This window comes from Pseudopodoces humilis, chromosome 4 (assembly GCF_049639895.1).
Source record: "Pseudopodoces humilis isolate 2021_Gansu_Grassland_sample_001 chromosome 4, ASM4963989v1, whole genome shotgun sequence".
NCBI classification, from domain to species: Eukaryota; Metazoa; Chordata; class Aves; order Passeriformes; family Paridae; genus Pseudopodoces; species Pseudopodoces humilis.
In genome coordinates, this window is record NC_142203.1 from 23,036,652 (window position 1) to 23,108,740 (window position 72,089).

A 72,089-nucleotide genomic window follows, 5' to 3' on the forward strand; every position below is an offset into this window, starting at 1 on the left:
TCTCTACATTTTTGCTGGCCTTGTTTAAAAATGTCATTTTATAATTTTTTTTTCCCCCTTAAGGAAAGCATTCAATAAATTAGAACACCTGATTTGCAAATTGCTTAACTTTTAGGCATTGGTTTCTTTCATGACTTTTGCTTTGCTTGTGTATTCTCATTTTTAAACCTCCATTTTCTGGCATTTATAGGATACTGGCTAAGTGCAGGAGCCACACGTTATCAAGGCTTGATGGCTCCTTAAATACTCTCAGTTGAGGCAGTACAAACAATGAGAAAAAAGGTCTAATTTCCCTTATTCTCTCCTTTGGCTAAAGGTACATTACACTTCATACCCCAAACCTTTCATATGTGAGGAAGAGTTTCATTAAATTGCTACATGTACTGGTGCCATAGTGTTGCCCTATGATATTTTGTTTAATCATGGGAAGTGTGCCTTTGGTCTAAGCATATAAAATAAAATGCAAAAGCCCTCTCACTTAAAGTGAATTATACCACAACCACAATATCTATGTTCAAAATTCACAAGACTGAACCAAACACTAGGAAAAAAAATATAATTTTACTTTTTTATTTCACAAGAAATAGAGAAGCTTAAACATGTGTTTTTCATTTTTTCCTCTAGCTTGTCTTGGTAGCAGCATTTAAAAAGACCTTCAAATGCGATATTTGTCCTTTGGCCATTTTGGTGGTTTTGTTTTGCTTTTTTTCCTTCTCCAGAGGAAGAGCAGAAGGAGGAGAAAAAAACATAAAACACAAAACCATACACCTGAATTTGAAACACATCTATTCTCCAACACTCAAGAAAGTTCCCAGTGCTATAGACATGCAGGGCTAATGACTAATTAGGCACTGTGAGAGTATTAGAAGTAATGTTATTCATGCTGGCCTTGTGCTGCTGCCAAAGTGGACAGTGATGATACCAGTTTTGGTTTCTAATCAAAGTACAGGCAGCCTCACTTGATTTCAGATTTTTTACCCATTCTGCTGAAACACAGCTGCAACAAACTCCTCTCATGTTCACCAGAAAGACTTGAGTTTACTGCATCTCTACAAGGCCTCCTAAGGTGGACATCTATGCAGAGGGAATATTTATGCCCAAACTATAACCTAACCTAGTTAGGTTGGCACTCTCTGGAAGATAAAGAGATGCTGTGCTGAACACAGGAACTCTGAAACTGAACAAATGAGCATTTAATAATGAAAACAGATAAAGAAAAGTTTAACAGCATTAAAGGAAGATGCAGTGTTCTGAGTCTGCGTCCAACCCACTGCTCTCTGTCTCGACAGACTCTAAAACTGGTGAGGTTTGAAAAACGAGGGTGGCAGACATCCTTCCTGTGGCATTTTTCACCCACTACCACAGGCTGAGGACTTATGGACTTTGGAGCTGGTTTGTGCACCCTAGTATTTACTGGCCCTAGGAAGATTTTTGTGATTCAACTATCATTGAAGCCATAAATGGAGGTGGGAAGAAGATAGTTTTACAAACAGTGAAGTCACGCCTGAGAGAAATATTTAAAGCCTGAGTATAAACAGGCTGCAATAAAGAATAACTTTTTAAGAAGGGAGAATTCTCATTCAGCTGCTAAGGATGGTGAATAAAAGCACAACTTAAGATGGTAAGTTGTAACTTCAATAAAAGAGCATGTATAAAAAAATAGCTTACTTGAAATGGTTATTTTTATTCCTGCAGGAAGAGGTTTAAGGAATTTCTATTAAAAAAACCTTGTATTAATTGTATTAATTGTATTAATTTCAAATGGGAATCCTTCAGTCCATCCTCTTTCAGATTTTTTAATGCAATAAAGGAATGCATACCATCTAAGCTTGTTGGAAAAGTTAGTTCAGCAGTACAGGTTGATGGATATGTAATAGAATGTCTACCAGTGCCTTAACACAGTTTACACCCATTTATCAGAGAAAAAAACCAATTTGACTGAGTAGAAATTATACCTCAAAAAATTTCTAAGGCAGATAAGTAACCTAATCAATAAAATATAGGGTCCATTAGCTTCAGTGAGGACTTGAATGTCAGATATAACAAGCACAGCAGGGGTGATGAAATTCCATATGACAGGAAAAAGTTCTGCATGAATAATCTAGAAAAAATTCTCTGTGTTTTAAATATTAGTATTCTACGTATGAAGTCAAGACTGTTGGCAGTGGACACAGTTAAAAACAAGATTAACCCCAGTTAGTTTGGTGCAAGTTAATTTCAAAGCTACATCTTTATAATTTCCCAGAAAAGACTGAATCTGTCTTGGGACCCAAAGGTTATGACCATAACTCCTTATTTAAAACTAATATTTATGTCAGCCAACATAATACAAAAAAGCCACACATTTGTATATTTATTAAATGGTCTACTATAGTAGAGATTTAAATGGTCTAATAAAGAGAAATCTTGAAAGATTCTCAATAGAAGTACTGCAAATCTTGAGTTTTTCCAGGCCTCAAGGGTTGCATTGCTTCACCGCTCACCACACCATGTATCTTGTTACATTTCTCAATACCCCCATGTTTATTGTTATGTTTTCTGTGTTTACACAGAAATCTCACAGTTAGGGCTTGTGAGCATGTTTTTGTTTAGGGTTGAACCAAAGGGGAAAAAAATATAACACTGCAAGAATATAACCTGAAACTTCACTTGAACTAGCACTGAACCTGAAATGAAAGGCTTTGTCACATAAGGTAGCAGAAAGGAGACAGTTGCTTCAGATTCTTTGTTAAAATCTCAACCTGAATTTAGAAATAAATGAAAAATTTTGACTTTCCTACTGAACACCAGAGTTTTCAACAATTAGGCTAATTGTTTGCAAATTAATTTGCTACAGTACTTGCAATAGGAGGAAAAAGTGTATACTTTAAATGAGAGAAATGGACTCATTTAACATGTTTTTAAAAAAAAAAAAGTTGGTGTTGCTTAATTTTCAGTTGTGCACTACAAAACCTACTACTAATATAAGGTTTGACTACTATTTCAAATTTAGTTTTATCAGATTAAACTATTTTTCACAGAAAAATTTCCCTGTTACCTCCAGATTGCAATAACCCAATGAGATGATTTGTCACTTGATTTTGGTGATAAATAGGGACAAAAGCAAAGTAGAATTTGCTCTATATGTAGTTACCCTAGTTTTTTGAGTCAGTTCCTAGTAAGAATAGTAGTATTCATATTATTTTAAGGGTATAAATTCTTTCTCTGTTGGAAAACCCCCAGTCTTTATCAATATTAGTATTCACATCTTATTCCCATATGAGCTGTTGGAGATGTACAATATTTAAGTGCTGCACAAGGAATGGAAAGACCACTGTAATACCACCTGTGGATGCTGGATGATGGTACTATTGCTTATTGAATACAGAAGTTGAAATAAAATGTTGTTTCAGGTCTGCTCCAGTCTGAGTATAGGTTTGGCATAAAGCATAACAATAATTTTTCAATCAATAATTAAAAAAAATTAGATGTGTTGTTCTTCAAAAGGAGTATTCCATGTCGCCCTTGCTTTATAGTTGCAGTTTTGTGCTCCTTAAAATAGCCATATCATTGAATTATGATTAGAAAAGCACACAAAAAAAACCCTTTCTTATTCCTGTTAGTGTTGTAAACACATGAACATTTCCTCTGAGAGATGGGACAGAAAGATATACCTTCCATTTTCTCTCAGGAATTAATATTCGAGCTGGGAAGCCTTCTTCCTCTAGAAGAAAATATGCATTATGGGCCATCCATACGTGGAGGTTATGAATATCCACCTCTACAAACTCAGCAGCTTGCTTACACAATTAATCTATGGATTTGCTTCTCTATTTTTGTGATTAATAAAAGCTGTGTTGTTTTTTTGCATTATAAACAAGAAGAGAGAAAAAAACTGGCATAATTCCAACGTGGTCTCAAAATTTCTTGATCTCCCAAGAAAAGGACACTGGTGTGTGCTGGATTTTAAATCCAAAAAGATGTGCTCAGTCTTTTCTGTATGCATCTTACATGCACCTCAGGAGAAATATTACAAATCTGTATTAATTTAAATAGGATTTAAAGGCTTTGAATAGCTCCAAAGTGATAGCACTTTGGAGTGGAACTCCATGTCCATGCAGAACAGGTTACAGTAATCTCAGCATAGATGGCAAACCCTGGAGGAACCTTTCACTTGGCATCCAGATCTGTGGATGAAGTGATAAGGAAATGAAAGTTCCTTATGTCAATCTTGACTGCCCATATAAGAATATATATTTATTATGAACTCAATCTTTTGGCGTTTTGCAAGGTGTACCAAATAATCAAGGATTAGAAGCCATTTGTGGTGACATTTCTTTTGTGAGAGGTGGACATTACTACAGTGAAGGAGATAAATCATTAATACCATATTATTTCAGAAGAAATATTAATCTGATGCCAATATAGATCCGTTTTTCTCTCCTTGTTATTGCATTCCTACTGAGACTATGTGGTGTGTGCAGAGAGCACCTTATATTCACCCAGCTCAGGTTCGGAAAGGAGAGAGACTTGAGATATAAAAGTAAACCTAATTTGAAAGTGGTAAATAACTTGTGTTGGAAAACAGTGAAATAGTGTACATTTGATAGGAAAGGGTTTTCAACTTTTATCCTGTTTAAAAAGGGCACTAGGGCTTGAAAAGAGAGAGGTATTCTGGGAGCTCTGTGTGAAAACTGTTTGCAGCAGAGCCTGTCCCTCAGGGAACCTGCACAGATGGCCTCTGCAACAGCAACAGGAGGTCAGCAAGGTCCAAACTGCTACATGGATATCATAAACTGACACAGAAAACACATTTAGACTTTGAGCAAGGACTAGAATTTCAGTAATCTCAATCCAGTTGTTCATTGTTCTCCTTGACCCGGAGAAATGTAAAGATAAGCATACAAATTTCTCTCCTACATGCAAGTGAAAACACCTGATTTGTATATTTTCTTGAAATCTGTTATTAAAATCACCCAGGTTTTGATGTTTTTGAACCCAGCTGTTTTTCTCTAGCCCATCACTCCGCTAGGAAGTGCCAGTAATTTAGTCTGGTGTAACACAAAAGCCTGTGTACTTTTAAAGGCACTATGCCTAACTCCAAAGATCCAGAAGCCTGCATTAATTGATATGAGTTCATTCAGCAGTTTTTTATCCCTGAAACATGCACTAGGATGAAGGGTCTACCAGAGTCATGTACTGCTAGCATATATCCCTGGTTTTTACACTGATGTGATGTGTTTTCTAAGAACATGCCTTTTTTCATTTCAATGAGCTAACATATGCTGTCATTACAAAATGTAACACAGCTTGGATTCTCTGCCTTACATGGGAGAAAAAGGGCAAAAGGAGAAAAGGGTAGGTTTTTTTTCAAGCACTACCAATAAGAACTTGAAAATTTAATGTAGGCTACATGTGCTGTCAAAGTTCAAATAATCTTCAACAAGAGTTTGCATTCTGTATGGCTCCTGTGGCTTCAGAGGAGTTTTGCAAGGCAAGAACTGAGGCATTTTAGGTCCCATATGTCATGAACAGCAGCTGAGCAGTGAAGTTCCATTTGCAGTTTAAATAGTTTTCTAGCACCCTGCTACTCAAATTCACATGGTCTCCATCCAGACTAGGTTATTCTAAGACATTTAAAAACTCTAGCTTCAACAGTGTAAGCTATTTAAAAAAAAATCTACAATTATGAAGGCCTGCTTTCTGATCACTACATGCAGAAGGCTGATTATAGGTTGATTTGGTAGTTAATGATACTTGTATCCTTTTTGGCATTAGATTTAGAGATAGATGGGAAGTAGCCTTTCCCTTCCACATGACGGCTAAAATTTTAGTTTTTCCCTTCTGTGATGGGATATATCCCCGGCATTTCAAAACAGTATACATTTGGCTGTGTCAGAGAGAGCGAGAGAGAAAGCCTGTATGGGCAACCCAAGGAGCAAACAGATTGGGTTTAAATCCTTAGTGAGGTATAAAACATACAAAGATCCTTTGTGTCACTAGCACTAAACAAGCTGCCTTCTTATGAGAATCTCTTTATCTTGCCTACTTGAGCTGTTCCTCTTTGGGTAAGAAAGGGTGCATCCACTGGGCCAGGGAGACATCCACCAGTTGCTCAGAATATGGGTTAGGAGTTTCTCATGGGACAGAGCAGTTCTTGCTCCAAAGACTGTATATCTGGGCAAACAGTTTCAAAAACGGAGTGGGAGAGAAGCAAGAGTTGACTAGCATGCGTTGATGTTGTTTTAGGTGTTTCCAAAGCTTTTTGCTATTTTTATTTTTAACTATGCCCCTGAATCTTTAATCCATCCTGTTGGTACTCAGTCTAGCATTGCTCCCTTTAGCTTGGGACTGCCACAGAACACTCAAAAGCACTGACAGTCACCTAGAAAATAGCTCTCAGGCAGCATGGCAGGTACTGAAACAGAGGCTCTAAGGACAGAACTTGCAAGAGAATTGATAAGTGGCACTGTCTCCAGTGCACTGATTTGTGAGGCCTTCATAATCAAAAGTGAATTTTCCTTTGAGTTAATTTGTGCCTAGTGGGATGAAAAGCTTTTCTCTCTGAAAAGCACTTATGGAGCAGAAGTTCTCACTCCAGATCTTACCTCTCTTCAACACTAGATTTTGAAACCTCAAGAGCACTCCTGCTATGCATCTGCAAATAGCTGTGGGTAAAAGTGTATTTAATTTTTCAATAAACATCTCTGTTAAAAAAAATAAAAAAAGAAAAAGTTAAAGTAGTAGAAAAAGACCCTAAAGTAGGCTAACCAGTCACTCTTCTCATCCATCAGAAATCCTTGCCATCAGACGAAATTTCTTTGTGAGAAAGAATAAATTTTGAAATTCACCTCTATATAAGGTACACTGTACACACCATAAGGAAATTGATTTTTAAAAATTTGTTTTTTGTAGAGTAAGAGTCTCTGCAAGCTCCTCAGATCTACTATTTCTATTAATTATATGTGGAAGATGCTAAAATACTCAATGATGCACAGTAATGTAAGTCTCTGTCTTGGTTTAGGGCAAGTTTAGGAGAAAACCTACAAATGGGGTCCTTCCAGAAAGCAAATTCAAGTGGCCCATCCCCCAGCTGGTTCAGGAAAAGATTTCCTTGGAGAAAAGTGGAAAAACCTGTTTATTTAACAAGCAAATAAAACCTCTCGCTGTTCTGAAGAGATTGAAAATTAAGAAATTCCTTGTCGTGGTGTGTAGCTGGGTTCTCTTAGTCTCTTATCAGTCCCTCCAGCACTGGAAAATACCACATCCTGGCCCCAGTGGGCCCCAGGTTTGAGCTTCTGGTGTTTGTCTGGGTTTTCAGTCCAGAGCAGATCCAAGAAAAAGAAAAACCACTGTCCAGGGAACTTCTCTGCCCTAGCTAGCTAAAAACTAACTAAAAGCAGAGGAGAGCTCTGTCTCACTGTCTGTCCATGCTGCAGACAGCACAGTGCAAGAGCAGAATGCAGGGCAGTGAGTGCATTTTCTGCAGCAAACTCTGCACTTCTCTCCCTGCTTTGCTCTCAGAACCAGTCTGAAAGGTACAGAACTCAATATCCAGTATAAATAGAACAGACAGCTGGGGATACAAGCATCATAAAGTCACCCCAGGACTCTAGCATTCCCCTCAGTACAGACAATAATTCTGACTTACGTACAACATGGGAAGTAATTGTAGTTCCTAGAGGACAGATATTTTACCACTAAAGGAAAAGCAGTTATTAAATATATTTATTCATTCAGTGGGTTTTTAAATGGACTTTGTTGGGTTTTTTTCCCAGAGAAATTTAGGGTTTTCACCAAGAATATGATCCTCATCTTCAGTTCACTGTCAAAGTCTTGGCATTTTCATATTATCTGATCATGAATCTGAATTAGACAGAAAATTCTCAGTAGAAGCCTGATTGATGCTCTTTGTTTTCTGATTTAGCTAAACTAAATATTTTTTTCTAAACAACTATCACAAAATAATAAACTGTATGTTTGCAGTTATTCAAGCCAGCCAATTCTTATGCAAATAGAGTAATGGGTCACAAGGTTAGCTGTGAATTGTGATCCCTTGTGCAGTTTCTTAAATGAGGGGCAATGCCAACTCAGCTTTGCTTAGCTCATTTACTCTGCATCTCAACTTGTAAATTAATCATTGCTGGCAACATCAATTTGCCTGTAATTAATCATACAGGGAGGAGCAAAGAAATTGCACTGAAATGAGTCATATTAACAACATTATCTGATTGCTCTCAGTGTAATTTACTAGGATCCTGATGTGTGCATACAAGGCTTCTGGCTGGTACCTTGGCACAGAAAGAAAACTGTAAATTGCTGTAGAATACCGTGTAGCCCAACTAGCCATACACATAGGTTTATAATGAGCCCTGCTCTGATACATTAATTTTGTGTCAATAATTGTGCCCGTTCTCAGCCCTTTAACCCTCAAACTGCCAAAGAAGGAAAGGGACTTCTAGTGCCCCTCTGGCACGTAATAAAAACCAGTGGAGTCCATTTCCAGGAGCAAACTGGGGAGCATCTAAAGGTTGCACATAAGGATGGCAAAGCATCTGGAGAAGAAGCCTTGTGCAGAGCATCTGGGGTCACTTGGTCTGTTCAGCCTGGAGGAGACTGAGGGGAGACTTCACTGCAGTGACAGCTTCCTTGGGAGGGGAAGAGGAGGGGCAGGCACTGATCTCTGCTCTGTGGTGACAGCGACAGTGACAGGGCCCAGGGGAATGACCTGAAGTTGCGTCAGGGGAAGTTTAGGTTCGATATTAGAAAAAGATTCATCACCCAGCGTGTGGCTGGGCACTGGAACAGGCTCCCCAGGGAAGTGGTCACAGCCTGACAGAGCTCAAGAGGCAACTGGACAATGCTCTCAGGCGCATGGTGTGGGGATGGTCTTGTGCCAGGGCCAGGAACTGGTCTCAGTGGTTCTGACAGGTCTCTTCCAAATCAGCGTGTTCTGTGATTCTGATAGTTCCACCCCAGTGAAATGTTGCTACAAAGATAAAAATCAGATAAAAAGTTTGTATTGAATTTAAAGCCAAAGCTAACTGGAGAAAATAAAAATGGAAAACAGTTAGCTAAAGTTTTTCGTATTGGTAAGGAATTTTTTTTTCTCCCCAGACAAACTCAAACTGAAAGATTAGGTATTAATGGTCTTAGGAGACAGTGGAAGAATTAGTCCTCGTATTTCAAAGAAATCCTGTTAATAAAATGCTTAAGAACCAGAAGAACATGAAGTTTCTTTCTGTATCCACTTAATCTCAAAACTGGTTAATGAGAAACATAGTTTTATTTCTAAAACAATTAAGCTATGGCATAATTATCATCTGAGATGTATATCTCTATGTGGAGAGGAAACAGGAAAGCAGTATGACAGATGACCTTAAACAATAAACCAATAAGCTGAAAGGCTAGAAGCAAGACAGCTTCTGTTTTGCACATTTAGATACATCTAGTGCAAGTATATGCCCACTCGAGATGTTACTTGTGGTCTTGACCTGCAGCTTGAGGCTGTGCTTTCCTGGAGGGTGTCAAGCTTTCATAGACCCATGCATGACCATACATCAACAGCTGCCTGGAAGGAACATGCAGAGGAAGACTGTTATTTCACACAGCATTGTCCATTAAAGCTCCAAATATGTTAAAATTAATTCTCCTACTTGATTGATACCCGTGTTCAAAAGATGTCCTTTCCTTTAAAACCAGATTTGTTGTGGCAGAGATAAAATGTTAGCAAATCAGAAAGGTCAGTGATAAGTTTGAATGATTTCATGCCTGAGTACAGTCCAACTTTTCCAGAAAACCAGATGACCTACATAAACCTCCCATCTAATTGTAAATGTGTTTCAGCTACAGCAATAGTTATAGGAGGCCAATTAAGCAGTTACAGGAGGCTGTGCAGCAGGCCAGTGGAAGAAAATATTTAATTTATCTTAACTGGAACAGCAATAGCAAACAAGTTTATCCTACCCTGAGAGTAATAAGTTGACTGAAAGTGGAAAAATCAGGTAATAGGGAGAATAAAAAAATGCCCACTGACATCCTACATTTTAATTATTTTCCTTGCAACCTAGAGACCTGAATAGCAGTGTCAGTCGTTACAACACCTCTCCTCTGCCAGTGAGAATGAAGGGTCTGGGAATGGAGAAATCTCCTGCCATCCCAGGGGCCTATCCCCTGAGGTATGTGCCTGGGCAATGCAACAGCAGGAGGCAAATCTGCAGTGACAGAAAAGCTCCACCAGCCTCCAGCAAGCTACAGCTCACGGAAGCCACAAGCTAGCAGTTATATTGCTGTTTAAACTAGAGGCATTGAACTTGCAAGTGGTCCTATGAAGCCAAACCGAAACACAATTCGGATAGCTTTTCTTCCTAAGTCTCTGAAATATAATTATCCATAATTGGTGCTTGATGTTAACTGAGTTCACTGCAAGATGTCTAATGAAGTTCAAGGCCAGCAAACAGTTCCTGTGATCTTTGAGAGGATTATTACCTTCATATTATGCAAAGCTGCTCTGGTTTGAACCCATAAGACTGGTACAAAACACTCTTAATATCCCTGGTTTTTCAAAAAGTAAAATAGAAGTGACATTGCTTGTGACTTATTTGCACAAATGAATTTGCAGGGTAAGACAGCTTTTACCCCGGCTGCAAGCCCTCAAGCAATGGATTATCAGTCTTACTAAGCACAGCTTCTAAGTCAAGCAAGACACAACATAAAACAATAGGCATAAAGAACTTCTACAGAAGTATTGTTTTTCTTCAGAAAGGGAAAGATGTGTTAATTGTAGGTAATCCACACGACATCCTCTCAGTTTAAAATGCACAGCAAAGCAGCAACCACAACAAAAGCAGATATCCTAGTACAGAAAATTTTAAATCTGAATACTGAGACTGGCATTTGTACACATGGTAAATAGAAGTATACCAGCATGCCACATTCAATTCTCTAAAAATGATGTTTAAAACTTAGAAAAGACTTGAAAATGCATGGCGCTAATAACACCAACATTGTGGGTGCAAAACCCATATGGGGCCATTCACTGAAGTTGATGATCCTTCTGGGTCCCTCCAATTCAGGCTATTATATGATTCTGTGAAAATAAGTACAATAAAAATCTGTTGTCTGTAAGGCAGGCCTTATCTTGAGACACTTAGCTAGCTTAGTCTATATGTTTATCCAGCAGAATCAGCAATAGTGGGTTGATTATTGTGTATTATTATATATTATTATTTTATACATATATATATATATAATATCTTATATATATATATAGTATATATTAGATAAAGGACAGAATTTAAACATTTAAGGAGGGGGTCACAATTGTGACCTGATTGGAAGAGCAGATGGAAGCCACTGCAGTTAGTGCTGAAATCTGTTCAAGGACAGTGGAAAAAACCAAAAACTTTAGAACTGCACACTAAAGTAAATCTGATCAGAACAGCAAGTGGTGTCCTGCTCAGATAATATGAAGAAACACTGGAATACGTGCTCTTGGGCTGGTTTTCATGCCAAAAGTGGGTGGGTGCATCCCTGAAGGACCTGCAGCCCATGACGTGCTCTGGAGCACAAACAAGAGTTGCAGACACTGTTGCATGTGGAGTGACAGAAATCTGTGAAGCATCAGCCGACAGAAAGAAACCATGGGACACAGAACACAGGAAAGCCACTGGACAAAATATCTCAGTTTCATGTACCACCTCCACCTCGCTAGGTGAACTTGGATGGACTGAGCACAATTTGCAGAAAACATATAAAAACCTTAGGCTAAGAAAAGGGAACAATAAATGTTTATATAAGTACTTGTATAAGTGCTTCTGGAGTTTTTTCCCCCACTTCCAACACTCAAATCAATGATCAGAACTTTATGCTTACTGATGATGAGTCAAATATGTTTCTCCAGCTGAAGTCTGTTTTGCTTGTGACAACATATCAAAAAGGAAAACTGATAGCTGATCCAAAGTGGCTCTATAGAATACGAGGGCATAGTAAAATCCAATTCTGTTTTGCTTGTGACAAGATATTGAAAAAGAAAAGTGATATCTGATTATAAATGGCTTGATAGTATAAGAAGGCATAGCAAAATCTTCCAATGACTGGAAGATTATGTGCTACTCAAATTCTAGGTTAGAAGGACTATAGTAGCAAAGGCTTTGATTAATCAGAACAACAATGAGAAAAATGCTGGTCTGATGCTGTGCAAGATCTTGACACCAAGATCAGAAAGAAGAAAATTATAGGTCCCTTGCAGGGTTTTAAATTCTTAAATATCAGTGGCTATACCTGAGAATAGAAAAGGCATACAAGAGCAATAGGCAATAGGTAGGCAGTTTACAAAACCATTTGACAGCAAAATCTTAAGAAATAACTTTTCCTTATTCTCCTGCTTCTCATGCCCTTGCTCATGCTGTGATTATTTGCCTAGAAAACACATTACACATTTGTGTAGCCAGAAACACAAACTGTACAATTTAAGCAATTCGTTAAAAAACCCAAACCTCTAAAAAACAAACACCATAATCAGTGTAAATATTCCCCAAATAATTCCTTCAAACTCCACTACATTTTTTGAACTCAGAACAAAGACTTTTCAAAGAGAACATCATGATCTCTAATAATTTTTTTCACCATATTGCAACATGCCATTCTTTTATTAACCTTTCAATAAAGATTTTGTAGGTTTTGTAGCAGCCTAGGAACCAAAATGCAGTTTTTAAAGAGTTTCATCAAGGTGCAGCATATTCTGTAGCACTGAGATGAGAAGATACAAGATTTTCCAGTATTTTCAAACATTTTCTGAGGGAATTTTTATGAACGTTTACAACCACACAAGAATCAATCTTTGCTTGCTCCCTGCAGTAACCCTGTCTTGAAACCCCTCCTAGTTTTAAATTTATGTCCTGTAAGTTGCTTAGAAATTTACAGAAGAACACAAACATTTTAATAAACTGGCTTTGGTTAGCTAGTGGTTTCACTAGAGAAGCATGAGTATGATTTAAGTCAACCAAACACAGATGCTAAAGTTAAAGGAAATCATAGCAAAACTGTGTTTGCAATTGCATTAAAATTACAAAATGTGTTTGATTTAGAGGGGATGCCTATGCATAGGACTATGCCACAAAAACATCTTAGTTTTTCAGAATCATTGCTGATCACCCCCACACAGAAGTTTTTACACAACCCAGAACACTAGAAATTATACTTGTATTATTTGCAAATTTCCTCTATTCTAAGTATATAACCAGCATAAGTGTATTGTTTGATTTTAGATCATGAACTCTCTGTCTAGCAATAGAGTCTATAGTCTTGAAAACATGAAAATGCAACATATGTTACAAAAATATTGATTTTACCAAGCATTTCAAAATCAAACATTGCTAATCCTAGGTATCCCTGGACACTTCAATCCACCAGCTGTTCTTCAGCCTCTGGAATATGATGGCATCATTATAGACATCATATATACTTCAGGAGAAGCTCTGCAACTGCTTAAGCAGATAAGTTGTATTTCAATGCCTTAAGTGTCATTCCAGGTCATCTTGAAAATTACCACACATTCCAAAAGTTTTCCTCTGGAAAAAAAGTCTCAAAACATTGCCAGTTTGATACAACCTTTCAATTCTTAAAAGAATATGAGACCAATAATTTTAAAAAAAGAAAAAAAAAAAGTTCTACCAATAGAATATTAAGGTTTAAATGCAGTAACAATATGAAAGAGGTATTAAAAGGACCAGCATGTAAGAAAAGGATCTCATAATTTTTCATATAAAATTAACTTTAACTTAATTCAAATTCTATTCTCCAAATCTAGCAAGAAATTTTAGGAGAATATATGTAATGAAAAAAAATTGCAGCTAAATTGTGTATTGTGTGTTACAAATAAAGGGATAGCCAAGCTTACAGGAAGAATTGCATGATAGAAGAAAATTCTTGAAGATGGAGCATAAAATTGCAAGGAGAATTCCAATGCCTATGATGCATCGGATTCTGTCAGAGAATGCAACATGAAGGGACTCACTGTCTACTATGTTGCTACATTGATATTATTTGAAATATTCATAAAATTTTTGTGCTTCTCCTGTTTTTCCATGGATCTATGAAATCCTTTATGCTTTAGATGCATGCCCAGAAGGAGAAACTTGGAGGGTGAGTTTGTTTCCTCTGATGCTTGAGAAGAGATAATGTGTGATGGGGGGGTCTTGCTAACACTGACATTTGTCACTTCCATTCAGGTGCAATTGAAATAATCACTAGGTCTGGGTTCAGGAGCCTTTTTAACAGTCTTTAATTTGTTATGGGTTTCAGTTTTGTAGTTCATGACTGTAGGTGTGTCACAGCACACCCAAGGTTTCTGTGGATCCTCTGTTTATTGCGACTTATAGGTCCGTGTCTGCAAGGGACAGAACTCAATGGCTAAGGTGTCCCTGTGGCATCAACCTTGTGCTCTGGCAGATCCACATGAAACAGCATGATTTTACAGGCTCTTGCCATTTACTGTTTGAGATTTCATAAATTACAGGCAGAAACTTGCAGCCACAGCCAGAAGTGTGTTGCTGTGTATGTGTGTTTGTCTATTGTACAAACTCCAAACAACTCCATTTCTGAAGAATAAGGGAAAATACACTAGTTTACTTACAAATCTAAGAGCAAAACAAACAAAAAACCAAAGAAAACCTCAAACCAGCCAAGCAACCAACAAACCAACCAACCAACCAACCAACCCAACCAACCAAACATCACAAAAACACAACCAACCAACCAAACATTACAAAAAACCCCAACCAACCAACCCCAAAAAAAGCCCCCAAATGAGCAAAAAACAAAAAACTGCAAAAAAAGTCCCAAAACACAAATAAATAACTAAAAATCCCTGGATCACATTATTCTAAACAACTTGATGAAATCATAAAAGCCACAAAATTTGAAGAATGGGGCAACATGCACAAGGAACACTGAGTTGTTGATGTTGCAGCCCTTTCTAGGTTTTTTTTTTTTTTGTTGTTGTTTAATTTTTAAAGAAAGTGTGCTCCCTTGGTTCTGGCCAGGAGAATCAATATTATATATGTTTCCAAAGAGCAGTGGTTCCAGGTATGACAGATGTGTACTTCACCATTAAAAAAGAGCTGAATTTTTTTAGGCCATTATTATGGATATGGGGGAATTAATTAATGAGTACACATTTCTTGTATGACTGCAACATGCTAGAGTAATTCCAGTGCTCTTTCACTGACAGAGCTGGGGGAGAAACAGTGTCCCTCTTGGCAATTCTCATATTTGAGACAAAAACTGAAATTGAAATAATAGAACTATAAATGACAAATTCCAATCTCCAGTGAACAACTGGGGAGACTGTCATGTTCTGGAGAGCAAAGGAAATCCTACAGCTATAAATCATGTACTGAATATTCTGTTTTTAAGTTAAAGGAATAGACAAAACACGACGCTACTCAAATGTCCATTACATGACAGGAAGCTAATTGTTCCATAAATATGGCTTTTTGTAAACCCTTGCAAATGGTGATGATGAAGTATCACACTTGCAGTTTTAAAACAAAGGAAGTCCCAGGCATACAAGTCAGCTGGTTATCCTGCAGTGGAGAAAGTTATTTGAGAAGTAACTCACAGAGCTACTTCTGAACAGGGACTGTCAGGATAAAGAATCCTTTAAAGAGGCACAAAATGATTTTTCTTTTTTTTTCCTTTTATAAACTTAATGTGGTCTGTCTTTCTCTTACGGATTGGAAGACAGTTTTATTTTGAGTTTCACCCACTTGTGAAGGAAAATCAACCAGGATTTCTACAAATCTGTGTTTCTAAAGACCAGATGGTATTGATTTGAACATAAGGTAAATGGCAGGAAAAAAAAGCAGAAAGAATATTGGAGGGTGAGGGAAACCAACAAATAATCCTTTATGAATTCCATAGTCTCTTATTAATGCTAATTCTTTTACATTTGAAAACCTGTATTTTTCTACCTATCTACAAATATTGTGCAAAGTGAAACCTTCTTGTGTTATGTATTTTTCTCTTGCCTACAGCAAAATAGCTATACTTGATTTCCACAAAGATTTAATGTTATCCTAATCAGCTATTACTTGCCTTGCCACATACATATCAAATTCTCTCTCTAAATTTAACATGAGAAGTAGAGCAGGTAGGAGAGTCAAAAAACTATTCAGGTTGTCATTACTGTTTTGAATGTTTTGAAGACGGCAACTTTTTTCATATGTGTAATTGAACATATGTGAATATTGATACTTTTTAAAAAGAATTTCATTAATTAAGCATCTTATATTATTTAAAGACCCTAAATAATGTATCAGATCTTATCAACATACACAACCTCCCATTAAAAATAGTACCTGGATTTGAAAATAACTATCAAAATGCATAAGATTCATACTGGACTAAGTTCTCTCTCAACAGAAAAAATCCATAGCAAGTGTCTGTCTATCACTATTCATCTTTGAAAATTACTATAATTTTATAACCTTCTCATCTTTCCAGATTATTTTTAAGATGCTTGACGGAAAATATAAAACAGATATATAATAAGTACAGAACATGCAGTTCTAGATGAGGTTATGCAGCCTTATTTTCTAAGTACCACAGGTTTTCCTTTGCTTTAACTTATAAGTGATTCCATAATGAGTCACTTAATGACAGAATAATTATTTAGAGGTTTGGGGATCTCCATATCTGTTGACCACTGAGAGGAAAAACAGGGGAAACCAGTCCCATTAATGTTCATAAATTAAGAGGCTTCATAGATATCACCAAGTATAATATTCCTACATAGATAAGCCCTACCAAACTGTATCAATTAGTGTTCTGGAAGCATTCCTTCACAGTAAAAACTGTGGTCTTTTTAATTCTAAATACAAGAAAAAGAGCATCTAAGTTGTGTTTTCTCCATTGGCTGTACTTCCACCATCCTCCTTACTCCACAAGGACAGGAAAAGACAGAAAATGCTGCCAAAATCCTTTTGGTCAACTACACAGTAGGGAGAAAAGGGAAAATGAATACAAGTGTTGCTGACCATTTGGTTAGTTGTGTTAAAATTGTTGATATTTTGCTAAGTGCATGGCAGGAAGCTCCATGGTGTTGCTGAGAGAAATACAGTTAAGGTCCATGGAAGAATATTTTCAAGGCAAAGGTTAAGACATCCAAAGATACCAAAGTGGGAAGGAACAACTAACACTACTTACCTTAGATATTTACTGAAAATTTATAGACTTTCTTTTGGAAACAGATTAAAATTCACACCTAGATAATTTCAGAGTAAACTGACTCCAAGGTTCCTGATAGTAATTTTCCACCTAAATTCTTGGTGATAAATGCCAACACTTTATAATTGCCTACTTCCTGCCACTGAAACTTGTTACATTTTTCTCACCCAGATTGAATAGATTTGCTCAGAGATTTTCTCTTTTTGCATGAGGTGCCTGGCCCCAATTGGCTACATGTACAAAATGAATAGGTCACCTTTCTCCTCAAAGAATTGAAAGTCCTCCTGAGTGTCTAGGTACTCAGATCTAGATGACCCTCACACCCTTTTTCTTCCCTTATATTCTGAAGCTTAGACTTGGTGTTCCTGACCTCAGCACTGCAAGTTATCATCAGCTACCCCAAAGCACTACCAGAGACAGTGCTTTCCAGCAGGTTTCCTACCCCTCAGTAGCCCACTGGAGTCATTGTCCTCACATGCATCAGGTGAGGCACATCTGGGTTGGACCCTAGCTGCTTAAAAAGCTGATGTGGGTTATTTTTCCAGGGAAAAAACATTTAAAAAATATTCTCTTTATTACTTATTGCTAGACCAATCCTTATCCCATCTGAAATAGTTTCAGGAAAGACACTGTATCAAAATACAGATTTGCTCATAAAATTATTGTTGGACCAAGAATTTGCCTCCTAACAGAAACAGTTTCTGATTGATATCTCTATATTAACAGCTATGTTTTGAGAGCTAGGACCAACAGAATAAAATTCCATTTAAAATTTACTTCCCTTGTCCATCTCTTTAAAATTTGGAGAACCGGCCCCAAAAATACACAGCAATGGCTGGTGATGTGTTTTCTTGTCATAAGTAAACGCTGTAAGGTCATGCTAAAAATATCTAAGCAGTTGCTAGTTTTAAGTTCACAAATTCACAAGCAGATTGAGAGCCAAATTGAGTTACCTTCTGTTAATTGCAAGAGTTTCTGGGTAAATAAGTGAGTTTATATTTCTTTTAGAAAATAAAATGAAATTTTGTCACTGGAGGCTAATAGAGTTTAAGAAAATATTACACATGAAAAAATCATCTGTGTATTTTTTTTTCTTCAAGGCAACCTCTGCCCCCAACTATTTGTTTTCCCCCGCTTGAAAGTAGGGATATTATGACAAAGAGTTATCAGTATCTTACTCCAGTCTGAGTTGTAGTTCTGAATTACTGATGGTCAACAAGTGTCTGATGTCTAGTGAACCCTTCCAATCATACAAATTATAAGTTATTTTAATGTTTTACTTACACATTACACTTTAGTAACTTTCTGTTATAACAGCTGTTTCACCTTTCACACATGAATATCTCCAAATATCTCCTCTACTGCTTAGAGAGACAACAAGAAATGTTGGCAAAGAACAAAAAAGTGACTCTAGTTACAAGTGAAAATAACAATGCAACACAACATGAGACTTGGTCTTTTTTGATGATTTGGTTATTTGGGTTTTGTTTTGCTTTTTTTTTTTTTTGATGATTGATGTTTGGGTTTTGGGTATTTTTTGTTTTGTTTGTTGATAAAAAAATGTAAATAGGCCAATTGATATTCATATGAAAGAAAATGTCTGTTTTCTGCTCAGTGAAAATGACTGCAGAGGTTCTGCTCTCTGCCTAGCTATAGTGTCTGAATTCCTCCTCATGTGCAAAAGGTATGTCTACTACAGGAACTGTAGGACATGACATTTAATTTAGAAAATCTGATCTCATTGCATTTATTTATTTATTGTTCTAAAAAGCTAACCACATATGTGCACATGAATATTTTTTAAACCAAGCTAGATCTTGTCTTGCAAAAATAAATGTGCATTTTGCTCAACACTGAAAATTTTATAGAGATTCATCACTATAGACATTTTTCTTCAGAAAAGAAAGAAAAAAAATTCACATGCCTTGCATGCACTGGTGATTGCAATGAGAGCTTGGGATTTAGGAGACCTGTGTAAATGCCCTCTGGAGTCAGCATGCTTATCTAACAGAGAGACAGATTATGACCTTTCTCCAAATAGGAGACATAAGTTTTAATAAAAAGAGGTATTGACTAGTCTATTTCTGCTAATGTGTTGTTTTAATTTTCTTAAAATCAGTAGAGGATGAGCAGACACACATATATACACATAAAAGAACTTTTCAAATGCTGCCCTGGATCGTCATGTCTTGATCTGGGTAGATGCACCCGTGAGGTAATTCTGCCTGTGTGATCAAGCACATCTGAACCCTGACTGGGCTCCTGATGCCTGCATCTTTTGGGGGCAGGCATGGTGCCACCTGCCTTTCTGTCTGCCTTGGCTCCTTCTGACTGCCCTGCCTGGTTTCCATCTCTGGTGATCCCCAACCTAACAGCTCTGCTGGATGTGCACAGCTTTAGAGCTCACATGTCATTGCATCTTTATGAATTTATCTCACCCACATTTGCTTTGGATCCAAAAATATCCCTTCTTCCAGCAAAGCCTGTATCCACCCAAGTGGGCCACTGGAGACAAAATTAAAATAGTCCTCAGTTTGTATTCACAGCACCTATTCTTGTCTTAGAGAATGATAACATGTAGATAGACCTTGTGAAACAACTAAAGAATATCAGGTGGTAGGCTATGATTATACACATTCTGATCAGTAATAATGATGACTACAGTGTCTCAGGAGTTGTTTCTTTTTAACACTCTGTTTCTGAGTAAAGAATTGCAGTACAGTAGTGAGTTTCAGCTTTTTATTTTTTTTTTTCTGCATGATGTCACACTACACCAAATCAGAAGAAATACAACCAACATGGGCTGAAATCTGCAGTTAGAAAATTTTCACAACCGCTGCATAAGAGATCATCTACTCACTGCTCTGTGTGTCCAACAGCTTGAGGGACGTCCACATGGCAAAGGTTGAGGGTGAGCCCCCTTTTCTTTGGAACTTCTCAAACCCTTTACAACACACAATTTCCAAAAGAAGCTGTAATACATTATTTTGTGACATCTTACACATTATGGCCAATGTTATCAGAAACAATACATAAAATTATGGATTCCAATAAAGAAAAAGAAATATTTGAATATTGAGCCATCAGTTCCCACTGCAGGTGAAAGCTACATCAGGAAGATGACAGTAGTGCATTAAGTTCACCAAAACAGTGGCACTCTTTTGCAAAGGTACTTGAAACTTTAATAACAAATCTGTGAAACAAATTCTCAGAGGGACACTCTAACTCACATGAACAAAATTCCCTGATCAAAGCAAGTTGCATATTCCTTGTCATGAAAAGAAAATCACCTCATTTATAAGACAACATTTCAAACCATGGGCCTCTCAGAATAAAAATATGGACTTAAATATTCATAATATTCTTTGAACAGAATTTCTTCAAGCAATTGCAAACCATTCTATCTAGATTTAGGCTTGTATATTTGAGGCTTGTATTATGAATTAGTCCTCAAATAAAGTATAGAGAGTGAAAAATCTTGATTGGTGCTTTGAGAATAGAGAATTGGAATCTAAATCCAGTAATATTCAGGACTTCTGTCGTTCCAGAAAACGTACTCTTGTCTATATATTGAGTGTGCTCAATTTAAGGGTGATTATGGCAGCTCTTTTTGGTTAAGAAGCTGTTTCTAATTAAGCTTAAGAATAATGGGAACATTTGAACCATGAACCCCAAAAAGAAGGTTCTTAATGAAGGTACTTACAGACACTGGGCTGCATTGCCAGACAGATTTCCAATAATGCAGCAAATACAGGGGAGAATGAAATTTGTTTTGGAAAGCAGACTCCTCAGAAGTCAGCAAATACAGATGAGAGAGCTTTACACCAAACTGTTAATTACAGTTAATTAACTAGTTAACTGTTAATTACAGTTGCAGTCAGTCTGTAAATATTGTACACAGTTAGAGATAGTTAAAGGAAAGAAACATTGTAAAGTTAAAGGAAAGAAACATTGTAATAGTTTTATTGTTCTGTTTAAAAAGGTAAGGGGAGAAGAAAAATATGACAATGTTTATATAGAACGGGTTTGCAGCCTGTTCTAGATAGCTCTAATAACTGAACTATCTGAATTATCCAAATCTTTTCCCATGGTGTGTAAACAAGATTTATCTTAATTTGAAAATATTTTTTTCTTTGCAGTGTAACTTTCTGTGCTGCTGCAACCTCACAATCACACATTGCTCAAGCATTCAGCTGCTAGCCCAGAGAGAATCTTACAGGAATACTGCCACATTGATTAGACAGATTAGAGAGCAATGTTATGAAGAGATCATAATCTTTCACTTATTCAGTTGCTGAGCTGTGGCCAAACACATCATGCTAATCATTTAACTTCTACAGCAAAGGGGAGAAAGAAAACATTTCTTGTATCTGACCAGCCTGAAAAGATAGACGACTGGTTTCCAAATAGCATTTTCAAACCCATCTTTTATTACAAATCCTGTCTGGACTTCATCTTACTCTAATTTTTTGTAAACCACAGACTCCATGCTTACATCATGATCATGCTTTTATTTCTGAGATTAGTATGTATAAGAATTTTACAATTACGGTATCATAACATCCATAAACTAATCACAATTATGCGGGTGAAGTTCATAAACCTTTATGTGCTTTTCAGAGTAAACGGCTCAGAAACTTAAGGAAGGTGATTGAGAGTAATCACCCTGGCTTTACAATGGGAAAATCATGCCTGACCAACCCAATAGCTTTCTACAATGAAATGTCTGTTTTAATGGATGAGGGTAGCAGTGGATATTGTTTATCTCACCTTCAGCAAGTCTTTTGACAATGTCTTCCATCATATTATCATTGACAAAATGATGAAGTATGGGTTAGATAATCAGGCAAGGAGGTGGATAGCAAACTGGCTGAACTGCTGGGCTCAAAGGTTTGTGAGCAGTGGCATGAAGTCCAGCTACAGCCCAGTCCCAGTGGTGTACCCTCAGGCCTGATCCTAGGCCAGAACTATTTAACCACATCATTAATGACCTGGCTGGTGGGATGGAGTGAGCCCTCAGGAAGCTTGCAGAAGATTGCAGAACCAGGGAAATTGACCAGTTCAGGGAGTTGTGCTGCCATTTAGAGGAAGCTCAAAATGCTGGAGAAAGAGGCCCACAGAAATGTCATTAATTTCAATAAAGAGAATTGCAAAGTCATGAACTTCTGCTGGAATTACCCCAGACACCAGACACTGGTGCCCAGCTGTCTGAAAAGCATGTTGGCAGAGGGCCCAAGTTTCCTGGAGGATACCAAATTGAGCTTGCAGCACTGGATTAAAGATACACCTAGGTGCTTGGTCTGGTTCTGTGTTATCCAGAGCAGAGATACATGGACATATTGAAGCATGTCCAGCAAAGGGCCACAAAGATGGTTAAGGTCTTGGAACAGCTATCATATCAAGAGACAAACTGCTACAGCTGATTCTGCTTTGAGCAGAGAGGTTGACTAGACAACACCCAGAGACACCTCCCAAGTCTGTACATGTTGTGATTCTCTGAGAAGAGGCATTCTGAATCTGTTTGCTGGGATGCCTACAGGGGCTTCTCAGAAAAAACAGAAATACCATTTAGTCCCAGACATCTTTTGTGGTGCATTAAGTGCAGGAGAGGTGCCTGATGTTGCTTGTGGGTAACAAGTGACTGTGTGTGGTATTAATGAATGATGGCAAAAATGCAAATTACAATTTCTTGATGTGTATATATATATATATGTATTGTGCATACAATTCAATGTCTCTTTTATTTCAAGATATAATGAACAACTACAGAAAACAAAAATATTTTATGCCAGTGCTTTGCTCATGCCCTGGGAACCACTTATTCCACCCACATGCTATCAAGGTACCATTATGAAAAAATAAGCTTTTTGTAACACAAGGCAGTGTAATTTTGATACTTTTCAAGTAATGCATATGATCATCAAAAAGACACTTTTCTGAAATACCCTGAATCACCACATAATACATCCATTTATCTAATTTCATGTTATGCTAACATGTGAGAAACAGTCTTAACAACAGCTAAAAATACCAAAATTTCAGCAAAATCCAGACCTTTATAACTCCCTATACTCCCCCAAAATAATAATGAAAGTCTTTACTGATACTCAGTTATTAGCTTTTTCTGTAACAGCAGAAATGTAGCTGTTAAACCAGTCTGTATTATCCCTTCCAGCCAGACACAGCCTTTCTAAGTGTCAGTGTCCAGAATACAAGTGGATAGGCTTTGGGGATAAATCATTTTTTGCTATGCTGCCTAGTTCATTTTGGTGGCAGTTTCATAGGTTCAATATTGGCATGTGCTTTCTGACCTGATTTTGGAGTTTGCAGCATGTGTTACTGACATCCATCCTTATTATCGTGATCCTGTCTTTGTTAGGCAGTGTGGCTGTTGTTTATGCACTTGCATTTGGATTTATATGTGCTTTTGCATCAAAACTCTCTGACTGAGAATAGTACAGTCACACAGATTTTTTGTCATAGTCCCCTTGCTTTCACAGTTGAATTTCCTGGGTTTTCATTATGTTTTAAATTTTCTTCTTGGGCTGACTTTCTTTTTTATATTTAATTTTATACTCATTTTATGATCACTGAAAGAGGATTTGGCTGTTTATCTCAGACATGTTTGAAGGTGATTGTATTTTCTTTTTATTTACCCTAGCAAACAAGTGGAAGGCTAGTAATTTTCTAAGACCACTCGAGAGTCTTTGATTTTGTTTGCATAGCCTTTGCCTTCTTTCATTTTACTTAGATGCTGTAATGCACTGTAGGTTTCTTGTCAAATTACAGATAACGTGGCATAAGTTTTTTCCATGTCAAGGAACATAATGAGTTTACCATGAGTTCCAGATTACTGGAATATCTTTATAACTCTTGTCTTAGACTCTTTCAATGGCAAACCTGTAATTAAACCTTAAGTATATTTAAATTATATGTGTACATTAAGTTATAAAATATAATGGTAGCATTAATTTTGGAGAGTTCTAAATGCAAATTTTTTTTCACCCTTAAAATAGTAATAGATTACTTTAATAGGACTATTCATGTGTATAAAGCCGAGCTTTTGTTTAAGTGTTTGCATGATTGAATTCTTTGAATATGAAACAGCCAGCAAAATTACATTTGTATGCCTGGTCTTCCCAGTTTTGAGGACTGTGAGAAATGCAACAAATAGAAATTTGTTTCTTCTCCAGGGTGTAATAAAAGTTAGCACCTGTCTTTAACAGGCTAATCTGAGCAGTCCTGGGAAACAAGCCTTGAACTCTGGGTGCCTTTTCTGCACTACTTGGAAAGGAGTGTTGAACCAATTATAAAATATTTTAAATATCAGACAAAATAGAAAAATACAGACTGTGAGAAGGGGTAAAAAAAGATAAAAATAGAAATAGAAGGCTGTTCATGCAGTCCTTATTGGCCTGGGTCTGGATATTAGGGGACATTATTATTAGGTATTATTCACACTGATCCTGAAGAGCAAAATCAACTCTCAGTAATGAAGGCAGTATACACTGCATTTGAAGACAAACTACAGTCTGACAGAAAACTCTTTGCTTCTCAGCTGTCTCCATAATATATTCTAGTTAAAAATAATGAGACTGTTGATAAATATTTTATGAATATTTACTTGCAAAAATGACAAAAAGAAATGAGAATAGAAAGAATAGAAAGAAAAGGATGTGGCACTTTGTTCTGTAGTTTATAAATTAGTGACATACATTTTGTTGTAGTTTTGTTCCCAAATCCTCTTTATTTCAGAAAAGAGTCAAAATCAGCCACAAATGATTGTTCAGCCTTTTGTTGTGGAGGTTACTTTTTTCTATGACTGGAATACTCTTAAGGCCAGGTCTGGCTTTCAAGTGAGTGACAGCGAGAAATGAAATTCCCTTAGCCTCCAGGCAGCCCCCAGTGATTCATGGAATTGGTGCTTGAGTATTATACAAATGGGGAAAAATTTTCTGAAACCTGGAGAGATGCCACCACTAGGCAGCTGTGGTACAGACATGGCCATTACAGCTCACAATTAATTCTTCAGTTAATTAATTGTAACTTAATTAATTCACAATTATTTATTCACCTAAAATATACCTGAACTGAATGAGCTCTCTTGTCTTTTAGGTAAAATTCTACATAAAGACTACCTCTGCATGATTTTTCAGGAACATAGCTCTTTTACATCTGTTAAAGTCCTCTCAGAATCCAGCTGTTTACTCTGTACTTCACTTATTTGCAACTCCTGACAACTTTAATTCTTTGTGCTTTTCTTCAAGAGTCTAACAGATAACCTGTCAATTGTACAGCACCCATGGGAGGGAGTAGGTAGACCTGTGATCCCCTCTTGATAGACGTCACTGATTTTGACTGAAACTGTGTTATTAGAAGTAGGAAAAAAAATTACAATTACAATAATTCACAATGGAAATTTTCAGTCAATACCAAGAAAATTCTCAGTGATGGAAAGTATAAATGACTAAACCCAATACCTGATGTCATGTATTAAAGAGCAGAGTCACATTTTCTACCTACAGAGGATGACGGTTTTTTCTTCAATGTGTCTGGCTGGTGAATAGATTTTAAGCATCTGGGAAAACAGACGTGCAAAATATGGAACACATGTTTTGCAACAACAGTAAATCCAGAAGTGCAATCAAAGTATAACTCTCACCAAAAATAACATTAAATTGGCTACAACTGACTGCATATCCCCTTTCACTTTGAAATCATGAGCTCTTTAACTCATACGCCTAAATTTTTGGTTTTTGCTGCTAGATACTTTGAGAATATACTCATGTACCATAACCCCTTTAAAATTTTCAAGTTCCTTCCTTGTCCTTTAAAGACATCATGGAAAGAGTTGCCTAGCAAAGCCAAAACTAAGATGTGGTCTTTGCTCTTTACAGATTCCTAGAACTGATATCTGGCAATAGCTGTGGTGATACATGCAAGCTCTAAATATGGTCTCACTTTGAAGCTTACATAATTTTCCTGCTCATGGAAACTGATAGTGGTTTTCTGTCTGCTGTTTGCCTTTTCCTTCTTACCAGGACTCATCTCTTTCCTGTTTGAGTTGTTTCCCTGGATATTGCAGCAGATGCATCCAATGGGCCTCCTCTTCTGAGTGGAAGCTGCCATTCTCACTGATGACACAAAGTATTCTGGGAGCATGTGAATAATACCCTGTGTTTGCAGTTGCTTTAAGTACTTTACAGCAGAAATAGTGCTAAGAGCGACATTTACACGATTGATTTTAGGCACTGAGTGTAGGATGTTAATCTCTCTAAACTTGTTACATAGCCAGCAGTAGGAGGGAGGGATTGTTTCACAGAATAATTCAGAGCAACTAATCATGGAGTCATAGAATAGTTTGGGCTAGAAGGGACCTTAAAAATCACCTAGCTCCAACTGGAACAGAAGAGTGAAATATAGACAGTGCTGGACTGGGAGCTATGTTTCTAGCAATCTTAACATCAAGCAAATAAAACACTGATCTGTAAAAAGAAATTAGATGGCTAACACACCATCAAAGTTGTCTTAGTTTAGGGCAAATTAGGAAGGAAAACTCCAAATGGAATTCTTATCAGTCCCTCCGGCGCTGGAAAGTGCCGAGGCCCAGGCCCCGGTGGGCCACAGGTGTGAGCTCCTGGGGTTTGGCTGGGTGTTCAGTCCAGAGCAGGCTTGCACAGATCCAAGAAAATTGGGAAAAAAACAAACAAAGGTCTAGGGAACTCCTCTGCCTCAGCTAGCTAAAACTAACTAAAAGCCAGAGAGAAGCTCTGTCCCGCTGTCTGTCCGTGCTGCAGACACCACAGTCCAGGAGCGGGATGTGTGGGAGTGATGTTTTTCCTTAACACAAACTGCGCGCTTCTTCTTCCCCCTCTCTTGCTCTCAAAGCCAGTCTTAAAGGTGCAGAACTTAATATATAACATAAACCAGACGATTGCGGATACCAGTATCATAAAGTCACCCCAGGACAAAAGTACACAAATTTTCTCCTGTATGTAAACAGTTTTATCATAAAGTATCCTAAAAGTTATTCTTGGGTCATAGTAAAAGGAGGCAGCTCCTAGCTTTGGCAAGTATGTCAAATATAAATACAGATAATGGGAAAGACCCATGTTATCTGGAGTACCTATAGCTCTACTTTAGGTAGGGAGATAGTCCACATTCCACACAGTAAAATGCACAGATAGTGTGAAGTGCAGACAACACAACTACATCTGGAGATTCAGCAACCTAGGCCTTTATCCCGGAAAGGGAAAAAAGAGAAATGTTTGGGAAACTCTAAGAGGGACAAAAGAGCAAATAAATCTCTTTTAGTGTATCGCTCATTCACTACAAAAAATATAGAGGCACGATCTAAGGGCACAATCTTGACATCCTCAGATTTCTACTGTCTTCTTTTAGTTCCTGCTACTGTCCTAAACTCAGCTGAGTCACTGCAAGCAACAAAGAACATTCCTGTGTCTCTATCCATGTAAGCCATATTCTGTAACAGGGCAAGACCTGGAAATGCAGATGAAGGAAACTTTGAGCATTCTGGGCATGCACTAAAAAGATGCTGCGAGGATAATGGGAAAACCAGGACTTCTGATCACAGGGCTGTCTAGGTTCAGCCTCTAATTCAGAGTCTAATTGCACATTTAACAAGAGAGCTGCTATGCTGGAGCCTTAGCTGTAACACTCATGTGTTACCCATAATTCAGTCAGATGCAGAACATGTAATCAATCTGGTTTCCTTTTCTCCTGTACAGCTCTATTTATAACATTTTGTTGCATTTTCATCTTCTGACAACAAGTTAAGCATCTGCTGTTATTTGGATCAATCTTATTCCCTCATTCCCATTAAAAAAGAAAAATCCGAATGTTTTACTTTTCCTCAACTATCCACTCTCCTCAACTATCCACTTTGTCTGCATATGAATATATTTGGAGATAACACACATATTTCCCTAACTAGAAGTTTAAAAAATGACTTAACTTAGTTATTCTGGAAGAAGGACATGTACATGTAAATATTCATAAGTCAGATGCTACCTAAGAATCAAGAGGTTTAAAGAAATGCTAGGGTCATTATCACTATTTATGTACCTCTGGGAAGCATTAGCAAATATACCAGAACAGGCAGAAGGAGTCACTTGGAATAAGAAAGTGCCAGGACTTCTGTGTATATTCTTCCTTTGTGTGTGTTGTTTTTTTCTTGGTTTTGTTTTATTCTGTTTGTTAACTTTGTAAAACCATGAGAAGATTTGGAAAAGCAGCCAAAATTTTGATGCTTATTCTAGCTAAAAAATATCTCCAAACCTTTTGAGATTTAACCAACACTATTATTTCATATCTTGTTTTATAATCTCACAAACTCATATGTAAACACATTATATCCACCATCATCCATTCCTTAAACTTCCTCAGATTTAATACATAGTTTTCTTCTACAAAGATTTATTTGGCTTGTTGACTGACTTTTGATTATTTCCATGTTGTTTTGAATTGGCTTAATGTCCTAAAGACTTTTCTCACTTGTGCATCGGTTTACCTTTGTTTCTTTTGTCTCCTGCTACTAGCATATAAAAAGTGATGACATCTTCAATTGTATTTAAATCCTGCAGATAAATTGGAGTCCTCAAAACTGATTGTTTCTATTTTTTAATACTTAGCTTAGCTTTATAATTGCATATTCTCAATAGGAAATCTGTTTTGAATCAGCTCCCTATGATGAAAGTTAGGGGAAATATTCTGCAAAGAGTAGCAAATCCACAACATTAAGAAAACAATCTGTAGGGGAAAAAGAGTTTTCTTCTCTTCTGACCTGGACAGAATTGCTTTTTTCTTTTTTAACATCCTTCACAATGTAACAAAAAGATTATTCAAAGAACTAAAATATTTGTTTGTTTGTTTGTTTGTTTGTGGTACTATTTGGTGTCGTGGCTTAATCCCAGCCACCAGCCAAGCCTCAGGCAGCCACTCACTCATCCTCCACCAGTGGGATCATAGAAATGGAATTACCCTTCATGGGAAGGGTAGAGCTGGAAAACTCCTGGGTTGAGATATAGACAGTTTAATAGGGAAAACAAAATCCGGGTACACAAGCAAAGCAAAACAAGGAATTAATTCACTGCTCCCCATGGACGGCAGGTGTTCAGCCATTCTCCAGGAGAGCAGGGCCCCATCATGTGTAGCACTTATTTGGATAGACAAATGCCATGGCTCCTAACATTCCCCCTTTCTCCTTCTTCCCCCCACTCTTATGTACTGAGCATGATGTCACATAGACTGGACTATCCCGTTGATCCCTTGGAGTCCCCTGTCCCAGCCGTGTCTCCTCCCAGCCTCTCAGGCACCACCAACTTCCTCCCCAGCATGGAAGTACAAACAGCAGAGAAGGCCTTGGCTCTGTGTAAGCCCTGCTCAGCAATAACAGAAACATCTCTGTGTTATCAACCCTGTGTTCAGCACAAATCCAATATATAGTCCTGTACTAACTACTGTGAGGAAATTAACCCTTCCTCAGCCCAAACCAGCACATTTGCTTTCCTGGTTTGTTTGTTTATTTGGTTTGGGGGATGATTGTTAATTTTTTTTTAAATTTATTTTCCCTCCATTGAACCTCTTTTCTTTTTGTGAGATGGGAAGTGTGAGAGTAGATAGGACTTTAGCAGGAAGAGTTTCAGAAGATATTTTTTAGTTTTATGCACACTGTTGCTCAATTCCAGCTTTGCATCATTCCTGCTAGCAAGAGCAGAAATAGTAGTCCCTTTAATTGGCTTACTGCTCCCATTGCTTCTCTCTCTGCTTATTTTCTTTGCACTTCATGAGTTCTGGAATTGCTTAAGTTTTAAGGGACCAGTCAGTTTTAAGTCTATATTAAGGTTACAAAAGTATTTGTTTTATGCTTCTCTGATTTATAGAGAGATAAAGGAGCTGGATATCCAGACAGGCATGATGAGCGTTCTGAATTCTTAAAGAAGAGAAGGAAGTTGGATATGAAAACAACAATAAATTAGCAAATTATGAGGTATGCTTGTATCATACAAAGTTTCAGGGTTTTGTTCTGTTTAAAGATATATACTCTCTAAATGGCAGCAGGCTACACAGGGGGCGATTATACTGTCCAAAAAAAAATCTCCATGTAAGAAAAACATTAGAAATAAGAAGTAAAAATTCAGTGTTCCTGCCTCTTTCACTCCTTCCCAAAGAGAAAAGTTGAGAACTGGTTTAATATTAAACAAACAATGTCTCCTATATATTTTATTTAGTCTTCTAAGTTGTAAGCAATTATTCAAATATTTTTTATGAAAAACCCATACCCAGTTTCAAGTTCACTCAAGCATCATCTACCAAATTTCAAGTACATTTTTTAAGAGGTTGTCTAAGTGACATATACACCTGTCCTTGATGACTAAGCCTCCTGGCTTTCTCAATATTGTGCTTCCACTCTTTTAATAAAGCCCTCTTTCAGAAGCATCCAGATATGTGTCCCCCGCTCAAGCTCTGCAAAGAACAGGATTTTCCATTCTTTATATATGATTGCCTTCAGTTCTGTCTCCTGCAGGACATGGTCCTTATCCTTTAAGTGTGTCAGCCAATCAATAACTCTTCGGATGAGTATAGCAACTGCCTCTGTCTTTTATTTGTAATTCTCTGCGCACATTGAAAAACTCTTGCTTTCTCCAGGGCATTCAGCTGCTGGATTTCTGGCAGCCTCTTCTCTAGAAGCAATAAAGATTCTCCCTCTTCTTAGCTTCCAAGAAATGTGACTCTTGGGTATGGGCCCAACCTCATGTGCAACAGGATTATTAAGTGGCATGTACAGCTAAGTGACAGAGTTGTTCATTTCACCCTGACCTATTTTCAGAGGCCAGCAACAGTTTCTTCCACACCATACAACAACTGACTCCATGAATATGGCTTTGCAGAGGATCTTGAATTTCAGCTTTTTAGCCCAGGTTTTTAGCTACCTTTAGTCAAAAATTTTCAGGTAGTACTGTCTGGCCCAAATATTGTTTTATGCTTCAGGAGGACAATGGTATGAGTAAGAATTTTTATAATAAATCAAATTATCATAAAGCTGAATTTGCATGTTATATTTTATATAAAATTAAAATAGTTCTGTTGCAATGTGGATAGAGAGTATATTAAAATGCAATATCTGTAATTCCCATAGTAAGATGAGAATGGTCCTCTGCTGAGACCAGCTGAGGCTTATAATTTCTATATGTTGTCTGTGAAATCTTTCTGCCAAGAGAAATAAAATAAATAATAAAGAAAGACTTTAAAAATTTATGAAATACACATGATGTAAAAAATTAAATGCTGGCACCACTTTGTTAAAAATTTTTTGGTTTTCTGGAAAATGAAGTCTGAAAGGACATCTTTATAATTTCTTTGTCATTCTGGAGGATCCCTTTGTAAACTAGGGAAATCAAACCCGCCCTGTTCTTGGAAGACATATGGAAATGTTCACACCTTTGACCAGATTTCTTTCTCTGTTTAGCACCAGTGAAATGTCAAAAACAGCTACCAAGTTCCAAGGCACAGTCACCAGTTACTGGACCCCTAAGAATTTCAGTATTTAATGACTGTGAAGAAACGCCTCAAACTTGCTTATTTTTGTCCACTGGTGACTGATATTAGCAGATTCAACAAAAACTGTGAACGAATATGAAATCAGGTGTGTTTCACTGCATTTGGAATTTTTCACCAGCTTCTGTGAAAAAGGGGTTACAATACAACAAAAAGACCGAAATGTTTGCAGATGTGGACGCCTCCAATGGAAAGGCTGACATTAGTTTTCATTTCATATTGTGGTACTATCCAAAATGAAACACAAATCTATACATTTCAAAGAAAGAGTCTATTTTTGCACTTTACAGAGGTAAGGTAATGCTGGAAAACCTAACATTTTCTGTGAGTTATCAAATATTTACTTACTCCTACAACACACGTTTTTGGATAAAGAATATTTTTCCAGACTGGTTTCCATGACATCCATGCTCATTATTTTCTTGAGATTTCATTTTTTTTCTTGAGTGTGTCCTGTAAAACTCTAGCAAGAAAGTATGCTAAATCACATCTGTAAGAGGATGAATACAATGTTAAGTGGATTGATCTGTTAATCATTAAAAGAGAGAACTGAAGTACTTAGGTATGGAAGACACTCAAATGATTTTCACAACACCCAAAAAGTCATGTATTCCAAGCAAAATCAGTGTAGCTTATTTAGGGACACTGTGCCTTTGTATTTTCAACATATTGCCTTATTAATGTAACCTTAGGACTTGAACTATGTGAACTCTCTTCACTGAAACAGAAAACCGCTCAAGGCATAGTTGGGTTAGGATTTCATTGCAAAGTGAAACATTAAGGCATTCAGCAATCTTGAAGGCTGGGCCAAGATTGCTTCTTGCACACACACCCTCCCTTAAAATAAAGGTTTGAAACAAACTTGGAGCTGCTCAAGTCAAGTCAAGGTTCCCTAAACAGAAGCAACGTGGACATGGCAGAGATCTACAACACTACTGTTTAACCTTGCTCAGGGCTGCCTGTGTGAACAGGACAACAGAAGGCCAGCAAGAGACTGACCTGCTAAAACTGACTGAACAGTGTGTCCCTGTGAGAGATGTTCTGAAGAAGCCTTGCCCAAACCAACACAAAAATAGATTGGATTTATGGTAGGAAAAATTTCTCACAAAAATATGGGAGAGGCTCCTTCTTCAATTTTCTTTGGAAGAAAACTCTGATCTTTCCATCAATTTGCCCAGAAGTCAATACTGCTTTTCTGCACATTTATATCAGGTTGTTATTTAGTGAGCAAAAACAGAGTGGAAGAATTTATCACCCACAATATCATCATGGCTTAAAATATTCTCAGTCCTCCTTATACTCCACTGCCCCTCTTCCCTCTTGTGCAGATCTTGCCATACAGCGCTTCACTAAACTCAGCTCTCTTTTGGGAGAAAACTAAATAAGGATGTGTGTTTCATCAAAGAGAAGGTAATTTTATGCCAAGTTTTCAGAAGTACAAGGTACCTGGGTGGTCCTAGTATTTTATGAAAGGAGGCTAGGTAGGGAGTTGAAGATTAAAGTTGCTATGAATGTTACAATTACTTTTACACAGTAACATTTTTACCCTGCATATTCCAGGATGGAAATTATAGGCCCCTAACGAGGCTTTCAGACCTATTACTGTCTAACATGGATGTGAATCATGTAAAGACAAGCATTAGAGAAATTTTTTAAAGTGAAATGTTTTTTTCTCTAAAACATGCAGCATTCTGAAAGTAAGATCCTTTCCCTCCTCCCTTCCCCAGTCCTTCAGCAGAAAAAACTCTCAATATTAAAACTGGTAGACAAAGAACCTTTCACTTTGGTGAATCTACATGAATGCACAAAGGCAGTATGCATCTAAAAGCAGAACAGACTTCTGTAATAAGTCTGCCAGCTTAAAATTTGGGAGCTATTTTAATGGAGACAAAATTAACACAAGCACACAGTAGCTAATTTCCTAAATGCAATAACATGGTTATTTGCCATGATGGCCACAGGCACTGCATCAATCCACATTAAAGACTAAGAAGTTAATCATTTGGTGTTTAAAAGAAGAAAAATCTGAATGGCTTGCTTTTGAGTTACAGAATTGTAAAATGCATTTGAAATCGCCAACTCCTTTTTTTTTTTTTTTTTTTTGGCTTTATAACTTTTAAACAAACACATTTATATTTATGTATTTATTTATTAAATCTTTTCCTGCTTGAGACCACATATGCTTGGTATGTGTAATTTATAGGTCAGTTATGAACTTCTATAAAGAGGTGTGAAATGAAAATATTGACAGCTGAGTTTGCTGGCAAAATGATGACGTTCTTCAAAATAAAGGTCAAAACTCTGAAAATCATGGATATTCCACAGCTCCAAAAATAAACAAAAACATCCGAACAAGTGTTAGAATTTTTTGAAGGTTTTACTATTTCCTTAGCTCAACCATTTTCAAATCACGCCATTTCCTTTGCCAGACAGGCAAATGGTTTAGTTTGCTTCACTTTCTTTTCACTGCTTTTCAGAAGGATATAGAAAAGACAAAATTAGAAAACAAATAATAAAAAAATCATATGTTGAAAGGAAAGCTGGAACACACAGATGTGTGATTTTAGGAAAGCAAAGGTCAGAACACTGTTGACAAGTTTTCTCCAAGACTGGCAGGAAGATGTGAGGCATCTTCCTGTGAGCTGTGAGGCAGGTATGAGCTGTCTGAGAAAAAAATCAGAAGACTACAGAGAAAAGAGAAATAATTACCCTTACCAGCACAGGGCCTAGTGAAAAAAATTGCAATAATATAGGCCAGGTTAGTTCGTAACCTCTGTGGCTCTCAGCAATGCCCTTTGGCTTTGTGAAAAAACTGATCATCAGAAAAGAGCCTGAGTGAAGGTAGAGTCTGTGTAAAAGAAGGAACAAGAAATATTTTCCTGACATTACACTAGTGCTGGAAAACAGACACTTCAAAGCTTATGGGGCTGCAGTGGGGCAAAACTTTCAATGTGCAGAAACCTCTCTTACAGAAACTTGTAGAGCTATTCTGCTGTTTCCTTAAAAAATGGAGCAGCCCTTTGAGCAGGTGTGTCTTTAGGAAGCAGGATGTCATCAGGGTATGTGTTGGGGAAGGCATTGGTTGGAAGGGTTAATCAGAAACTTTCTGGCTTTTTATGGCTCTGTTGAACTATCACTTGAAATGAAATCACAGGCCGGTGAAGTCTTATGGGATGCTTGGCTTTCGAGAGTAGCAGGTCAATAGGCCAAATAAATTTTAACGTGGACCATGATCAGTTAAAGAATGTTTTCCTGGAAAAACTTGAGGTGGGATTTACTGACCTGGGAAATTCCTTCCAGTTGCATGCTCAAAGTGGCCAGAATTTCATCCCTGGCTCCTGGCCATCCCCATGTCAACATTTGTATTTGGATTTTTTTTATTAATTTAGATTGTTCAAGACAGAGTCAGATGTGTTGTGTCTACAGCTTAAGTTGATTAAGAGGTCACTGTCCTCATCTGCTCACCCCCTCCTCTGTCTCGCCTCTGCTCCCTCAGCTACGTAAACACAACTGCATAAGCAGTGACACCTTCACCAGCTTCTGTGAAAAAAGGGTTACAATACAACAAAAAGACCAAAATGTTTGCAGCTTAGAAGAGCTTATTCTCAGCAGTTACAAATGCAGTAAATCCAGAAAATCTGAACCAGCTGAGAATGCACGTTCACTCATCTCCTAATCCAACCAGTTGCAACACGCAAGTGTGTCTGGCTATGGCCATATTTCACCAAGGTCATCTCATTTGGGTAGGAGCAGTGTTTTCAAGTGATATAGTAAATTCAAAGATCCTGTGTGGTGATTCTGGCTTTGGTTTAGAGTAACTCCTAGAGTACTGAGATGCAAAGTGTTTTTCAATAGTGAAAGAGTGCCTATTGCACACAGCTGTCCCTCTGCTCTGCCGACACTGTGAGGGCTGAGTGCATAACTCACACAGGAGGGAAAAGGGCACCTGTAAAAAACTAAACATGAGCACATGCAGGGATCCAGGTGCTCATTTTTACCCCAGCTGCTGAGGTACATTAATAGGAGAAATGCATCTCATGCAATACTAAGATCCAAGTCTAAAATGTATTCCAGGACTTGATAACAGAAGACAAAACAGAACATCAGCAAAGCCTTGAAATCTATATTTTCTTACTTAAGTAAGAAGTCTTAAAAGTAAATAAAAAATAATAAAATTAGTGTTTTTCTTTGCTTTTTATTCACTCTTACAGCAGAATTTCACACAGATGTTAAAGTGTCATAAAATTATTGGTAAATCAAGCATTAGTCTAAGCTTAAGGAAATAAAAGAAGACAGGTTTTTTTAATCAAACAGGCAACACTGAAATTGAGAAATACTTTTACAAATAATACAGCCTTAAGTGCTTTGCTAAATATTTTCTGAGAATAAACTAGAATCTACATATATGCCAAAGAGAAAAAAACCTGAAAGCATTAATCAATCTAAAGACCAGATATGATCAATCTAAAGACCAGTTGTCTCGTATTAGAATATAATGTGGCTGTTTGCAAAATGTTTGAAGACAGCAATTATCAGGAAATTATCAGTACCTGAGAAACGAAACCATTATGAATCGTAATATCTGAGAATTCATGGTAAATGAATGTTAGTGCCCAAGTAACTATTCATAATTTAATTACTACCTGTGCCAATAATCCAGACACTGCTGTAATACCTAGTATATCTTCCCAGGGTTTTGTCAGAAAAAAATACTACCTCTTGCTAAGCTGTCAAAAAGATCTCATGGTCTTTCATGAAGTTACAGGAGCTGCCAAAAATTATTGGAAAAGAATGAAAAGATCTTAATAAAAGCCCTTAGAGCATAGCTTAAAAAGTAATTTTCAATAGTTGGGGAAAAATGCTTGTCTGACAAAACTGAAATCAAACCCCTTTGTTTAGCCATACAACAAATAAAACATTACCACCAACCATTACACAAAATCTGCTGTGCCCACTCAGCATACCTCTGACCTAATGAACTAGACAGAACAATTGAAAATCCTAGAGAGTTCCCCAGGAAGGACTTTGATTTCCAGAATGGCACTCAGCCTCGGTGTCAGTTTGCATCTTTGGCTCTTTACAAGCGCTCACAAGAAGAATGCCAAATGCCTGTGGGTTCTGATTTTGGAAGGGGACTGAGAACCAAGTTGTTACACAGAAGCTACAGAGGGACAGCTGTTGTATGGAAATGACTTTTAGTTAATGGGCATAGTTGACAGACTGCAACAACTGGCAAATTATTTCATAGGTCTGACTGAGAAGAGAATCTGAGGACAGTTATGAATGACAAAAGAGAACAGCAGGTCAGCTTTCATTCAGATTAATCCTTTCACGGCAGAGCCTTAACTGCCCTTCAATAACTCATTAAGGCATACACCACAAGCTGATCCCATTTGATTTTAACATCAACTTTAAAAATACTGAAAGTAGAGATGCTCTGAGGGAGCACTCTAAAAGGCCATAGAAGGATAATATCACCAATTCTGAAAGACAGCATTTTATACCTCCAAATATTTGCAAATACAAAACTGAGAGGAGCTTTTAAAAGTTGGTCTTCCTGTGATGGTAATAAAATTGAGGAAAAAACAAAAAAGCTTTCTCCCTTGTACATCATGTGTTTTGTCCTTGTTTTCTGTTGTTTCAACAGTATGCACAAGTGTGATAAGAATCTTCAAGTTTTGAGACGCTCTCTTAAAAACTCTTCCTCCCTTTGCAGTCCACAGTTTGAGATTTTCCATAAATGAGAAAAATTGAAAACAGCATAGTGAGCATTCTTTGAAGCTCGAGACTCTATTGCATGGCTACTGATCTGAGGTGAGGTGCTATCTCTGGTAGCTGCGACTTGGATTCAACTATACCAGAACTGAAATCTGTCGCAAAACAGACACTGATTCGCAAAATAAAGGTAATGTGGCTTGCTAATGTGCTCAAAGGTGTCACATTGAAAAGTAAAGGCAGGTGGAAGAAGTTAGGAGGAATAAACTTGAATGAAATATAAAAAACCTGTCCTTTGTGTTTGTCATTGTACTGTAGTCCATGAGGGTGTGATAGTGAATATAAATACCAACAAAACAAAAATCCCTACCTCCTCCCCTCTAAGTAAATCCTGTAACACACAATGTAATGTGGAAATTTCAGACATATTCATCACCTTCAATAAATGCCACCAAAACCTTCTGGATGATATCTAGAGAGAGAAAGGAAACAGCTAAGCTAAGTGTCTGCAGGAAACAGGGAAAATGAAAGGAAGCTGGAAAAAAAAAAAATCATTTACCTGCAATGCCAAAAGGAGCAGATGGTGAGATCCAAAGGGAGATAAACATTAAAGACTGGAAACCAAGCAATTCATCCTGTCAGCTTTCAAAGATCCAGTACAACAGAAAAATCTAAGTACCATATAACATCAGTGTTAAACAACAATAAACAAGACTATAGGGCAGGTAAAGTGGAGTGAACATGCTGAGCGGAGGGAGCTCAATGCTTTCAACAACAAGCCCATGAAGGGTTCTTGAAGTCAGATTTCAAGGAGACTCCAAGCAGGAAGAAATTAATGGAAAGCATAAAGAGAAAAGAGAAAATTGTCTGGTAAAGTGTATGAAGGAAAATAGTCTTTTGCTGAGGTATAAAGCCATCTCAGCAACCATTCCAGAAAGCTCAAGAAAGCCCAGAAAAGTAGAGTACTTTTGAACTTCAACGCAGTGGATGACACCAGAAGAATTCTGAATTCTTTTCTAATATAAATACATTCTCTAATATAGACAATAAGTCACAAAGAAAAGCTTTTGGATAGTGCAATACTTGGCTCCATATAAAAATTTTCAGCCCCTTTACATAGGTGTTGGCTTCCTCCTACTGAATTCTTCTGGCCCATGGTGTACCGATGTCATAAAGAAGAGTTCCAGGTATTTCAAGGACCTCACACAGCTGCCATTTTTCTCAAAGTGCAAGATTTCTGTATCAGCGTCCTCCCTCTGAAAGCTCATCAGATAATCTGAAAAGCTGCCCTAGAAAGATCCAAGTGTATTAAGAAGAGATTGTGGATACAGTTGGAAACTTGACTTGGCACTGACCAGCTGAGTCTACCGCTTTTTTCCCTCCCATTTGAATTACATTGCAGTACAATGCCGTTAACACTCCAACCTGGGGGCAGAGTCCACTTGTGCCAAGCAGGAGGGAGGTCTCAGACCCAGCCTGAAGGCTGGGGTCAGTGGCACCAGTGACCAGTTCCACTCCAGCCAGGAGTGCACACCAGCACTCCCTCTGTGAAGGTCAGCACTGGAACATCGTCTGCACACAGGACATGCAAAGTGCAAACAATTGAAGAGGAAAGCAGCAACATTTTCACAAGGCTGCCACTTTAGATTTAACCTCAACACATAAATCTCATGTTTGAACAACACCTGCTTGGAATTTCTTAGATTACTTGTATACTTTGGCCAACACATACATTTTATCTGAATACGAAAGAGCCTTCTAACTCACTAAACTGGTGAGTTAGAGTTGAGTTGAGATATTTTGAGGTTAAGAGAATAGATAAGAGTTAGACATAAATATAGTGGAGTTATAAGACAGTAGTCAGTAATCAGTAAGTCTTTCTGTTTCCTTGACAAATCAAGATAAACAGGTAATTCCTTACCAAAACAACAATTACAATTAGAAACCTGCAGAAGTCTAGTCCAGCTGCTAGAGTGATACATTTTGGAAGTCTTAAATATTTCTAATTGGAAAACAGGTCTGAAAAACAGTAAAGATAAAATAAAAATGTCCTAGATTTCCTCATTCCCAAATGAGATTTCCTTCTCAAGCAGATGGCCAAACTTCAGCCAAATATAATCTCCTGATTCTAACACATGTCTCTTTATTTCAGGTTTCTGACCCCCTTTTTCAAACATCCAGCTGTTTTCAGGAATCAGGATGTGGTCAGGGGCAATCTTAGTGTTCTCTTAACACAGCTAAATTTTTTTTCTGACCAGTGAGATCCCCATTATTGAGGGAAAAGATAGGATTTCAGATGTTTTCTATACTATTGTGGTACCATGGCAAATTGATCAAGAAGAGCACAAGGCAATTCTTGGTGGTCATTCCTGGGAAGGCTCTATCCTTTGCTCTACAGCACCTGGAAACCCCTCCTAATTTGATGTCCATTTGTTTCATGCTTTTCTCTCTTGCCTTATGGATGGTTACAGGGTGAGCTTTGACATTCTTTTCTGAGGAAGGAGATTTTGGCAGGAGTTAATACGCCTTGGGCAGAGAACAGATAAGCTTGTCTCCTCCCTGCACTGAAATAGATTGGCTGGGAATTTAACATCTCTCTGAAACAAGGACACTCCAGAGTCCACAGTAATATAAAACATTTATTTAACAATACTCCCTAAAGTTTCTAATGGAAATCAACTTAGTAAGCAATCAAAAATCAACACAAATCCTTGCCAAATTATATGGAAAGAAAATTGTGTATGCAGTCCCTGAGATAATATTGCAGATAGGTTATTTCTAAACATCCCTGTCTCCTCAATTGACTTTTTCGCAATTTTCAGGAGACTGTGCACTTGCCATTTAGTTATAGACACTCAAGATCAAAGCATAAGAACCCACAGGTGAAATGGTACAACACAACTTGATTTCATGCCTTTTGCCTTCTCCCATGGCATGAATTTTCCAGTGTGCTGAGGGCACAGCCCTAAAATCCCTAAAATGTTGGTCTTTGGCAGAACAGAAGGGGTAACCTTGAGGCAGGAGACCTGGAGTCATACTTGCCGTCAGAGATTCTAACTTCCCATTTACAAGCAGAAGTAAAAATATCCTCAATGCAAAAAAAACCCTGGAATATTGTGATGAAAACTGGTAGCAGGTGTCTGAGAAAATTGTTAAAGACAGAAATTCTCGAGAGCTTTTTTTACTTTAATGTTTATGACTTCACTGCAGTATTAAAAGCTCATCATAATCACACACACAGACTTCTCTTTCATTTTCACTGGAGACTTCTCTCCAATCTGTGAAGTGGAAGAGAACAATGCCACCTTTTTGGAAGCCCCCCTCTGGAAAGCTTTCTGGGAAGCTTGCAAAAAAGCTGAATTATCAGCCTCTCTTTTGTAACACTTTTTTCTTCTGGGTCCTTTTAGTCTTCTCTGCTCCATTTTTATAACTCTTTTATTGTTGACTGCTCAGTCTAAGTTGAGCAGAAATCTTCACTACTAAAGTAGAACAAAAAAGGCAGATATTGATAAAGTTGTTTAAATTATTCTGAATAACCCCAAAAGGTAGAAGAAAGTGAAGATGGGGAATGTCCTCAGGGAATGGCAGATTTTAAATGGTATTTAGAGAACAGAGTTGTATATAGGCACTGAAGGGGCTTTTAGCAGTAGGAAGACATTAGTGTTCAGATCACTGGTTATATTTTCTATCTCTCCCTCAAAATCTGCCTATCTACTGCTTTTCATTTCTAAATAAGCTTAAAAGCTCAAAGCTCCAGCTGCCCTGTTTAGACAGTATGAAGAACAGCATCAGTGCTGGTGGAAGTTGTTTGTTTGTTTTGATCTCTCTTTCTGTAAGGAAATTATCATCACCAGAGCAACCGTGGGCAAACAAAGAAGGCAGTCACACAGTGGCCTCCTTGAAACGCAGCCCCGTGTGTGTCCCTACACTGTGTGCACACATTCAACCCACAGATTTTTTACATCAGCCTGTTTGCATGACAGAAAAGAGCAAGGAAGATATAAGCATTGGTTGAAGCAAGGTTTTTTGGTACAAAAAAGAAAAACCTTTGCTAAGGAAACACTCTGGGGTCACCTTTGCCGTTGCCTCTGTTCATTGCCTTGTGTGTGCCGGCTCCTCAGCCTCTGCTTTAGATTATGTTAAAACTCCAGATCTGTAAATGGCCTGGGGGTGGAACGTGCTCCCATTTCCTTCTTCTTGAGATTCAGAATTACAAATTAATCTGCAGGAAACAATTGCTTGAGCAATTTAGAAGTGGTGTGGGTAAGAGTCAGAGCATTTCCCTTCTGGTAGCAAGGAGGAAGAAGGGGAGGGAGAGAAGGCAAGAGAATAGTGGGCTGCTATTGCGCTAGTCCTGCCACACAGTATTGATAGTGCTCATTTTAGCTTCTTAGCAGGGTTAAGCATGATAATTGAAATTGTTCGTAGCATTGTAGTTCTACTCATGATTCCAACAAGATGAAACTATTAGCTATTTAACAGCCTTTTTATGCCATTCTGACAGCAGTACTTAAATCCATACCATAATGCAAATGCAATACCTGTCAATTTTTTTTTTTTTTTTTTTTTCCTGTTGAGAGATGAGTAGAATTTAATACTGGCTTCGACAAAAACTTTCTTATGGGGCTGGCATTGGGTGCCTTGTATCCCCAGTTGTCTGTTTTGTTTATACTGGATATTGAGTTCTGCACCTTTCAGACTGGTTCTGAGAGGGAAGGGGGAGGGGAAAGAAGAAGTGCAGAGTTTGCTGCAGAAACTGCACTCACTCCCCCACATGCTGCTCCTGCACTGTGCTGTCTGCAGCACAGACAGACAGCGGGACAGAGCTATCCTCTGCTTTTAGTTAGTTTTTAGCTAGCTGAGGCAGAGAAGTTCCCTGGACAGTGTTTTTTTTTTTTTTTTTCTTGGAATTGTTCAAACCTGCTCTGGGCTGAAAACCCAGACACACCACAGGAGCTCAAACCTGGGCCCCACCAGGGCCTGGGCCTTGGTACTTTCCAGCACCAGAGGGACTGATAAGAGACTGAGCAAGCTGAACTACACCACGTGAAAAGGACTTTCGGGATTTGCCATCTCTTCAGAACAGCAAGGGGTTTTATTGTTTAATTAATTTTTCCATGTTTGTGAATACTTTGCTTGCTAAATCCTTTTCTCCAAGGAAATCTTTTCCCAAACCAGTTAGGGGATGTGCCTTATGAATTTGCTTTCTACAGGGGTAAATACCTTTTTGTACTATTATAGGGTTACAGAGGTATCTAAAAGACCCCCAAATTAAATCTGGCACCTGTTGAAAATATTTGGCTCATAAACTTGTAACAAAATACTTGTCAAATGAAACACAGACTTGCACTGGAAAGAAAACATTTTTTGTCGATAGAGCCTCAGCAAAAATACTCTTGATGTTTCCCACACTACAGCTTTGTGCAGGTTTTTTATTTTGTGTTGTGTACAGCGTGGGCAGCATAGTTTGATGTAGTGAGAAAACTAACAATTTTATGCTAAAGCAGATTTGTCAGAAGACTCAACTCAGTTTAGAAAACTAATCTTTTGCAACAAAAGCCCTCAAAAGGAGATGTAGTAGCAGACAGAATGCATAACAATTGACATTTCACTCAGTCCAAACCAGAAATATCTGGGTAATATATAAAAAAAAGAGAATTTAACAATCCACTCCTCAGGACCCATCAGCCAGCAGGGGCAGGTATTAAAAAATAATTCAGAGGCTATTAGGAGCCTGTTTTCCATAGTATTTTTGAGAGTTCTAAGTAAGTCGTTGGGCTCTCACTACTCTGGTGCCCAGAAATTTTCTGGAAGTTTCAAGGGACTTGGTTTCAGCACTTTTTAAAGGTCTTATTCAGCTCCTGAAGAGTATATAGAAAAAATTGTTTTCTCTTTAAAAAGAACACAGCAGCAATATGAGCACCAAACTCATCCATTTCCTCTGTGACTGTGATGACAATAATAAGTAAAATTTAATTTTGAATTTACTAAATCATTAGATATCTCTTTGATTAATATTTGAAGGAAAAAGTTGTAAGAATTGCATGGCACTAAAGACAATGTATTTATCTGTGGATTCATGTACAAGGAAATGTGATTGAGAAAGGAAAAATAAGAAGGATGAGGCCCTAGCTTGTAGGGAAATAACAATTAGGGTTTCTGGAGAAAACCTTCAGCTGCATCTGCAGTACTATTTTAGTTCAAGGAACAGTGAGGTTTTAAAATTAATCCCTTGAACTTCCCGATTTACCATGCTTTGCTTTGGTCTTTGCAGTGGTTTTTGGTATATTTGAACCACATTCCTGTCAGAGAAAGCTGAGCCAGAAGTTCCATTCCAGGTGCAAATCTAATGATGTCCAGCCTGTTGCAGGGATACAGAAATCTGAGGCAAAGATTGATGTTTTGGACAGCTTTGAGCCACCTTTGATGAGATATCGGGTTTGAGAAAATAGACTGAATTTAGCCTGACTAAAAGCCACAAACCATATATGGAACAAGTATTAGGAACTCAGCATCAACTACATGAATCTATAGCTCCACTTCAGTTGCATCAAATTACTTTTCATATAGATATAGCCTGTTACCTTTAAAGTATGCATCTTCCCATTTAGGTCTGTCACTTCTGGCCAGAGTTAACCAGGAGGCCTCTGTCTGGATAGACTTCTTCCCAGCCTTATGCTGCAGTTTTCATTTGTAAAGTTGACCTTTTGCTTGGATGGACAGTTTTCCTTTTTATATCTGATGTGTACAACAGGGAATGCAATCAGGAGATTTCTATTGATTGCTCTCAAGCAATTTAGTTCTGGTCATGGTTGTACTGGATTTGCAATTATACTGAGGAGAGGTATTATTGACTCTGCCTAGTAATTACCAGGCTGACATCACATTCTTGTATAGCTGCAACTAACTTACATCTCTCTGACCAAGTTATTGTAATGAGATGCCCCCCTAACCAAAAGTAAGCTTATCATTTCATCTTCTCAGGGAAATTTTACACATTATTCCTTTAAAAAGAGTTATGCGTACTTAAAGAAACAGAGAATGTGTTTAACCTTAATTAGAAAAGGTTTTGGGATCTGAGATATTCTCTAGGTGCTGGGGCATTTCTAGTAAAGCACTGTCAAAGCATACACAAGCTGAAGCAAGCTAGATTTACTGTTATTTGGAGAAATGGAGGCTTATCCTACATCCTTGGAGCCACCGTTGTCATTTAAAATGCTCTGAGAGTCATACTGGCATCTTTGCTTCCTCATCTCAGTGATAAAAATGAGAAAGACTGGTAGCATTGGAACTTCAGATGTATAACTGGCCCCCTTTCTTGCACAAAATGCAGGAAAAATACATCCAGGATTTAAAAAATTTCTTTTTATGGTCACACCAGAACTTTAAAATCACACTGGTATTTGTAATGCACATATACATTTTACCAAAATTAACTAGATACCATTAAATCAAGTACAATTTGTATTCACTGTGCTCCTCCACAGAAGTCATGAAAACCAGAAGCTGACACCCCACATGACATTTGTTTCTTATTACTGTTTGCTTTGCAGTTATCAAGAGTACTTCCAAATACTTCTGAGGAACAATAGCTTGGTATAATAAGTAATCTCTCTTTCTAAGCCCTCTTTGTACACGTAAATACATCAGAAGAACTTATTTGCTACTTTAGTTGACCAGCTTCTAGAACAGGGAGATACAGGAGGAGAGTTTGGAAGTGGAGAAACACTGAGGGGAAAGGTGCTGTGTGATTGAAAGCAGCAGAGCTGATTCCCACGCAAATCCCAGACAGTAAACATGACTGTGGAGATGACAAGGCCTGACGTCTGCAAACACAAATGCTCCTATCAGCTACTTAAGCAAACTCTGTCTGCCTCAGTCCCTCAGCCAGGGTGCATTAGTGTACAAACACCTCCTAGCACCTTGTAAACAAGGCAGCAGCACCTATACTTTGTATTGAAGGGCCACACTATTTCATTTGTTCTCTCTTGTGGTCAAGTTCAGGAAGTTCCTAAAGAATGCAGAGATATTTGACCTGTCAACAAGCAGAACAGGTGGATCCTTCTAGCACCAGCCCTGGATGTGGAATGGGTTGTAAATGCTTCTCTGGAGCACAGGAAAATAGTGACAGGGACAAAGGAGGTCCTGCAGAGAGCAGAGCAAGAAGCAGCCAAGCTCCAAAGGAAAATTTGGCAGGCGTATTTGTTGTTGTTTAAGTTAACTACAAAGGAAACCTCAGGGGCAGGGAAAATCTGGAGCCCTTCCAGCATGCACATGTGCTGTGCTAGGAGGAGTAGGAATGCCAGTTTCCAAAAACATAACCTACAGGTATGTGTGCCCAAGGCATGCATAACAACCCACTGCAGCTTCCTAAAGACAAAAAATAGCTTAATCCCATATTTGGTGCTGCTAGGGATTTATTGCTAATTTGGCTTACCACTTCTTGTAGTAACCATGTTTGTATATTTTTCCTGCTGTATCTGGGCTGGAATGGGAATGACCAGAGCAGGAATTTGTAAGATGGCCCTGTTTGGAGTGTACCCTCCCACAGACACTCATTGTCTGCACAGAAAGCATACTGATGTTTTGCAGCTCCTCCCTAGAAATGTCACAAAGTTAAGGCTGTGTGTAAACCTCAAACCACCCTTTTCCTTTCTTCCTCTATCGTAAATTTTATGAGTATGCACAGAAAAGATGATAAGTCTGTCATCTCCTTGGGTAACATTTTCCAAAGCCTCTAAAGTAGCTTTTAGAAATGTCTTGAACAAGAGGGAATAGAGGTCTCATCACAAGTCAGTGGCTGTGTTCACACTAGCAATTTTCTTGCAGTAGTTGAACTGAAGCAGTGAAGGAAGAAAATTGCAGCAGAGCTCTTTACGTGTCTTTTGTGATAAAGTGCAGTGAGGGGCAGGGGGGGAGATAATTCAGATTTAAATACCCAAGCCAATTCTGCTTAAAGTTGCTAATATGGACATATTTTTTTGGATCTTTATCATCTGCACACTTCACTTATGTTAGAATCCAAGGTCAGTTTGCAAATGCCTGTTCGTATTGTGAGATGTGAGATGAAGTTGCTGCTTCTTGTAGTACACAACTGTCTGCTGCAGTAATCCTGGCAGACAGTCACCAGAGTGGGACATAAAAATTCTTAGTATTTATAGTGAGTGGCATCAGGATGTATCAATCTACTGTTTCAAGAAAGCAGTAACACAGCAAAAGGCTACACCATTTAGTCTTGTGGGGCCAAAGATGTTCACCAGCTGAGTTTCTCTCATAATTGCAATGCAATTGTAATGGTAGTGAATAAATTTATCTTCCTATAATGTGTCTACACTATTGTTTCTCAAGCAGCACAATGTAATCTCATTTATGTGCAATTTTTTAAAAACTCAAAATACACAGGTACCACATACTCTGCCTGAAAAAAAACTTGGAATTCAACGATGTTACTTCTAGAATTTAACATAATTGAAACTAATTTTACAATAATTGTGAAATGTACAGAGCTCACATGAAGACTGGCTTTCCAAGGCTCATAGCCTAGCTAAATCAAATCCCTTTTTTCCTCTGTAGTGCAAAAATTGCATGTGGGCCCATTATGGTCTCTTTCACTGCCAGGTTTTGACTTTCAGCTTCCAGCTACTTTGACTGGGGAGCTGCTTGACATAAAATAAATAAACAAACAAAAGCAAGATTAAGATAATGAGTGAAGAGTACTTTTTCTGTTCTTCTCTGGTTTTGAGACAGCTTTTCCACATACTTACTCCTCAGGAAATATTGGTTTTACTGCAGAGAGTACTACTGTGAAATGCATAACACTCACTGTCATACCTGAGCAATTGAAACTGTTTAGGCTAGGTTTATCATATCATCAATGACAAGACACTGTTGTTATGAATTTTATAACATACAGTTATTTTCATGATTTTACTCACTGTTGGTAAAGGATGTAAATAAAATATTCCTTTCTTTCTTGCTCCGGTACCCCCAGAAATCAGCTCTGCAATAGTTCAACACAAATATAAAGCCATTTAATGAAGACAGCTATGAGTGGCATAGAGAATTGACTTCCCAACAACTGCTTTCTCTTCCTTCCCAATGTAATGATAAAGTATGGGTCATATGCAAAAGTAGGACTAACTGGAAGATGTTAAAACCAGAGCGACTCAGAGTCTACTGTCATTGGCAGACCTCAAGGAAGAAATGAACTCATAGATGCAAGAGAAATTGATCTTAAACAACTTGCACCCAAAACTAGGAGACAGCCAAATTGTAAAGTACAGCTGGAAGGGCTTTCTAATTTCTATTAACTGCTTAAATGTCCATAGCAGTTTTCAAGATGGCCCTTGTCTCTACAGGTGGGATTTTCAATTAGAATTATCAGACTTAAGATTCAGGCATTGCTGGTAGGAATTAACACTGAAATTCTCTCTTGTCATATTAACAGCACAAGAAGCAGGATCTCAAGGACTGAAGACAGTAATACTCTTTTTACCTTCAGTTATGGTATTCAGTTATATATGTACGTATCTAGTAGTAAAGGAGGTCTCTGTTATGTAACTAGGATTTTCTTTTAGAAGTTGGCATAATTTTTCTTGACCAGTGAATCAAAACCACTTCTTAGCTGCACCAGTGTGCCTCCATTGCAATGTTGTTATGTGCCTGGCAAGCTACGTAGGCTTACATAAAATTCAGATAAGAACTTGGATGCAAGGATTTGGCCGCAGGAAAAAAACAAAAAGAAAATTAAATGTGCTCCCTGAAGTAATTTAACTTGGTTATGCAGACAGACATAAACTTAAATCTCCTTACAAAATTATTTCATGTACTCATTTAATTGGCTGTCTGGTAGTCACCTATCAGTCATGTTAATCTGATTTTCAAGCTTATCAAATGCTTAACCCTTTGAAAGAGTTTCTTGTTTAGTGACCTAAATTCGTCTGTATTATTGAGACAAAATGCTTGAAACAGCTAGACTGGGCTCTGAAATAGGGAGCTTCTGTTCTGCCAAATGAGGTTGTTTTTTTAGATAGTGTTTGCAAAGGAAGAATCCTGTCCCAACCCCTCTGATCATCTCCTAGGAAACAGTTTGCAAGAGTAAGCCAGACAAAAGGAAATCTGGAAGACGTCCAATTTATGTTCAGTTATAGGTGTGCATTCATATCCATTTATATAGACGTGCAGAGACAGATCCATGTACAAATGTGTGTACTTTAGAAAGAGACAGAAGGGATTTGTGGATTTCATGACCATAAATGCCTCTAAAATCATCTGCTGTGTTAAGTTGCTCTGAGTTCTCACATGGGGAACTGGGAGGCCAGAGGTTGTCTGAACCCGAAATGTTGCTCTTGTTATAAAAGCTCAACTAAGCAGAAAGCTGGGAACATAGCTGTTGACAAAGATAGAGCCGAGAGCTCCACGGCTTATCCTTAATTAGGTGTTGGCACTGGCTCTTGTCAAACAAGGGGAAAGAGTGTATGCTGAAGCACACTGACACACACAGACAGCACCAGTCACAGTTGGAGAGAATACAAAGTGCATTCAAGCTGGCATTGAAAGGGATTTAGATAAGTACTTGAGGTAACAAAAATCAAAAAAAGAGGATGATAGCAATGGAAGCTTTAGATGAATTGCAACAGAGTGCACCTTTATTACAGCTTATCAGTCTCCAGACAGCAACAAACCAGCCTTCCTAGTGCATTTCTCTTCTTGGTCTTTTGGATTAAAGGTCAAAGTAACTCAAATTTATATGTTCTGTCTGTCTTGCTGCTTGCACACATTCAGCACACATCTTTGTGAATTGGTATACCAAGGATGAAAGCTTCAGCTCTTTGAGTATAACAAAGGCCTCTGCCTTTGTCAAAGTGGCTCTGTTTTTCCCCTCAAACAATTATTGTCTGGAAGAGATTGCAAACAATATGATATTAAAAGGTCACAATAGTACTGCTGGAATAAATACACATCTGGCAGTGTGCCAGGCCTAATCCTTCTTGTCTGGAATCACTGTTCTATTTTACAATCATTTGACATATTCAAATAGCTAATATGTGGGTTTATTAATAATACATATAGGCAGTATCCTAACATACACAAAAGCTGTGTGTTTTCACAATGTGTATAAGCACTTCAAGCAATAAGCTGTGCACATTTAGGTGCCAGATGGTAGTTCTTATCACAGATAAAAGCACATATATGTTACTATAACTACACCCTCAAAAAGCAAATGATAAGAAAAAATACTCTCCACATCACAGCTTACATTATCCCTCTACTTAGGCAGAAAACAGCATATGTTTTACAGCCAGGGAAATGCAGTACTTGAGAGAAAAATATGATTACAGAAGTGAAAAAAAGGTAGAAATTCAGCATGACATATTTAATAGGGATGTTCAATGAAAGGTTTGTTTGGTATAAGAGTAGTAGAGTGCAAGTGTTGTGATTAATGTATTTAAACCCTGAACTACATATGATGGGCGGAAGAAGAGCTGTCCGTCCTGATACTCCAGACATTTATATTTTTCAGTACCTTGTGAGCTTTGTGGGAGGTATAACAGTAAATATATTACGGAAATAATTTCTGTGGATGTTAAAATATTTTGGTAATTCCCTATCCAAAATAACCTAACAAAACAACAAAGCAAAACCAAAGGAAAATAAGTATATTTGATTCACTAAAAGCAAAAGGAACAACACACTGAATTGTCCTTATAACCCAATCTACATCCATTAAGAAGGTTATTAGGAGTTCACAACTTCATTTTCCATGTTTCATACTTCTTTTGCCTCACAATTTCCATTCAAAAAAATGCAGGAGTTCCCACCAAAATACAAACCCTTAGATTGGAGAGGCTACCAGTTACACGGAAAGGCTCATGTCCCCACAGAGCGCGGCCTCTCTGGACTAGCAATCTCAAACGTACTCTGATCCAAAGCAAATGTCAGCCATGCTTCCACTTGCCCCCTGCCCAGCGCTGCAAGGGCAGAGAGAGGCTCCATCCCGGTCCTGTGCCCGCGCTCCCCCCGCTCCCGCTCCCTTTCCTGGCGGAGGGGCTCCGGCAGCCGCCGCCAGCACAGCGCTTTTGGCAGGCGGCCAAGCAATCTCTGCCTCCCGATGAAGCCCTGATTCCATCTGCTCCAGCAGTGCAATATATTCCACTTCAGGTCAGAAGCAGGGAGCCAGCAGTATTAACATTACACTAATCTGTAAAGACATTTTCACTAGGCTAGATAGGCTAATGTTACACAGAGCTTTTAAAGGCTGCGGGGATGGGGAACAGCAGTAATTGTCAGGGGAAGAGACAGTATGCAGAACACAGTCAGAGATGACAATAGATAGAGCATTGTCAGAACTGAATAAAACAATTACTTGCTGGGGAGATTAGAATTTGAATATGGATACAAGCTCACAACCAATTTAATCTTTCAGGCACTTAAAAATAATTGCAAAAATATTTTCTCTTAATTGAAAGGAGAATCCTTCAATGTCACATTTGGAAAAAAAATGGAATACGGAAATAGGTCAATCTCAGCAGTACCTTCTGTAAGAGATAAACTTCAAGTATTTCAAAGGAGCTAGGTTTGTTTCTTGAAAAGGAAACAGACGTGTCTTTTGTTTCTGGAAATCAATATACACTATTAATTTTGCAGATATGGTGGAATTGTTATCAAGGACTTTAGAAGTATACATTGTTATATTTTCATTATTAAAAGTGCTCAAGAACACACTATAGCAATGCAATAAAACTAGGTTAACACACAAAATTGAATTTAATTGAATTGAATTGAAATTCACTATTTTTACTGGGGAAAAAAAAAGCAAAAAAATAAATTTAACCCCCCTTCAAAACTAAAACAAAAACAATCCTAAAAACCAAACCACAACACATTTTTCAGTCTTTCTCTCACACATTTCTAAGAAAGTAGTTCAAGATTCATGCCTTCAGGCACATCAGAAACCATTAAGAAGTACATTTCTGGAAATCATAATGTATAAAAATTCAATTTAGGCTGCTAGACATTTTCTTCAGAGATCTAAAGAAAAAAATATTTGGCTGGAAATGAGCCATCTGCAAAGCCACACAATTAAGTATACGACTATGTTTTAATATACTTCAAACCATGTGGCAATGACATGAAAGATAACTTAAATAATAGAACAATAGAGATTCTGTAGATGGAAGTACATTGTTCTTTAATTAAAAAAAAAAAGCTAAAAATCCATCACAGTAGCGTAACATTTCATACATGAAATTACAGGCTTCATTTGTATTTTGCTAGTTATTAATTTCTATCCATATTATTCCTTCAGCTGCATCTTAATGAGCAGATGTTAAACAGTTACTTCTTTATCAGACCTGATTATCTTCTCAGAAGTTCACCAATTGTTACTATTTTGCAAATGGGATTATGTTCTTGCATGTGAAATAGAACCCTGCCCTTCCCACAATTTTATTTTTAGTTTCTTATGTATAGCGTGCGTGGCAGTGATGCACGTGCACAGGTCACCACCCAAATTTGTGACTCAGCCAAAGGAACAGTGGTCAGGAAGGATTTTATCTGGTGGGAGAGATCCTGGAGCAAGATCAGATGGAGTGTGCTGGCTTCCACTCTCTCACCTCAGCCTTTCCACGCATTTCACGCGCTAATCGCTGTGCCCACATCTGCCCTGGAGAGGAGCCCGCTGGCCATGGCAGGCAGCACATGTGGCCACAGCCAGCAGGCCTGGCCTTGCCACAGGCTTCAGCAGCCACCTCGCCCACTCTTCTGGTGGAACAGGCAGCCAGAGAGAGCTCACAGCCCTGTAATTGCCTCCGTTATGAAACATCTTCACCTGTTATCCAGAGCTGAGCTGAATCACATCAGAAATTATTAACAGTGGCTGTTTTCATGCCAGCTTAATTTGAGCTGATGCTGCTGTTCACTTAGCACAGATGAATAGGTGTGTAGGATGAGACTTTAAACAGAGATGACACCCCAATGAATATTTGCTAGCAACTGTACTGTAGGGAGCTGTGCTGAAAAACAACAGACAATTGTTAGAAGCGGATGGGGGTGAAAGGAGGAGAAAGGAGACACTGCCATCCGTATCTGCTGACAATAATTTTCCAGCCTGATGTCAGACTTTAACAGCTAAATCATTTTTTTCAATTAGTTTCCACAAACGTTGGCAAACACAAGCTGACTTTTTGTGCATACACAATGGTGTGAGAAAATGATGCTGTATCAAACGTGGCCAGAAATATGCTACTCCGCCAAACAGGCATTAAATTTTAATAGTCTGCTTTCATTTTCGCTGCAGTGTGCTTCAAGACGATTATAAATTACAGCATTCTGCTTACTTTTGACTAAATAAGGCATGTTTTAGCATTTGATTTAGAAGTAATATGTGCCTGACATACGAAACAAATCTTGCAGATGCAATTTATCACATGGTTCTCTATGTTTCAACTGAAATTGCTGCACAACCAAGTCACCTCTTTGATGAGTGGTTATGACTTAGATGTGGCATTTAGACAAATGCATTTTTTGAGTCAGAATAAGGCCAGGATTTACCTGTGACCTTCAAAACCAAGGGGGCACTCAGCGTGTTTCACTTCCAGAACCATTAATCAAATACCTCATCAAGGCTTAGAGGGATGGGGACCCTAAGTACAGAGCCTTTGTAAATTAACATTATTGAGGAGCCCCTGCAGGTTGCAGGTGAACAATCCTTGACCTTCCTGCTTTGCACTCCCACCTCTGCACATGTGCTTCACACACCCACAATTAGCCCAAATACAGAGAGGAAGAGCAGTGGAGACTGTTGATCATGCTGGCTGCAAACCCCAAAGCAGATCCAAATGCAAGAAAGAGCTCCTGCCAGCATGGTCAGAAACAAGGGGTCCAAGCACAGTTACTAATTCTGGCACAAGAAACATGCTCGATTTTGTACAAGGTTCAACTAGAGCCTGGATTATTTACAATGGAGTGGATAATTTTGGCTCCTAACCATTACTAGTGACCCATTGTATCCTGTCTGCAGGAAGAGAAAATGACAGTGTAACAGCAGAAGCATTACTGAGGGTTTTAGATTTGTCTTTTTTATCAGTGAGACATTAGAGATAGCAAGTCCAGGCTAGTAGCCAATGTCAAGGTATTTAGGTGATTTTCTGAGATCTCTGAGGACTGCTTGCCTAATGAAAAGGATCAAGGTGTCTCTTACGATCAGTCCTCATACTAAAGGAACAGGAGAAATAAAATGGTCTGTTCATGCATGTGGGGATGCATAGCAGACCCACTGAGGTACAAAATCTGTTGAAAGGTTAAAGGTTTGGTAGCTGTAGTTTTAGTATTCCTGTGAGAAGCAATCTCTCATTCTGAACACCTTTCCTGTAAACTACATATGTTTTCTGAGCACTTAACTCTACTGGTTTTGTAATTTTTAAGGAATACATACTTATTTGATAACCTAAAATGTGATACTGTGTTTACATTTAAACTGCTAAACAGTTGTACTGACATGATCTAACTTATTACAGCTAGAACTGTGGGGCTTAAATAGCTGGTAAAGCTTTTTAAACCTTTGGAAGAAAAGCACTTTGGAAATGTCATTTCTATGAATTTCTACAACTATGTAGTCATATTTGTATTGCACCAGCCATGAAAGAACCCACAGAGGTTCCTCCTATGTGTTCTGTCAAGCAACACCAGCTACAAACAGGTTTCATTTTTAATAACCTCAATTAAAGGGATGTGCTGTTCTAGAAAATTGGATACATCCATCTGTTGCACATAAGTGAAATCTGGGGAAATCTGTGAGACCTGCCTTTTATAATTTTTTTATGATAGAAAGGGATGACAACTCTTCAGAAAATATTGAGCGGTGAGTGCATGCGTGCTCACACGTGTGTGTGTGTGTGTGTGTGTGTGTGTGTGTGTGTAAAAGCAGTATAAAAATATACGTAGCTTCTACAAAAGACAAATGGAAAAATTCAGTGCTTCAGGTCAAAATCTTCCCCTCTAAGGTAAACAGATCACCTTCAGTGGAAAGAGGGAAGGTACAGTTGGAACACCATGAGGGTTTTCCTTTTTTATGTCTAGAAGTTCTCCAACTTTAAGGAACAGAGAAGTGCAGTGCATTGTCTGCTTTGTATCTTAACAACCGTGACCAAGGCCAGTCGGAAAGCAGGATTGGGAAAGGGAGCTGCAAGCCTTTCATGGTCTTGCCTTTCTGAGAGCCCCTATAATTTCCCCTTCCCTTTATTGCCTCCTGTTCAAGACCCTCCTTTTGGCCACTGGAGAGGGAGAGGGAAGTGGACAAGCAGAATTCACTCCCTTTCAGGGTAGAGAGAATATATTTCCTCCACTGTGTCTTTATCCCTGCAGTTTTCCCTGTTTATTCTTCCAAGTAGACCTTGCTTCAACCTGACCATTTAGAAAGTCCCATCCATGAGGCTCTGTACATTTCAGTGGGCTCCAGCATGTGGACTGAAAGTCACAAAATGAAGAAAGGTGATCTTAGAAGTCGTCAGCAGCATAAGAGGTGAAGATACTCCTTTCTACTTCTTAACTTTGCCCTACAGAAACATAGAGCCAATGCTGGAAGGTTATGTATAAGCAATAAACGGGACCTAGAAGAGTGAAATAATTTTCAATCTCAGTCTTTTGTTATAATTTCTTCACACATCAACATACATCAGAGGGTTGTTCTAGCAGATAGCTGTAGTAGTGACCAGGAAATATTTTGAAATGTATAATTTTCTCTTAAGTTACTGACTTTCTTCTAGAAAGAGAACCAAGCAGAAGAGACTAAAATAGCTGGAAATGTAGTTTTGTCAATGAAAAAAGGGAGGGCTAAAGGAATGAGACTGAAGGGGAAAAAGTTTGCCTGAATTGTAGATCAGGTTTTAGAAGGTTGCAGAAGTAGGCACTTCAAAAAAATTTCTGAGTCACACACTGTGTTTTAATGCAGGTCAGGAAAATGATCAGGAAGCAATCAAAAGTAATTGATATTATAGAACAGATAGTTAAGCAAGATATTTTGCAGGAAATAATCTTCTAGAAAGGAAAATCCATCCCTCTCAGCTAACAGATTTCTTTGAGTATAGCAATAATATCATTGCTAAAGAGACGATTTACTTCGGATTTGAAAAAACCTTTGACAAAATACTTTAATGGTAAGGCCTGAAGGGTTAAAATACTGCCAGAAATGGGAGGGAGGGAGGGAGGGAGGGAGGAAGGAAGGAAGGATGGATTGCAATGGGGTTCTTCATGTTTCTATACTTGGATAAAACTCTCTTTTGCTTATTAATGTTCTGAGGAGATGGGTGGGAAAAGAAATTACACAGAGCACAATTATTTAGATTAGTCATCACTAGAGATGGTTAAGAATGTCCAAAGGGACCTTAGAAAACTAAACTAAATAGGCAGCAGGGCTACTTACATATGAAGTTGACAAATGCAAGATAATACAGATAGGAAGGAGTAATTAGAAGTAATCAGAATAAATTAATTATAAACATCTGGGCATCTCAGCAAACATCACAATGCAGAATTCCACACAATAGAGCCATTGAGAAAGCCAGGAACATTTAATGCCTCTAAGGACTTTTCCTAGGCATAAAGATGGTTAGGGGGAAATTAACAAACTGCCAGCTCATCCTGCCCACAACATCCAGTCACATTTCATATCTTAAGGGTGGAAGTAGGTTTTCTTTCTTTCTTTCCCCTTCCCTCCAATCACCTCCCAAGTCTTCAGACATTAGGAGAAGCTACAACCAGAATCTAAGCAAACATATTTTGTAATTTAACACCCAAAGAAGGGTCTAAGAAGCCACACAAGATTCCAACAAGTGTAATTAATGTCAAGTTAAGTACAAAGTGGTGTTGCCCTCCTGCTGCCCTCTCCACCTGCTGCCAGTCTGGTGTTGCCCCCCTGCTGCTCCATCCACCTGCCGGCTGTCTGGGATTGCTCTCCAGCTGCCATGCCCACCTGCTCACTGGCCTCCTTGGAGTAATTTGGGGCCTGCCACACTCCCTCAGTGCCCCAAACAGCCTGGGATGGAGCCGGCATCACAGCACCATTGTGTGGAGGAGCATGGCAGAGCTGTCAGGGGCTGAAGGGAGGCAGAGGGCTGCAGGTGGTGGAGGGAGACTGGGTCCATTCGGCAACACCAGCCAGGTCACCCCAGCCGTGGGAGGTCTGAGGCAGCTGCAAAGCTACTGCTTCATCCCCAGTGCTGAAGGCTGGTTCAGCCTTCTGTTCAATCAAGTTTCTTCTCCCCAATCCTTGCACTTCACTGGAAGGGAAAGCAAAGGCCACGTAGGCAGATGTGCTGATGAGGATTTAAGACATCTAGTCATCATTTATGCTATATCTGGTTTCCAGTAAAGAAGTCAAAAAACCCATAGCATACTTAAAAATTAATGTTGTCCCTTCAGTAGATTACACTATAATGGTCTGCTTCAACTATGGATCAAAGCAATGTTACACTATGCTGTTCATTTCTCTGTCAAGAGAAAATAAGGATATATTTTACTTTCAATTTTACTTGCACTGTTCCAGTTCTGCATTATATAAGTGAAGGAGGGAAGAGTATCAAGTCACAGCATTCCATTACCACACACAAAGTCATGTCTATAGCAATGATTAAGGGATTTCTGGTAAGCCCTATATATATATTTATGTACACAGAAGTTGTATTTTACTATAATGGGGCTTACTATTTTTATTTAAAGTCAGAAGTTCTTTGAAGTTAACCATTTGATTTAACTTCCTTTATCAGAGTATCAGCGTGCTGGAGTCCCTTGGAATAATCATGGATAATCATGGTTTGTACCCTAATATAAACACGGCATCAAAGTCAGTGTGCATAAAAATAAAATACAAATATTTTCCTTTCGACTGATATATGTCCCTGGGAGAAGGAAGGCCTCCTGATTGTTGCTGCTCTTAAAGGAAATAAATATAACTGCACAATCCCTTTCTACATGCTATATGCCCTCACATATGTTTTCTGTCACTCTATAACCCCAGTACACTGTATTTTCAGTGTACCAGTAGTATTCCCACTCATTTGACCTGAAGCTCTGCAGGGAATAAACCCTTCAGTTTAAAAAAAACAAAACAGGATGGAAATGAAAAGCAGTCTCTGTCAGTCAGATGAGTGTTCAGCTGCAACCCTAGATATTTTAAACAACTAGAATCACAGCAGCTAAGAATAAATGGTAAAAAAATATCAGATGGTGATCTCCTGGATATAGAAACCTTTGTAATCTTCAGCATACCCTGTCTACCCTAGGCATATATTTACTGAAAAACTGGAGTGTCATGCACTGCCACGTGACAGCCATGTTTCTCTGTACTTCATAATCCGTGCTAATTTTTGGTTTGCTTCCAGGTGACACCTACGAAAAGCTATCTGATTATATCTGATTTAGGAACAGATAAGAGAGACAAATTAACTTGTTAGTTTGTCATCAAGGCTGGTTGTTTTAAACAATTCTTTCCTATTACATATTTTGTCTTTGCTATTCATCTGTTTTAGTTTAGTTTAGAAAGAGTGTGTGAGAAAACCATTTGGGATTCTTGCTTGAAAATAACACCTGAAAAAAAATAAAAGCATTTGAAAAAATGCAGACCAGAAATAGAGGGTGGTTTAAGGTCAAAGATGGATTAATATCTTTTCCATTTACTGTTGGGAAACTGGAAGTTCAATCATGATGGACTGGTAACAGTCAATGGCATTCTAATACTGTGTCCAATTAGTCTTACAAAAGTTTCAGGTAATGTTCTCCTAGAGATAATTAGTTTTGGGGTGTTTTTTTTGTTTGCTTGTATTCTTACAATTAAAAAGTGTTAAAAAGCTATTGCAAACCTCTTATTCTGTCCTCGTGTTTAGCATTATGTGGACTATTCAAACTAGTAATCCTCATATTTATGTATGGGAATGTTACAGGTGGTCTTTATCCTTATTAAAGAAAGTCCAAATTTATTTACCCTGGATGCATACTGCAAAATTTAAGCATCAGTTCAAGCTTTTTCTGATGGAAATGTTGTTTTTTTCTCTGCAACAGGAATCCATTTAATTGACTGCGTTCTGAGAGTATTATTGTATTTATTTAAAAAGAAAAAGTCAGAGAGAGTCATTAGAGACTGTTAGTATTTTATAAATCAAATAGAACTTAAATTTTAGGCAGTCTTGCAAGACAGAACATTCAAAGAACCACAAAATATTCTGAATTGGAAGGATCATTCAGTCTACCTCCTAAGTGAGTGTTCTGTACAGGGATCAAACCTGCAACCGTGGTGTTACCAGCACCTTGCTCTAACCAACTGAGTTAAGTGCAATGTAGCCAATAAATATCTATTCACCTAAACCCCATTCCAGGCAGTATAATAAATAATATTTTATCCACTGATTTTATTCTCAGGCATAGATATTAAACACAGTCATAAGCTAACAGGGGAAGGAGAGGAAATGCTTTGGGAAATGCTTTTATTTTACTTTCCTAAATGAGTGGTAGAGGTTGAAAGTTTTCTCGAGTTCTAATGGAAAACAAGGCCAGTAGACATTAATGGACAAATATTACAGATGAAGTGTTAGAGTTTGAGGAATCTTCTGTAGGGCTAAGAGATGAACTACATTTTCTACTATATTAACTACCTTTAAAGAAAGGCTAGACAGAGGTATATTTGTTTTAAGAAAAGCAGCTATCTTTCTAGTTAACAGTATTTTTCCTCCTTTAGTGCTTGTGTGGGAGAAACCTCCAGGAGCTGGACACTGCCAGTTTGCCTTCTCTGCCTTCCAGCAGCACTGGAAGAAAGACAAAGTCCCTGGGAAGAAAAACTTCCTCCCACACACTCCTCTCTAAGCCATCCTTCATCTTCCTGGCTGCCACGACTTTCTGCTCATTTGCTGCCCTCCAAATGTGTCATCTCATTCAGTGTCAAGGGTATTCCAAGGCATACCCAGGCAGGCCAGGGTTGTATTTGCCATATTTATCACACCTCCTCCTCCACAGTGGCTCCATGAGCCGTGCTGGTACTCCTATTTATCTATGCACTACATTCCCTGGGTAACACTAAGACAGGGGAAGGTCATACACCCTGCTCTTGCCAGGTTAGTTGCATGTTAGTTAATGGTAATGCTTTTTAAAAAATATGTCAAACTATATCCCTTTTTTTCCAAACAGGTAAAACACTGAAATTATGTTTCTGGTACAAATGCTTGGAATACAGAGTCTGAAGCAAATCACACAGTTACTATGGCTTTTTACTGTCCTACTTTGTTCAGTGACCTAGCAAACTGAAGGGAGCTTTTTCCTAATCCACCAATAGCAGCTGTCTCTCTTTCCCCACCTCTAACTGTTTCGTCATTTTACTGGCTTGAAGTTATGGGAGGAAAATGAAACGTGAATAAATGAAGGTCTTGGCATTCATTCTGCATGTTATTTGCTAGCAGCAGTAAAAGGAAAAAAAAAATATGGAATTGGGCTAGGCAGTCTAAAGGGAAAATGTGGAAATGACTCATAACTAAGAGGATGTGACCCTTTGCATAATTCATAATCATTAGTCTAAGTGACACTTCCACAGCATGTGCAGTAGTGCTCTCCACTATGACAGGTCTGAGCCCAAATGGCCCATTCAGCAGTAGTCTGTTTGTGATCAGATTTCCCCGAAAGACAACTCTCAAAGCTTTATTTGCTCTGTGTACATGTATATACATGTTTGGTTGTTTTATTTTTTTTTAAGTAAAGATGCTGTCTCAGCTTCACCATGTGTGCAATTTAAGGTTTGCTCAAGTGATTCTTTAAAACTGCATAAAAGCAATTCTGCTGTGCCTTGGAGACAGCATTGCTGTAATGTTCTGTGCATACATCTGCATGATTTCTCAAAGCTAATTCAAATTTAATGCATTGGTAATTCCTTTTCTGCAGAAGTCACCCAGCAGTAATCTGAAGGTTACAGAATTATCTTCCAGATCAAATAACACTTCTAAAATAGTATAAACCAGGAGGCAAGATTATAATGGGTAAAATTAGACTTTCAATGAGTCACTCCATCCTCTTTACAATCCTAAACATAGAAACCTGGTATCAAAAGTACTTTTAAAAGTACAGCCAAAGAAAGGTATAGTTTTTAAATCAGCTACAAGACAATTCACAGCACTGTATTGTCAGAAGGACATTATAGCAGGTGTTTGAATCATAGGGAATTTTAAGAAGTAGGATAATTTATGTGTTTTGGTGTGCACAAAATTAAGGAATTCAAGGAATTTATTGATATAATTTAAATGAACTATGAACACTATCAAAACTGTTTATGGAAAATGTAAATTATTTGCATTTAAATTTTGATGTAAATTGAGCATAACCAAATGAACAAAAAAAATTACACTCCTCTTGGGGTTTAGACATCACAGTACTAATGGATCATTAGTTTCTATTTCATCGGTCAGGCACTTATTGTAAAATGTCATCACGTTGGACCACACTGAAGTAGCCAGTTAAACTGGTTTACTTGATAATGAGCATTCCAAAGCAAACAAATCTTGTTTGGTTTTGGACACTCACATTACAATTTAGTCACTGAATCCAGAATATTATGAGTTGAAAGGGACCCACAAGGATCATTGAGTCCTGGCCCTGCACAGCACCATCCTCAAAAGTCACACCATGTGCCCAAGAGGATTGTCCAAATGCCTCTGAATGCCTGAACTCTGCCAGGCTGGTGCTGTGACAGCTTCCCTGGGAGCCTGTTCCAGTGCCCAAACACCCTCTGGGTGAAGAGCCTTTCCTGATATCAAACCTAAACCTCTCCTGACACAACTTCAGGCCATTCCCTCCCATCCTGTCGCTGTCACCACAGAGCAGAGATCAGTGCCTGCCCCTCCTCTTCCCCTCCCAAGGAAGCTGTCACTGCAGTGAGGTCTCCCCTCAGTCTCCTCCAGGCTGAACAGACCAAGTGCCCTCAGCCACTCCTCACACGGCTTCCCCCCAAGGCCCTTCACCATCCTCATGGCCCTCCTTGGACACTCCCTAACACCTCAATGTCTTTTTTGTGTTGTGGCACCCAAAACTGTCCCCAGCACTCGAGGGGAGGCTGCCCCAGCTCAGAGCAGAGCAGGACAATCCCCTCCCTTGCCCGGCTGTGATGCTGGGCCTGATGCACCCCAGGACACCGGGGCCCTCCTGCCTGCCAGGGCACTGCTGGCTCAGGGTCAACTTGTCATTGACCAGGATCCCCAGGGCCCTTTCTGCAGCAGTGCTCTCCAGCCTCTCATTCCCCAGTCTGTCCGTGCATCCAGGGCTGCCCCATCCCAGTGCAGAATCTGTCACTCTCCCCTGTTGAATTTCATTCAGTTGGTGCCTGCCCAGTCCTCTCATTTGTCAAGGTCTCCTGCAGGCCCTCCCTGCCTTTGAGGGAGTCAAGAGCTTCTCCCAGTTTTGTATCATCTGTGAACTTGCTCAGTACCCTGGCCAGTCCTGTGTCCAAGTCATTTATGGAGATGAAGAGCACAGGGCTGAGGATGAAGCCCTGTGGAACCCTGCTAGTGACAGGTCACCAGGCTGATGTCACCCCATTCACTGTAACCCTTTGTGCCTGACCCCCGAGCCAGTTGTACACCCATCACATGATGTGTTTATTCACCTCATTCTACATAGGCTCACCACAAGAAGAAAAGGCATAAGGATATAATTATGTTGCCAGGGCTTTTTCCTATGCTGTAACTGGATTGGTACAAACATGTTGCACCTAGCTCCTGTGGTTTAGTTATGAGATACATGTCTAGCTGGAAGTAAAAACAAAAAAAGTAGTCATGAGAAGCATGTACTTGAAAGGCAGAAAAACTAAACAGCTTTTAATTTGGGCTGTGTCTCTTCTCTGATTTATTTGAAGTAATGTTTATTTGCAGCCAAGCCTAGAAGATATTCCACAATGCTTTCCTCAAACCTTTATACATATTCTGAAGATTAGTGTATTTATATATATATAAATATATATATATATATAATATATATTATTCTTCACTTTTGCCCATGCATTTCCACAAGAGAGATGTTAGATCTTTCCAGTGCCTCTGCCATTTGCTTATTGCAACTTTCACCAGATGTCTGTGGTGTATGTAGACAAAACACTTTGGTCACCTTGAAATACTGCAAAGAATATTTAGGGGGTCAGTATCTGTCATTGAAAAAAGTGTTCTGAAACCTATGCTAAAAAGATCTGACTTTTCAAGGGAAACTCATTTCAGCTGTCTGCTTCTAGAGTAAACTGTTTTTGGAGACAGAATTGTTAAACTGTCAGGGTTGGAAAAGACCACCTTCGTGATCATGCAGTCCTGCCGTCAATCCTGCATCACCATCAAGGGCCAGCACAACACAAAGCCATATCTTTCAGGGCCACATCCAGGCATCTCTTGAACACTTCCAAACATAGTGACTCTGCCACCTCCCTGGGCAATTTATTCCACTGCCTAATCACTCTTTCAGTAATTTTTTCCCCTAATATCCAATCTGAACTCCCTTTCTGTGAGTTAAGGCCTTGTCTCTCATCCTTTTCCTTGAGACATGGGAGAAGAGAGCAACCCCACCTGGCTACAGCCTCCTTCCAGGTAGCTGTGGAGAGTGATAAGGTCTCCCCTGAGCCTCCTTTTCTCTAGGCTGAACAAGCAGAGCTCCCTCAGCCACTCCTCATCAGACATGATTTCTAGAGGGAGAGAACTCTTTCAGATGAAAGAATTAAAGAAAAGACTGTTCAAGCCAAGATACAGCATTGTCATGGGGTGTCTTTAAAGCTTCTGAAAAGCATATTTGATTCTAGGATTTATCTCCAGACTTCAGAATGAACACATATACAGATGTGTTTAAATCCTCTCAAATTAATTGAGAATAACATGAATAAAAATCCCTCCTCTCCATTCTCTGAAAGAACTAGTGTTTCCAGGACTTTGCTTTCTCTAGACAACATTGATAATGACTGCCAGAAAAAACCCCAGCACATCAGTTACCATATTTCAATAATAATAGCAGTAACAATGTTTCCTGCAAATTGAGATTAGTACTACTTAGAAAGAAAAAAAATCTTCGCCTTGAATCTTAGACAGACTATAAAAAATAAAGAGGAATATGAAGGTAAGAAACTAACATTCCTTCCTGTACATCACTTTTAAAAATGGACAATATTTTCTATGACAAACTTTAGATATTAATTATTTGCCAAGCTCCATAATGTGGGTTTTGTTTTTCAAGGGATATATAATTGTATGACTTTGAATGTCAGCAAAGACTTATTACTCTGAACATGTTTAAAAGGAAGTGTAATGCAATTTCATGTAGCAAAACCCCTCTGACAGCTGCTCCATAAAGTCAATTATATTGCTGTATGCTCTCAAGAAGACTTATTTTTTATAGTCAGAGCGAATGAGGAATAAAGTGAACAAACATCTCTGTAGTGATTGAGGACTGACTTTCTTTAATTTGCAGTACTTGGAATAAGAGAGTCTTGCCTAATGAACTGAAGCCATTTATCACTGAATAATCCAGGGCAAACATTACTGCCCTATCATCCTTCAGAATAATTAACAAAAGAAAACATGACCTGCAGTGTCCACCAGGAGTTTTTGGACTTTCCCAAAACAATGACAAAAAATTCAGTCTTCATGGGGAAAAAAAAAAATCTAATTTAAAATATGAACAATTTCACTTTATGCTGGATCCGGATCTGTATACTTTCATGGACCCCATGTGCTAAAGGAAGATTCAAAATTAAAATCATTACAACCTGTTTTCTAAGCAGAGCACTGTAAAGTCGGCACTCAGTAGGTCCAAAACAAGAGCTGTGAGTTTTTCTATAAATAAATAAACAAAAATTCAACACTTTCCACCTTGACAGAAATGTAGAGAAATAACTGTCTATCCTCAAAGGATTTCTTAACACATTGAATACAGTTTCTGTGTTTGTGACTGTTTATCAAGTTGAGGAAGCATGGTATTGTAAACCAGGTAAAACTCAGTATTTGCAAAATTATTTTCAGATGGTCCCTGAAGAAGCAAAGCTGTTTGTGAAAAAGAACCCAAAGATATTAAAGAAGCATCACTTCCTTAATATTTGGTTTTCGACCTTTGCAATCTTCTATATTGAATGTGATGGCTTGCATTTATAATAGTAACTGTTTAGATGTAGTGGATTTCCCCTGCCAGAGTTTTCTAGTCTGATCCATGCTGTGCTGGTCATATATTGGATATACTAACATGTGATTAATGTGCTGGTTATTCAGTTAATTCATTAAAAGTGTTGATATATTTATGATCATCAAAGCTACTAAGAGCTATCTGTGTTTGTAGAATTCTAAAACCTGTTAATCATACTATGTTTTGACTCATTCTTTGGATAGTCAATGTCTTAGATTTGTCCTTAAAGAAGAACAGAATTTAGTCTTTTATCCAGGCAGAAACAGAAGGAAGAAAAGAAATTGATGCCTTTTTTTTAAATGGAAAATTGTTACAAAATAAGAAACTAGGTGCATGCAAGATTAAATATTTAGTTTACTCTGTTTAGAGAGGATAGATGGCAGCATGGTGTGAAGTTTTATAGAACTGGGATAGTGACACTATGAAGCAAGCCAGGAATTTCTTGTACAATTTATCACAAATAAAATAGCCATTATATTTCTATCATTCTGTACCATTGTGTACAATCAATGCAATTACAGAAACAGAGTTTAGGAAATATATAATGAAATTAGTGCAATTACTGTGGTGTAGATTGGTTCTTTAGAATCAGGATCAGTCAGCATCATGATGTTTCCCTGTGGCACAAATATGGAATGAAAATAGCTGTAATAAATGCCTTTCCAAATACACCAATATCAAGTTTCAAGATTTTAACACTTTTAAACAGTGTATGAAAAATGGTTCTGAACAATGAAATAATTACAAAGATGACAGCCTGGCTTGTTAACGACAAGGAACACCTGCTTTTATCTTTAACCAATCATTTGATGTCAGACTAACTCTCCTCTGGTCCTGGTCTGAATCTTACACCATCTGTGTATTTTCTCTGGAAAATTCTATATTTGCATATAGCAAAGGAGATTTTCTGTGAAAGGTAATTAATCATGTGTGTTAGTTGGTGCAGCCATGGGTTCAGGGCTAAGCTGGTGTACATCTGTGAAAGAAATCCTTCCCAGATGATGCATGGAGAATGTTGATGAATCCTTCACAACTGAGCAAGTCTTTCTTTCCTTGGTCCAGCTTGACTCAGCACATACTGCTGCTGCACAGTTACACTGGCTTGTTGAAATGGGGCCAGTCTGGGGTACCTAATCTGCTTTTCTCGTATCTGGCACTCTAAAAATTCTCAATTTAAATCAGGTTGAAAGTTGGTTTCTCTCAGATAGATATCCCATAAATATTAGTAAGACATTTGGAACTGGTTTTACACACAGTACTTGTTTTAGTCATACTCTTCATTATGCCTCCATTATGTAACCACACCATGGGCTCACTGCTTCTATTTCTGCCTTACTCAGGCCCAGTTACTTCAAAAAGATATCATTGCACTGAAAGTTCCCACTGTTCCCCAAATGTATCACACTCTGTTTAGTGTATACAATTCTCATCACAGAAATTTGTAAAACTGATATAGTAACAATGACTTCTAATGCTAAATAATTGGGCACTGGAAGCTTTCTGAGCTCACCAGAAGAAAAAAAATGCACGTATTTACAAACACTTGTCTCACTGATAGAATGAAAAAGTACCCAGTGTAGTAAAACCCATTAAAATTTAGATTAGGTTAACATTCTAATTTCACACCCTGCAGAAAAACACATCAAGAAATATAGTGAAATAATACATAATAAAATAAAAAAAAATAAAATAATAATAAAATAATAAAAGCCCTCTATATTTTCCAATACATTTACAGTTGTCTATGATATGTGACACTGCAGAAGTCATGCACGGTGCTGTAAATAAATAGATTCACTTAGGTGTCTAATCATTAAGCAAACACAAAAAAATATAAACTGAAACAAGATAAATACAATAAATTCCTCTGATCAAGCAATGTAGGAAAATGTTTTTTGCCACCAAGACAGAAAATATTGACCTTCCTTCATGTGCCCCAATTTACCAGCAGCTTAGTTGCTGTTGCTTGGTGAGACAAATTAATGACTGCTCTGGGTTTTGTGAACGTCTAAAAGCTAATAAGAAAATTCATAACAGCAGCAGCGTGGGTATGTGTATGTGCACACACATGCTGCTAGATGATCTTTGCACTAGCCAGCAAAGGCTCAGGAACTGAGTGCACTAAATGGATAATATTACTGACAGTAGCAAGAGCAGAGCTAGGGGAGAAGTAATCTGGCATATTGTGTGAGAAAATCACATTATTATCCAAAAGTAAATTGCTTTACTTGCCCAATACTCACAAACCCTATCCCTGGATAATCATCTTCACACTCAGATGCACTTCATAGCTTGTTTACCATGTTGCACTGATGTTTCCTCCCTAAGTTTATTTGATGCTGGCCATTTGAAAACATTATGATTTAAATTAGTCCCTGTAACTAATGAGCATATGTTTCATGCATGTTACACAAGCACATGGAAATAAAAATATTTTGGGTTAACATTGTCTTTTTAGATCAAATTTAAGCATATTGGAAAATAGAGAACAAACACTTATTCCAACATAAACTAATATAGCAAGAGTTCAAATGAATTATCAATACATTATAAGGATTTTAAAGACTGTTCAGTCATCTTAAGTTCATGATCATTCCAGCAGAGCTAAATCTGATATGTTTGAGGATTATAAGAAAAACTAATTGTTAAATAGTTAGTGAGGCAGAAGAAACTATGAGGCAGCTGACTTTTCAGCTCATAGTCCATGTTATCATGTCTGCAATATAAAAGTCAAAGTACTGAAACTCTAAAAAAACCAGTTTGTGCAATAAAACAAGAAAGAAGGATAACAAAAAATCGAATGGCATTCCATCTTAAATGTTGGGCAGTAGGCAGCTGGCACTCTCCAAATCTTCAACTGTTCTTCCTCTGAGGAATCAGGAAAGGGGTCTCAGTTTTTCAAAGGATATACCACTCCATTCTAATATTTTAGTTTCCCTGAGTAAGGGAAACATGTACTGAGCTCAGCAGTACAGAAGAGTATAGAATAATATTGGATATGAAAGGTATGGAAGCAGAAAAAAAAAAAATATCAAAATTCTGCTCCAAGTGGCAAAGAAGATGTCATACTACAAAAAAAAAAAAAAAGAAAAAAAGAAAAAGACCTTTTTTTAAGTGGGAAGAAAAAAATAGCAGAAACTTAAACATGCTATTTGACCCTCTTGACTTTCCTAGTCAGCTCTGTATGTTCAAAATATTGGAGCACTTTGGAAATACCTATATTTTGTCCAAAGTTTTGGCTTTTATATATTTGCTTATTTAAGGCATCCAAAAACATGACCAGTGTTTTCCAGTTTGTGATGCATTGATATTTTCAATACCAGAGTTTGTCTTAAGAAATATGTCTTTTAGACAGTGTGAGCATACACTTGGCAGGCTATGGAATGCTTTACACAGATACTGTTTGGAACAGACTGGAAGGAAGCCCTCAGGCTCTGCATCTGCCTGTGGCCTCATCTTGTCTAAAGATGAGGAGTAGACTACTATTTGGTAGAATCATACTATTCATAAATCTTTGTGATATCTAACTTGAGATACTAGCATTTTCCGGCTTCACAAATGTTAAAAAAGTTAAAGGAGGCAATTTCATCAGTGACTGGCATCAAAACTTTTGCATAGGAGCTTTCCACTCACATCCCATGTACCTAATTTTACATGCAGATGACTTGAGAATGTACCATTAGGGTCATCAAATCCTCTTTTCTTTTAAGAAGGTCTTTGCAATTGTTAGATATCACTTGCTTAGTTTTCACCAATTCTCAGTGGCAAAACTTCATGCCCATTCTCTCTACTTTATCTATAGACTATAAACATGAAAATTCTCTTTATAAATCAACCAAATATTCAAAATTTAGAAAGTTAAATTCTCCTAATTCTGTGATTGAATAAAAAACCCTCATAATAGCTCTTTAGTGTACAGCAGCCCTTGATTAAAATTCTGGTGTCTGCTGTCTGCTTTTTTATTTTTTTTAATTCTGGTTAGGTTTTCAATATGTTTTAAAAATAAATTTCCTGCTTGGAGGTTTTATGCTCTTTGCCACTTGTATTCCATCATTCTTTTGAAACACATTAATGATAAATGACCATTCTACAGTGTTTAACAAAACTGTTTATATCTTACTGATTAAAAACTTCAATTGATTCCTAATACACAATTTCTGGTGTCAAAACTAAAATCTTGGCCATGATCAGTAAGGTCTGTGGCTTTAAACAAAAGAGTAAACTTTAGTTTTAATAACTGAGCCTAATAGTTTGGCTCCCATAAATGATCTCATAATTTGGGACCAGTATGAAATTAGTAGCTAGCATGGAACAATTTCCTTCTGTGAGCTGAAGCTTGACTTCAGTCAAACCTCTGCAGATAATTACAGATGCAAGTACCCATTGTCTAGGTGCTTGGAAGATAATTTTGGACAGAGAAATTTTATGGGACAAGAAAGATAAGCAGACCTTTCTGCAAGAGCCAACATGAACTTCATTGTGAATTACTGAAGTAAAAGGAAGGGATAACTTCACAGTCATGTTGGGAAGGCTATCTATATTTTGACTTTTCCTCCATTGTGTCAGAGCTATGTTTCTAAGGGAAATTTTGCCTACAATACTTCCTGAAGCTCCCAAATAATTCCCCTTTCTACGGTGTGATTCTTCTCAATGCCAATAATGAGCTCATTTATTCAAAAATAAAATCAAACAAATAATTTTTTTAGGTATTTCTGTAATTTTGTTTCTGGTTGGTATTAGTATGTTTTCAAAAAAGGTAAAGCTAGATTTTCTCAGTTTGAAATAATTCTTTGCCTCTGTTGAGATGTAAGGAAGCTTGACTTTCTGTGAAGCTGAAAAAGGAAAACTCGCTGACCCTGACCTATGGACAGCCAGGAATTCCTGCCCAATTTCTACCTCTGGTGCACTGCCATGCTGCTACATATCAAGCAGTTGCCAGGTTAGCAAAGGTCAGTGGATCCCTGTAAGCAAATGAGATCCAGAAAAAGCTGCCCCCTGACATGCACTAGTGCAAGTGAAAAAAAGGCATGTGCAAAATCCAGCATACTCTGGAGAGTACTACTCGCCACAAATAAAACTTGTTATACAAAATGTTTAATTTGGCTGAGTGTTTCTAATGCCACAAATAACATTCTCATAGTTGATTATGGGGACAAACAGTTCTTTAATCAATTTAATAAACATAATCTTATTAAAGCAACTCTTGAGTCAACTGGAAACCATGTCCTCAATTAACCTGAGTTCTGAAATAACCAGCTAAATAATCAGACATCAAACAAGCTGCTGAATTCAAACATAAGCCTCAGTATTTGGATGGTGAGAGAAAGGAGAGAAAAAGGATTTTCTGGCAGATGCAGTTTAGCTGGTTTAGGTTGGTTTTGAATACAAATAAGCAACAATATTAGCCAGAGCTACTTGCAGAAATAAAATGTATCCTTAAAAAAACAAAAAAACACAACCAACACCAGAACACATGAATTTGAATTACTAGAGAGCCACCCATGTCTCAATATCCTCTCTCCTCTATCCCTAAATAGTTTAGTTATTTTTTTCACAGATTTCTCAAGGCACAGATTTTCTCTCAGAGATCCTGTTGCAAAGGACTTTATATCTTTGAACACTAGAACTACTGGTCCTATTTATTTTCCATTAAAGCCCTGCCCAAGGGGACAGGTTTACAGACAGGATAACACAGGACAGAAAATAATATCTTATTATGTTAAATAATTACTGAATCCACAGTAACTTCTTTTGAAGCCTTCCAAAGAAGTTTTCATTTTATTTTGGCTGCTTTGCAGCATCAGAGGCTTCCTCTGGGCTTTGAAGAAGGGATAATCCAAAACTTGTGAATGTCTGCACATCTCCTCCCTGCTGCCCAGCTGGCTAATGGCAGAGAAAACTGCATCCAGTAGGATTTGCATGGAGTCTCCCACAGTCTCCATTGCAATACCCTCTTTCTAAAATTGCTTAAAATGAAAGGAGATAAGAGCTCTAGTGGAGAAAAAGAATGTGGATTGCAGTACTGGTTCAAACTGTCCCACAGTACCTGAGCTGAGAACAGAGATGACCCAACTCATCTGTGTTCAAGAACTGCTGGGCATTCTGTCCACAAAGTAATTAAAAACTTCTTAAGAAACTCTTTCCATGCTTTCCCCTTTTTCCAAATCCTAATCTGAACCACAAACTTATGTATGTTTTAAGAAGTCGTGATTGCTTTTTATCAACTCAATTTCCTTACATATTATAAATGCCTTTAGTTGTAAAGAAAGCAATGTTCAGACTGTAGCCACAAAAAAACTACCTTAAATTTCTGTTCATACACATTTTAGTTAGCAGTTTCTTGCTAAAGAAGCCAGCGTGTGCATTGCTATGGGGGAGCACATGCAGGCAGTTGCAGTCTCCTGGTCAATTCGTACTTTATTACACCCTTATAAATGCTTAAAGATATTACCCTTGTTAGATGTACAAAGAGGGTTAGATTTGGAGGCAGAAAATCAAACATAACCTTAATATTTATTAATTTCTGCAAGCCCGTTTTACTAAATGCTTTTAAAAAAATTAGTATTACAATTATGGTATCATGAAGGGAAACAATAAACATTTTAAATTATGAAGGCATGATCATTACCAAGGTTTAAAGAGATCAAGGTCTAAGTCAGGCATTTCTAACAAGAACATCAGCAAGGTTCATTAACTACCCTTACAGATTTCTGAATATGGTAATTCATATAAAAATGGATTTAGTGACACAAATTGCTCATTACTGTCGGTTTGTGTTTAGGTCCATAAAGTATAATTGTAAATAAACACACTATCAATAAATTTTCAAAGTAATATTCTAAGGGGTAAGATGGATGAAGATTCACACTGTTAAGTATTATGCATTTATATCTATGCATAGACACAGCTAAAACAATGCCCCAAGACAGGTGTTCTGTATTCATTAATCTTCATGTGGTTTGTGCTCTCTCTTAGATCACCCCATCTTATTTTGTGCCAGAAATTTTAGCCTCTGTTATTCTTTCCCGAACAGCTATTAAATTTTTTTATTTACCTTCTCCTTATTACCTCTTTCTAGGCATTGCTACACTCTACAGAGTGTGTATGGTTTAACTTAGTGTTTTAACTCACTTTAATTTTTCTTCTTATTAATGTTTTAAATTAATAACATTAATATAATTTTAAACAAGTGTCAAGTAGACTCTGAAATCTATGTAGGGAATCTAATTTAACTTTTGAAGCAGGCATAGGCCAGTTGAATTTAAGCACATTCAGAATGTTTCCACAAATCTCTAACAAATAGGTAGAAGTGTTCCCAAAAGATACACAAACTGCTGTAGATTAGCCAATGAAGCATCTTGGTCTGCTTCACTTCCTCAGGAGAAGAAATTTATCAAAAGGAACCAGCAGAGCTC